At 33.7% G+C, this 67,922-nt stretch overlaps 5 protein-coding genes and 1 non-coding gene across 8 annotated transcripts; 4 read left to right on the top strand and 2 right to left on the bottom strand.

The window, feature by feature from the left end:
• Positions 1–3,610: 3,610 nt before the first annotated feature.
• Positions 3,611–5,772, bottom strand: LOC109186414. Of its 2 annotated transcripts, none has more exons than XM_019336380.1 (3): positions 5,296–5,772; positions 5,036–5,221; positions 3,611–4,269 (listed from the first exon to the last, which is right to left on the bottom strand). In XM_019336380.1, the coding sequence occupies exons 1-3, from the start codon at positions 5,767–5,769 to the stop codon at positions 3,991–3,993; spliced, it is 939 nt and encodes a 312-aa protein (XP_019191925.1). In that variant the 5' UTR covers positions 5,770–5,772; the 3' UTR covers positions 3,611–3,990. The 2 variants fall into 2 exon arrangements, with proteins under 2 accessions (XP_019191925.1, XP_019191926.1); XM_019336381.1 differs by having other exon boundaries at positions 5,308–5,772.
• A 1,522-nt stretch (positions 5,773–7,294) lies between these two features.
• LOC109186412 (probable chlorophyll(ide) b reductase NYC1, chloroplastic) lies at positions 7,295–10,819 on the bottom strand. Its single transcript, XM_019336378.1, has 11 exons — positions 10,225–10,819; positions 9,779–9,857; positions 9,538–9,673; positions 9,062–9,136; positions 8,773–8,968; positions 8,621–8,689; positions 8,382–8,521; positions 8,175–8,297; positions 7,860–8,052; positions 7,577–7,772; positions 7,295–7,546 (listed from the first exon to the last, which is right to left on the bottom strand). Exons 1-10 carry the CDS (start codon positions 10,573–10,575, stop codon positions 7,587–7,589), a joined length of 1,548 nt encoding a protein of 515 aa, XP_019191923.1. The 5' UTR covers positions 10,576–10,819; the 3' UTR covers positions 7,295–7,546; positions 7,577–7,586.
• Positions 10,820–16,094: 5,275 nt separating this feature from the next.
• Positions 16,095–19,454, top strand: LOC109186413 (protein CfxQ homolog). The gene is made up of 7 exons (XM_019336379.1): positions 16,095–16,536; positions 17,133–17,243; positions 17,363–17,461; positions 17,560–17,670; positions 17,757–18,060; positions 18,238–18,377; positions 18,465–19,454. Exons 1-7 carry the CDS (start codon positions 16,399–16,401, stop codon positions 18,999–19,001), a joined length of 1,440 nt encoding a protein of 479 aa, XP_019191924.1. The 5' UTR covers positions 16,095–16,398; the 3' UTR covers positions 19,002–19,454.
• Positions 19,455–20,919: 1,465 nt separating this feature from the next.
• TRNAS-GCU lies at positions 20,920–21,001 on the top strand. The gene has a single exon. It is a non-coding gene; the product is annotated as a tRNA-Ser (tRNA).
• Positions 21,002–22,573: 1,572 nt separating this feature from the next.
• Positions 22,574–24,935, top strand: LOC109186889 (polyol transporter 5-like). The gene is made up of 2 exons (XM_019337072.1): positions 22,574–23,138; positions 23,366–24,935. The coding sequence occupies exons 1-2, from the start codon at positions 22,964–22,966 to the stop codon at positions 24,721–24,723; spliced, it is 1,533 nt and encodes a 510-aa protein (XP_019192617.1). The 5' UTR covers positions 22,574–22,963; the 3' UTR covers positions 24,724–24,935.
• A 15,557-nt stretch (positions 24,936–40,492) lies between these two features.
• On the top strand, positions 40,493–41,665 carry LOC109186312 (transcription repressor OFP8-like). Of its 2 annotated transcripts, XM_019336243.1 has the most exons (2): positions 40,493–41,025; positions 41,077–41,665. In XM_019336243.1, exons 1-2 carry the CDS (start codon positions 40,564–40,566, stop codon positions 41,371–41,373), a joined length of 759 nt encoding a protein of 252 aa, XP_019191788.1. In that variant the 5' UTR covers positions 40,493–40,563; the 3' UTR covers positions 41,374–41,665. The 2 variants fall into 2 exon arrangements, with proteins under 2 accessions (XP_019191788.1, XP_019191787.1); XM_019336242.1 differs by having other exon boundaries at positions 40,493–41,665.
• Positions 41,666–67,922: the final 26,257 nt, after the last annotated feature.

Genomic DNA, 67,922 nt, shown 5'->3' with positions numbered 1-67,922 from the left:
ATTTAGTTTGATTTATATTGTACGTTTTGATTTGTGTTGCTAACTCCCTGCTCTAACAGTAACCCTTTAACCTTTACGATGCTCCTACTCTAACAGTAATCCTTTCTGTATATCAATGCAGGAGAATTTCGAACTAAACTAATTTATGTATCTTTTTTTATAGTAGCAACCCATGGTGGCGCGGCGGATTGGTTATTTTCATCACGTGGTCCACAGAAAAATGTCTACATCAAAGAGTATGAGAGAGAGTACAAGTTGGAAATTTAAAATGAGAGTACACCAAGTATTAAAACAAAATGAGTCGCATGAGATTATTTATATTTATTTCGACGATGGAGATCTACTTGATTGTATGACTATGATTATATCTCTAACATTTCCTTTAAATTCTATAGAATTATATGAGTTCTATAATGTTTTATAAGATTTTACAAATCTCTACACTTCTAATATATATAATTAATGAGTGACTGTCACTATATATAATTAAAGAGTGACTGTCACTCCTACTCATCAAAAATAGTCAAAAAATAGTCCAGAAGCATTCCAATAACTTAGACAATAAACCAAAGATCTAAGCCCATGAATTTGGAATCTTAATCATACACCATAACTTTTCAAATAACTTCAATGTCCATTTTAAATGAGTTGAACATAATGATATAATATTTTACTCAATTATATCAAAAGATATATTTTTATACGGCAATTGTAAAAGTATAAATAATATAAATTTATAATAAATCTTGACTATATTATCTTGCATTTGTAAACTTAGAATTACCTATTTAAATACGCAAATTCAACATTCAATTATCTATGTATGAACACTTTCAATATAGTCTTGCTTTGATATACTTTAAAGTACTTTATTAACGGAATATTCCGTTAACTATTTACTATTCTCAACTTACTTATTAATTTCTATAAGAAAGGTCTTAGCTTCGAACCTCATCATATCCTAATTAGAGTTAGCATAATTGTTAAACATATACTACGAATATGTTAAAATGTATTAAAAATATAATATAAAATTTAACATAAACTTTGGTCAAATAATTAGTCCGAATAAATACATAGCATTCAATGATTATAAATCATGAACTTGGAAAATTATTTGATTTTCTTTCATTAAAAAATAAATAAATTTAAGTTCAGTTTTTTTTTTTTTCGTTTATATTATACAAGTGTGTGACTGAGCAATTGTAAAAGTATAAATAATTAAAACAAAGTAGCAGGTTGATGAGAACAATATTAAATCAGAGTTTAAACAAGTGTGGGAAAGAGTTACTCCCGTAATCTCCAACTTAAAACAAAAGTGAATATTCACTCTCGTGATATAAACACTCAAGTGACCCAAGAATGTAAGAACAAGCATTTAAGAATAACCCTGAACTTCAATGGAGTTAACTCCTTAACAAATATGCCCTCGCGATGCTCTCAATCCGTTAAGACATAAAAATAGCTATAAAACGAGTAATTATAACCATTAATTACAAGCATCAACAAAATAGAACACAATTGCAAAACATGAATCTCAAGAATCTCTTAGATAACTTAGTCACTCAGAATAGAATTCATTGCAATAATATAAAATAGTTTACCAGCAACAAAGAAAGTAAAGAAAAGGTAAAGAAATTCTCCCAAATCTTCATAGCCTTTCTCTTTTTTTCAAGATAACTTGTAGCTCTGGGTGTGATTATCTTCTCCTCTCTTGCTCCAAAAACGCAGCTTAAGTCCTCTAGGGTTGAAGGAAGGTGAACATTTTATAGTGGGAACTCAGTAGGAATAAATTAGGAAATTTTCACACAACATTCCAAAACATGGCCCAGACTTCTCGACGCGTCGAGTTTTGACGTCGTTTTCTCGGACCACTTGCTGGAACCTCTCAACACGTCGAGAAATGTCTCAACGCGTTGAGTCCTTGGTTGTTTCTTCGGACTCGACTCTGGAATTTCTCGACGCGTCGAGTCTTCGACGACTAGGACAAATCGACTACTGGAATTTTTTGATGCGTTGAGTTTGATTCTCGACGCGTGAAATACTCCTTTTTAGCATCCTTCAGTCTATTTTGGCTCCAAACTTGTCCTATAACTTCCATTGCTTTTGTAATTCATCTACAATGGTCTCAAAACACTAACAAACACCGTAAAACATTCAGAACAAGTATAAAACCATATCTTCATGAGAAATCTAGGGAATATACACTAAGAGTAACAATTTAATGAACTTAAAGCCCATAAATAGATTCAAACTAACAAGAGAAACATGTACAATTAAGCTCACATCAAGCACCATACAGTGTTCGGAAATGCACAATTAGATGTAGGGAGGTATGATGCATTTTTTGGGTGTGTTGTGCGTTTTGTACGTGGTGTATTTGTACATTTTCCTAATTATACTATTGGTTTCTTTGTTAACATTATTGGTGCCTTTTTTAAGCGGTCGCATTTGAGCTAAACTCTATATATATTTCTGTTCAGGTGAGAACAAATCTTTAGGTGAGGACGTAAGGACAAATTATTGTTGTTGATTATGTTATGTCTAATGGTTATAATTTATTTTGATCTATTTATTATTGGTATTTTTTTTTTAAGAGTGAAAAAGTTTTGATATACCAAATCCCCCAAATTTAGAAGATTTTAGTGTTTAATCTGGGTCGTGTAAATTATTAATCTGATGGTATGGATTTGACCTCAAGCCCTCACCTAAAACCTTGTTCTCATGGGATAAAGGATATATATAGGGTGGGCTTAAGTAAGAACTCCTCCTTAGGTGAGAACCTAAGAACTAATTCAATCCATTAAATTTTCAATAATCAATGGTCAAGATAATCTATCAATTTAATGTATATCTAAATCATAATTAATTTTAAATAATAATAGTGTAACTTCGACCCTCAACCAATTAAATAGAAATATTATATTCAGTTTTTTTCCATGATTTTAGGAAGACAAGATAAGAAAGGATTCCTTTTGAGTTGTGAATCTAGAACATATAATTGGCTGAGTTGCAGGACGTGAGCTATGAAATGACTTTTTATGTGTGAACGCAAGGACAAAAAGTTACTCTTATTATGTTAGATTTAATGTTTATTATTTATTTTGATATATTTATTATTGATAGTTTTTTTTTTTTTAAGAGTGGAGTAGTTTTGATATACCAAAAATCTCCCAAATTTAGGAGATTTTAGTATTTAATCTAGGCCGTGCAAATTATTAATTTGACCTCACGTCCTCACCCAAAACATTGTTCTCATGGGATCATACACACACACGTACACACACATGCATATTAATCATAACCATTGATCTTGCTAAATCAACTATTCACAATGAACGTAAATCAGATTTGATTTTTTCCTAGCTAGACTTCCATTATGGTTAGGAGTCTGGTTAAGATTTAAGAGACTTAAAAACATACAACAACAACCATGATGGCCCGTGGTTATATAATGTCACTAGTCCACTCATTGCTCACATTACATTCCTCATACACGAGAGAGTTGAGTAGAAGTGAGAGACAAAACACTGAAATATGTAATTGTATGAGGGTGATCACAAAGAATCTCAGAGCTTATATGGGAACATTATGTACAGTCCTGTATTACTATACAATCTGTAGTAAGCTGTACTGTTGTTAATGGTTAATATTTGCAATTTGTGTAATCAATCAAAACTTATACCAATTCTAGTAATCTGGAAAGGGATGTTTTTTGCCATCTTTCTAAATAGTTTCTTGTTCAAGTATATAGGCATATATGCCTGTAGCTATATATCAAAATGAAAATGCAGTCCACTAATTGTTTGATGCTCTAAAAATCTGATCTTCTTCTGGAGACCAATATCGTAAGACATAATTTGCAAAACTACATGAGAAAAGCATTAAAGTGGTCATTATATATAACCTTCTTCAATTCCAGACTTCTGAATATCAGTTTGAAATAACTGAGGGAAGAATCTGGATTGGATTTGCAACTTTGGATGGAACTCAGTTCCATGTACAAGATTTCTTGTGTAATACCACATGTTTTGTCATACCAGATTTGATGATCAAGGAACAGGAGACATGCCTTGTGTGTTTTGTCTTCACCAAATTCCCTATCAGGTATCCATGTGATCTCATCTCAAAATCCAACTTCAATGGAACCCCTCCTTTGTTATCTAAATCCACAAAGGATGTCCCTGTCCCATAAAGCGGAACCTTATGCCCATGCAACCTCACCGTCAGCTCTTTGTGGCTCTTACTTGGTTGGTAATACTCATCCACCTGCATCCACACAAGTCTGAATCATAGCACAAAATCAAGAAACCAAGATGTCAATCGTAGCTCGAAATCAATGTACTGACTTGAGAAATTGAACGATGAACGAAATTGAACGGGTTGGTCTTATTGACATTCCTGCTGGACCATATAGCACAAAAACAAGAAACTGGTTTGAGAAATTGAACGAAATTGAATGGGTTGGTCCGATTGACATTCCTTAAAAACAAGAAACTAGGATGTCAATCGTAGCTCGAAATCTGAAATCAATGTACTGGCTTGAGAAATTCAACGGGTTGGTCTGATTGACATTCCTACTGGACCATATAGCACAAAAACAAGAAACTGGCTTGAGATGACATTCGTATTGGACCATATAGCACAAAAACAAGAAACTATGACTAGTATAGGATGTCAATCGTAGCTCGAAATCAATGTACTGGCTTGAGAAATTGAACTGGTTGGCCTATTGACATTCCTACTAAACCATATAGCACAAAAACAAGAAACTGGCTTGAGAAATTGAATGGGTTGGTCTGACTGACATTTCTATTGGACCATATAGTACAAAAACAAGAAACAGGCTTGAGAAACTGAACAAAATTGAATGGGTTGGTCTGATTGACATTCCTAGTGGCCCATATAGCACAAAAACAAGAAACTTGAATATCAATTATAGCTCGAAATTAATGTACTGGTTTGAGAAATTGAACGGATTGGTCTTATTGATATTCCTACTGGACCATGAAGTGTTTTATGGGAAGAATCTCACCTCACCAGTTGCAACTGTAAGTTGTGAGTATTTGAGATTGACGGCGGTGGAGCTGACATGAATCCCAAAGAAGGTAGCAGGGTTGTGGGTGGCCATCCTGAGTGAACAATTGACTGTAAGCAACCTGGTTGGAACACCGGTGTGGTCTGAGCCTTGTCCATAATAGAAGCTATGAACATTCAAGGCCTAACACAACAATGTTCAATTACTTACCACAAATTAAAAGAATCTGATTCAAGAAACTAAAATCTAAACTTTACCTTTAAACTGACCAAGGTTTTGTAAGGCCGGCTTGCACTCCAAACGATGAAGCAAAAACAGGCAAAAAACAACGAGAAACCTGCGAATCCGATGAGGAGTTTTTCAATGATTGAAAAACCTTTTTCAATGATTGAATAACCTCCTCCGTTTCCATAGGGGTTGTCGGGAACAAGCTCCTCGTCGATCACCTTGCATTCCCGCGACCCTTTCTCGCTATGCCTCCGGTTACCCCTCGCCCACCGCAGATTCCCGGAGACCCGGCTGGAGGCGGAGTCCGCGCCGTAGCTGGGGGAGTAGGACGGCGACTCCAGTGGGCTGTCGAACGTCGTCGGCGTCGGCGTGTTCTGCGCCGACGACGACGACTTGTCGGCGTAGTCATTGGAGTCGCCAGACGGGCTCTGCACGTAGTACGAGAGGCACTTCGGAGTGGTGGGCGTGCTTCCATGATCGGATTCATACTTTGGGTTCATCATCGTTCAAAAACCTTTCTGGGTTTTCAAAACTCCGGCCACCATGAAAACTCCGAAAATATGTTATTATGGATTGTGAAGGGCGCAGATGGGTGATGCAGCAAGGACAATCTGATCTGTTTCAGTGTAAAGTGGAAGCTTTTTTTGTCTCATGCTATTGCTTTCTAACTGAACATCGTAACATCCGCAGGTTAGATTTGACAAAGTTCACTTAGACAGCCATAGCCATGATTAGAGATGCAATGCAGCGCAAACATAGCTGGATGATCAACCCCATTCTTTATCTATATATATAATGCTCTGCCTTTCATTTGCATAATCCTATCTAGCATGGATCGGGAAAATAGAAACGTATAAATGTAAAATAAAATAAAATAAAATAAAGTTAGCTCTATTTTTTTTCTAAATTTATAATTCTCAGTTTTTTTTTTTTTTTTTGGCTATGAACTTACGCACCTAATACTATAAACTTATTAAAATCCTTACTATAAACTTACGCACCTTAAGCTGTAACCTTACGCAAATGTCACCCAGAAAAAGTTTTATACAATAAAATCAAAAAAATTAAAAACTGTTAAAGCAATTTCTCTCAGCAGAAATGAAGGCGCCATTTTTGGTGCAAGCACGGTGAGTGGTGTACATGCATTAATTGAAGTGCCTACTTTTCTTCTAAAAAAAATTGGAGTTACTGCAGAATATCCTGAATAAAGTTTGCCTTTTAAAAACCTAAAAACATTCTTGTTTATTACTAATGGGATAATCGTGATGAGTTACCAGAGAAGAGAGTTTGGTCCAAGATGGTTGAGCTCGGGACAAATGCCCTAACGCATGGAACTTGGTCAATGCATGTTGGTCTAAAGGCCTTGGCTAACCATTGTGAAATTATTGCGATTCAAAAACTCAAAATAATTAGCGAAAATAGAGTTATGCATGTTGATCCACTTGGCCATAATGTTTGTACTATTAAGTTCTGCTAGTGCACTAAAGGGAGGGATGAATAGACTTACTCAAATTTTGAAAGCTTTTACAAGTACATAAATTAAATTTGATTGTTTGAATTGATGACTACCAAAATTAATCTTATAACGATACCTAGAGACCAGAGATTATGTTGAAAAGTTAACTAAATAGTCAAGAAATTTTTTTGTCAAAGTTAATACACATCGAAAAAGAAAAGAAAGGAAAACGAGTCAAATATATAATTAAACTTTACCAAATCAATTATATTCCTAAACATTTTAAAATTGTAATTAAACTTATCATCATTATATTTTGGTGTAATGAAGTCCAAAAATCGGTTAGTGACATGTGATAGCAGGTCACTAAGTTTTGGCAACCCTCCTATGCAAAGAAAACAACCGCGACCAGTGTGTTTTGCCGGTCGCTAGTTGTTTACTTGTTGGAAGTTGCACTGGAGGGTTGCGAAACTCTAGTGACCTGTGATAGCAGGTCGCTAATCCAACAAACTCATTAATATGGATTGTACTCATTCCAAAGCAACAAAAGTTTGAGCAAGTATTTTTCTTGATTTGCATGCCAATGTCTAAAACCAAAAGAAACTAAAGAAATTCTTAGCAATTCAAATGAATAATCCAATCCTACTAGCTACATACATTTCATTTCTTTACATTTTACAGAATCCAAGTTTTGGTACATCCAATGCAGAGAATGTAGACAGGAATGAATCGGAAGGAATGATTGAGGAGGCCTCGTGGTTTCTGGGAATCAATCTAAGGGGTTCTAACGTGGGTTTAGTGTTTCTCTTTTGGCTAAAATACCAAGTAGCAGAACAGGTTTAAGATTTCTACGCGAATCCAGGTTTAGGTGCCAGGATATGTGCTACCTGTGCTCGATAGAATGATGAAAGCGCAAACCACAGAAAGCGAGAACACAGAAACCCAAGTATTTTCGGTGTACGTCTCCATGGCATCGGTGAATGACAAGCGAGTGCGGCTCTCAGCCCAGTTTCGAAGCCTATCCGCCTCTGCAGCATACACAGCTCTTCCCTGGAACAATTCGTTATTTGATTAGAAATAAATAATATAATTTGTTATTCGAGAAATGAAATGAAGGCATGGGGAGTACGAGGTTACCTGGTCATCGAACCAACGGCCTCGTCTCAGCCAAGCGCTAACCAAAGCGATTAATATCCTTGGCGGGGTCAAATAATTAATAGCCTTGCCACTTCCTTTCACAATCCGCATCCGTGGTACTAGAGTTCGAGCCACAGTCTCGGGGAGCTCGCAGATGATGTTAAACATCTGCTTATTTTGAACACTCGATCCACTGAAACAATATATTCGAGTTAGCTCTCAAATATTTCGGGACCAGTGACTACAGAGAACATATGAGTTTATAAGTCTATGGTCAGACTAGTTAATTGATTAGATTCAATATTTTGTGTGTACCTCAACAGCAAATCTGTCAAAACCATGCCTGGGGAGGCAGTGTGCACTCCAACTTTTGATCGCTTGCACTCCTTGAAAAGTGACGATTGAAGCTGCCTAAGACCGCATTTTGTTGACCCGTATCTGTGGGAGTAGAATATACCATAAATTGAGTTATAACTAGCTCCTCAATAGTGTTCAAGTGTTAATCGGGACTGTGACACTTACACAGCCGTCAGAGGAGTGCTAGACCCCCCGGATCCGGCACCATCCATGTTAAATACGTGACCCCCTTTATGTTGAGATGCCATGATCTGCATGGCTTCTCGAGTGCAAAGTATAGACCCTATGAGGTTTGTCGAAACTATCTATACAAAAAAAAAAAAAACAAATAACAAATCAGTCAAATTGAGTATTATAGAAATCCTCCAGAGTAAAGGGCCTTTGGAGTCATTGTCGGTACATACCTCTTGGATGTCATTATCGGTGAAATCCAGCAAAGGCCTGAATCCTTTGTTCGTCCCAGCATTATTTACCTGTTTAAATTGGTAATCCAGTTTTAAAACAAAAAACAGAGACAATTAAGGTTTTTTTTTTTTTTTAGAGTATAAATTTTTACCCAAATGTCGATAGAACCAAGTTCATCAGCTGCAAATTTTCCCAGTTTCCTAACATCTTCAGGTTGAGAGACATCACAAGCAATTCCCACCACTTTCGCATTTGCAAAACGTCTCTTAGATGAGCCAATTGTAGTGTTCATGATTTGGTTTAGATTCTCTTCTAGCTCTTTGATAGTTTTATCCACCGATTCCGGGCTGCCTTCAGAAAAGCCAAGTATTAGGACCCGACTCCAAAGAATCAATAGAAGAGTATGCAAATGACTTATAGATTTCATTATTTTAATGGACCTGCGAGAGGTAACAACAACACGGTCTCCAGAAAGTAAAAATTCTCGAGCCAGAGCTTTCCCCAATCCCCTTGTACTGCAATAACAGTAATCATTAGCAACACCGCCTAATCCATGTACAGAGTTAGCCGCAATATGAATTTCTCCATAACAAGTTTCCAATACTAAGTAGCATATCACTTTGGCCCTGTTTGGTAAAAAATTGGCCTATAGGCCAATTTTGGCTTATTTGACCACTATTAATTGTTTGATTTAGTTAAAATATCAATATAAGTATTTGGTTAATTAGCTTTTTGCAACTCCAAAATGCTAAAATTTAAAAAGCTACCAAACAGCTATCAGCTAACAGCTAATTTACCAAACACTTTTCTACAACAGCTAATGTTATCAACTAGTTATACCCTCTAATTAACACAATCAGCTAACAGCCATTTACCGAACAGGGCCTTTACTTATTTCGCATATATAAAACATTACCTTCCGGTTATTACAACATTCCGTGGACCGGCCCGACTGACTTCCTCCAAAACCAAATTGGACCCAATCATAGTCCCAATGATGATTCCTCCAAGCCAACTATACCATATTAGGTCATTCATCTGGCTATCCCCTCCTATAAAAGTTGCATCCAATTACAACATAAGTATTTATCATTAAACTGTGAAACATTATTAAGGAACTAGCATTTATAATGCAAAGAAGCACAAAATTAGCTAACCTGACAATTGAAATCCAATCATCAATATAGCTCCAGTGCTCATCATAGTCACAATATACCTCCCAACATATAGAGCCAACTGTCCAGTTGAGAAGAACATTTAAATACAAGTATATATGAACATAAAAATTCAAAACACAACTTCATGAAACCTTTTATCTCACAGTTACATAAACAGAATTCAGCTTACTGAAACAAGAAAAAGACAATTAAGAATTGGATTGAAATCATTGGAAGTTAGGAGCAAAGAATATCTAATTTTGTCATTTCATTACTATTTTTGTTTAGAAAACTAAGAAAAGAATGCTTGAAGAACAATAACTCCAGGATCCTGGCAAATCAAAGGAAAGCAAATACAAAACTAAGGAAATTTTAGAGGACAAAAATAGGAAGAAGATATGAATGAAGATAATATAAAATTAAAGCATGATCGACTTGTTACATACCAAGAATAAATTCTCCTCTAATTTCTCCAACCTTTCCCTAAATTTATAATCTGACCTTAAACTTGGTTTAGAGCAGCTCCAAACAGCAGACCTGAAACCCCTGACCAAATTATCAAGACCTTTTTGAGACTCCCACCAATATTTCTTGTCAAATTCCCCTTCTTCACTACCCCCCTCCCCTGATCTAAACGCCCTGCACGGTTTCAACCTAATTCTCCCACAACCCTTTACGCCAAACGGGTACAAGACACCGACACTCCGCCGGAAACAGCCTCCCAACGGCGGCGGCCGGCGGTGGTAGAACTGGTGGCACTCTAGTGATGACAAGTTTAACTTTGCCACCGTGGCCATCGTAAAGAAGATATTTTCTTCTTTTGTTTGGAACGCTACACTTTATACGGGAAAGGGTGCGATTCTATCTTGAAACAGGATCGAATTCTTGCGGTGGGTGGGTTTGTGGGAGATGAAAACGTTAAAAATATGATATTTATTTTTGGGTTTTAGGGATTGTGGGGGAATATAAACGGGGTTTTGAGGAAAAGGGAGAGAAGAGTGTAGTGAGTAGTGTGATGACCACACGTTAAAGCTACCCCAATCTTCATCTCCACGCTGCAAGGTGCTACGTGCTCAACTGGGTCTCATGTTACGTGTCCCTTTTCCGTTAAGGTTGGGACTTGGACTTGTCCATCTCCTAACTGCTATGCTTTGCTACGCTGCGCTTAACTAACAAGTTAGCTGGATAACTATGAAAGGTGCCAATTTCCAAATTTAAATTCAAAGAGGGGAAAAGAAATTATAAATAATTATAATTCAAATTTTCTGATTTCGTCGGACTATATTTTATACTTTATAAATTTCTTTATAATCTGATGAATCTCATCGGAATAAGTCAAGTACGCTTAATCACACAGTTCTTTAGCTGGTTGTTATATCCTACTTAAAATCAATTGGTGATAAGTGAGTGGATATTAACCATTTAACCACATTCTTTCATTGTAAGTTACAGAGTGCCACGTCTCGAAACGAGCATATAGACTGAATTCGACCAATTCGACCAATTCGACCGATGCCCAACATAAACTTATGAATGAGATAAATTAAATTAATATAATTTTAAGATTGAACACGAAATTATAAACTTTTACGTTTAAAGAGTTCAAATCTAAATTTTCAATATTTATAACAAGATTAAATTTTCATTCTATTATTAAAAATAAATTTTAAATAAGACTTCTTATCTACTGTAGGCTAAAAAAAAAAAGGCCCTCTGGGACATTCTACTATTGTTGAGAGTTTAGAAGATGGAAGTGCCGAGCTTATGTTGGTTGGCATTGTGTTTACGAAACAATTTTCCAGACCATGCATGGGCTGGAAGTTAGTGCATGTCATTTTCACGTGACTAATTATATTCTTAATTTTATTTTTTAAAGATTGTAATGATATTTTATATACCTAATATATATATACGTGTTATAATGCTTATTGATTAAAAAGGCATTTATCAAATTTTACGATTATATTTAAATTTTAAAAAGTATGAATATTACCATAATAAAGTATAAATATTTGAGTATTTTCACCAATAAATTAAATCCTTATTAAATTTATATGTATTTAATAATGTAGATGATACATTATTATTATCAAATATATAATACGGTGCATTGAAATTTCTAATTTTATACATACAAGCAAAGTAACCAAACCAAGATACATAAACATACAAGATTACAAAGGTTAGCGTGTTCAAATTGCCATGCTTAATCGTTCTGTCCTCTTCAATTATTTCGGCCACCAAAATTTATTTTCTTGGAAAAGACAAATTAAATTCGGTACATAGTTAATGGTATGCATGTGTAGATCTTATCTTTAAGTTATTAAGTAGTTTAATTGCAAATATTAAAAAAATAGAAAATAAAAATATTGTAAGCTTGTTTACTTCGGTTTTCTATTATCTCTTTTTGGTTTTTTAATTCTTGTTATTTATTATTTTCTGTTTAGAAAACTTGTTTTTCTAAATATTGATTTTGTTTTTAATTTGTTATTTTATACTAACGTTAATTAACACAGGGTTCAATTTCAATTCAAGTGATTTTTAAACTTTATATTTAAATATTTTTTATATGTTTTGTTTAAATTAAATAAATATAATTTTTATTTTTAAGTCTAATATATATAAGATTTTTACATTTGATCTGCAAACCAAATTTATATCCGAATATAACATAACTAAAAATATATCCAAATTAATAACCTATTAAGTTCGTCTAAAATTTAGTTTAGATAATATTAATTTTTTAGTTAATATTTAAAATATTTTTGGATATATTCATTTGAGAAAACATTTATATAATTTTAACTTTAAAATTTAATAATATATGTGAAATTTCAATATTCGCTATTCAGACCATTTAAACTTATATTAGGATATAACATAACTAAAAATATCAATACCAATAATCTATTGATGAGTTCAATCAAAATCTAAAACTTAACTTAGAGTCAAAGTTTGAATTGTGATAATGTATGAATAATAAATAACTTTAAGCCTAAACAAATAAGTTATGTTTATATAATTAAATGCAAGAATAAAATATAGAAGATGGTGATAAGTAAAAGAAGATGATAATGGATGTAATAATAATAATATAATAGATAAATATGTAGGTAGATAATGATGAGAATGTTATTGTAATGATATATAATCAAATAGATAATAGAAATTTTGTTTCACATTTAGAAAAAAAAAAAAGTTCTTTAGCTTTTTATAAAATTGAAAAATATTTTCAGTTTTCAAAATGAAAAATTGTACTAGTAAATAATTTTTTATTTTTTTCTTTAATTCTCCAATTTTCTAAAAAATTAGAGAAATTATCCGGTTAGTAAACAAATAAGTGTTTTTATTTGGGTAGCTCCTTTGAAAAATAGAATATTGAATCTCAAATACTTACCCCAAAAGGCTGAATCCCCCAACCCTAAGGGCCCCCCACACTCCGACCCGACAGAGCATGTGGGAAGATGTAAATCACGATGACTCAATGGGTTAGTAGGCAGGACCAAATGCCGATGCGCACAAGAAATCTGCACACTTTGAACATAACTCCCACAGTGCCGCCACCGAGATTGGAACCTCAAATACTATAAACTATATTGGGTGTATTATGAGGCACTCTCTCTTTTTTTTTCTTTTTTCTTTTTTTGAAAAAATGAGGCACTCTCTTAGTAGTTAATAACTTAATACTTTTATTAGTAAAGAATCTCATTAGGATTCTTAGGTTGAGTATGATATTAGTAATGGACTAATTTATTCAACTTTAGCTTTCAATCCCAAAAGAACATAAAAACGTGTAAGCTTGGGTTAACTATGTATATACGAACTTGTGGATTTGAAATCAAGTGTGAGATTACTGATTTTTTATTTAAAAATAAAAAAATAATTAAAATACATAATTTTTGAATAATAATAATAATAATAATAATAATAATAATAATAATAATAATAATAATAATAATAATAATCTATATCTATCTATCTATCTATCTATATGTATATATAATAACAAAAAAATTGTAAAAAATATAAGGTAATATTTCTTGTCGAAATGCACTTTCCAAATTTAAAAAATAAATAAATAAAAATGTACAGTTGAGATATGATAAATTGATTATTCGTAGGTATACTGAGCAAAATGAATACAAGCATACAAAATAGTTGTACGAAAGGATTTAATGCACCATTAATGTTTATTGTAGCAGGCCAAATAACATTCCCAAGCAGAAAGGGTTACCTTTTATCAAGGTGACTGACTATTAATATACGAAGATGTAACATAACTGGAAACATGTCTCAACCTATTCAAACGCGATGAGTCAATACCTTTATTGAGATTTGAACCTGTGAAATAAATACGGAGTACATATTTTAAGGGAATCCATGTGTTAACATTATCAAAACCAAGGGAGTTCATCTTACTTGAATCGGTTAATAAATCAGAACATAGTTAAAACAACTTGGATCATTATATCGGTTATGTTCGAAAAGCTAAAACGAACAATAAGTTGCATGACATCAAAGAAATGGTCAAAACGGCGAGAATAAAAGAATAAATAAAAAGTCCAGAAGGCACAAGTATTAGTGTCCGGCACAAATGGGGCCGGACTCCTAGTGTCTATACTCCCAACACGCATTTGCCTGACACAAGCGGCGTCGGGCTCCTGATTGCATGCAGTACTCATGTGAAGGAGTCTTTTCCTTCTTGGCCTCTAGATGCTCTGGGACAGGTTCAGCAGGCACCCGCTTGGTGTATGGTGCAGGGTCGGGATTGGCTACGTCGTTAGGAAGGACGCCTAAGATGGTGGCCACGTCGTCGTCATCGAGGGCCTTAAGGCCTTCTTTCACATTGTTTCACATCTTGGGCTTTCTACACAGGGATGCCCATTTCTCATATGCACTCACCAGTTCCTCCCCTGATCTACATGCTGAGGAGTGCCCTAAAAAAGGCTCGGCGATAGCCCGCTCCCCAAAGACACGTGTTGCTAGCAGGCTAGGGACCACAACAACGTCATTAAGAAAGACCAGAGAAGCATTGTAGCCGAATATGGCCGTCGTGACCTTCCCTTCAAGCTCGTCCACCTTTCTATCCAAGTCCTGAATCTTGGAGTCTTTCCGAGCAAGCACTTTCTTTACGACTTCCATGTACTTCTAATACACTTGCTCGATGCCCTTGGCCTGGCAAAAGAGGTTGGATAGGGTCCGCCTAGCTACAAACAGACGAATATTGGGGAGTTACTGAGAAATATTGAAGGAAAAAGGTCAATAAAGGGTATACATGAATGATGCCCTGAACACCTTACTCTCCAACGCGGTTCATGGACAACTCGGAGGTGTCCTCTGGAGCGGGCAAAGCGGAGCAAATCCTGTCGAGAAGGGATGCCGGCTCTATCCCTTACAAGAGAGCATCCATGATCGAAGTGTGGTCAGGTGAGCTCGACCCCTTTGACCTCTTCGATCGGTGCTCATTGTCACCCTCGACGGCTTTATCCTTGCCTCTCTTTGTGTATGCCCGGGTCATGGTCAGGTCGGGCCTTGAGCTCGGCTGCATAGTATGTGGTTGCCAGCGGCAGACCGGAAGGCACAGAAGACATGGCACCACCAACTATTACCCGATCAGATACTAAACACTGAAATTGAAATTTTCGTAATTCTATTTATGCAAATCAAATACTGAAATTTAAATTTCACTTTATTCCCACATTATTCATTTCACATGGAATTACAATTCATCACCCTAATTCTCTCATTGCAACCAAACATCCCGTGAAAATGAGACATTCTTACTTAAAAAGGATAGTTAAAATTTGAGGATCCAAGCCTTCCATCAAAAGCTTTCCGTGAATTATGCATACTGAAAGTTTACTACTTGTTGGAAAAACATTAAAGTTTTCTCCAGAAATAGTGCTGGAGAGTGGAGATAACTAATAAGGAAACAACACAAATGTTTCATGTATTATAGTGTCTATATTTTCCACTTAATTACATTTAAATGTTATCTAACTTTATTGAATAAAATTTTCTTTAGCTGTATTTTTGTAGAACAAAAAATATTCTTACATCATTATAATTTTATTACTATTTAAATAAAATCATAATTTTCATGTTTAGAAACTTATTTTTAACACGGTATCTTTAAGCTCGTATCGTATTTAGATTAATCCATATTTGCACATGCCAAAGTGATGGCAAGTTGTATGATTATATCTTTGGTACAGTGATGGACGGCTAATATGAATTTCATAGGCAATCGAACGGTAGCGATGTGGGGCCAGCGGTGGAAGTCCTTGCGCCATAGAAAAAAGATGGAAGAAAGGGAAATTCAAAACTAAGCTGGCAAGCAATTGGCAGCCAGCCAAGGCCAGGCAACCGAAGAAATTTCCCTTTTTTTTTTTCTCCTTTCTTCCATTTCTTTTATTTTCTTTTCATTTCATTTCCACACTCGCCTGACCACCCATGACTTGTTTGACGAAATTCCTCTGACAACTGACAACCCCCAATTCCACCGTCCGGCCACCCTTCCCCCAGAAACGCCGCTTAAACCTCTGTCGGCAAGGCCTCCATTCTTGCTTTTGTTGATTTTTCATTGGGGGAGAAGACGCTAATAGGAAACAAGGAAAATAATGCATAAGGTTAGGGATCAGAGGTCAAAGTCTTCCAGACCCACGACAATCCATGGGTTTGCTCAATCTGGGGATCTCAATGCCTTCCACAAGATGCTTAATGACAACCCTTCTCTCCTCAATGAACGTAACCCCGTTGTAAGATCTGTGTTTGTGTGTTTATAATCTAATTTACATGTATGGAATATGCTCATAGATACATAATGTATGCTTTGACTTTGTGATGACTTCATTTTCTTGGGAAATGTTTGATTGATTGAGAAATCTGTTGCAAAAATTCAGTTTTTTTTTTGGTTTTACATATGGTTCTTGGGTATCAATTCCGTTGAAATCTTGAATTCCATAATTGTGTGTTGTGGAGAAACATTGCTAGGGAAACGGAAAAGAGCAAAGAAATTGGATGAAAGATAGATCTCATGTGATTATGATTGGGGAAGAACTACTGAATCTTGCTAAGTGATAGCCAATAGAACATTTTTCCATTTTGTCTATTTGCTGTGCTAAATTCTGCATAAAGTAGCAACCAAATTGGAAAGAAGTTATAGGTTAATAGGCGTTTCAAAGAGGGAGCATGAGAGGTTAATGTTCCAGAAGTTATCACTCTGATAATATGTTATTTTTCGTTTGTGGAGTCCATAAAACCTCAATTGATGACATTATATACACTGTGAAGTAATCTTGAAGGTTCTTTTCAAATGCATTATTCCGTGATACATTGCTTTATTTGGATGTAGATGGCACAGACACCACTTCATGTTTCTGCTGGTTACAATAATATTGAGATTGTTAAACTATTGCTTGGTTTCCAAGGCCCAGAAAAGGTGGAGTTGGAAGCAAAGAACATGGTAAATAAGCTCTCTTTAATTTGAATACTGTTGTATTTTCTTTCCAATCAAATGAACGACTCTTGCCCATCGTATATTGCAGCCTTATTCTTTCTTGTTTCATTTGTTGCACTTTGTAGTATGGGGAGACCCCATTGCATATGGCTGCTAAGAATGGATGTAATGAAGCTGCAAAGTTACTTCTCTCTCATGGTGCTCTTGTTGAAGCCAGAGCAAATGTGTGTTTCTTTTCCCTATTGCTTTCTCAATTACTTTGACATTGTAAGTGCAGTGTCAATCAAAAAAATTTCCAATACTCTTTTTTATATGTCTGCAGAATGGGATGACTCCATTGCACCTTGCTGTTTGGCACTCAATCCGAGTTGAAGACTATTCAACAGTGAAGACATTGTTGGAGCATAATGCTGATTGTAGTGTCAAAGACAATGTATAAAATGCTGTAATTCATTCAAGTATTAATAATTTGCTGGTCCTTTTCTAATCAATATTGATTGTGAAACATATGAATTGCAGGAGGGAATGACTCCCTTAAATCATCTCTCTCAAGGCCCTGGAAATGAAAAATTGCGAGAACTTCTTCATCGACATCTTGAGGAGCAGCGAAGACGTAAAGCCCTTGAAGCATGCGGTGAGACCAAGGCGAAAATGGATGAACTTGAAAATGAACTATCAAAGATAGTGGGCTTACATGAGCTAAAAGTGCAACTCCGAAAATGGGCCAAGGGGATGCTACTGGACGAGAGGCGTCGGGCCCTGGGACTGAAAGTTGGTGTGAGAAGACCACCTCACATGGCTTTCCTTGGAAACCCTGGAACTGGTATTGATGCCATTTATATTCTAAATCATTTGTTCAACTGTGAATTCCCTAATACTTAAAGTATGCTTCTGTTTGAATGATATATTTTCCAAGTTTTATGTTTTGTATAATTTCTAAATTTTGTATGAGTTTAGAGGTTCCAATTGGATTCCTTAGTTTTCCTCAACTACTCTCCAGGAAAAACAATGATAGCTCGAGTACTTGGAAAACTACTTCATATGGTGGGCATTCTTCCGACTGACAAGGTAACTGAAGTACAGAGGACAGATCTTGTTGGGGAATTTGTTGGTCATACAGGACCAAAGACAAGGAGAAAGGTAAATTTTGTGATTCTGAAATTTTATCTGTTTAACATTACATATTCTAGAGGCTTTTTTTGACCAAGTCAATGGGTGTATCTGTAGATCCAAGAAGCTGAGGGGGGGATTCTATTTGTTGATGAGGCCTATCGACTAATACCCATGCAGAAGGCTGATGATAAGGACTATGGTTTAGAAGCATTAGAGGAGATAATGTCTGTCATGGATGGTGGGAAAATTGTAGTGATTTTTGCAGGCTATAGTGAACCTATGAAGCGAGTAATATCTTCGAATGAAGGCTTTTGTAGGAGGGTGACCAAGTACTTTCACTTTAACGACTTTAGTATCGAAGATCTTGCCAAGATTCTTCATCTTAAAATGACTTATCAAGCTGAAGGTAGTTTGCTGTTTGGATTCAAGTTGCATCCTTCGTGTAGTGTTGAAACTGTTGCAGCTCTTATAAAGAGGGAAACCACAGAAAAGCAGCGCAAGGAGATGAATGGAGGCTTACTGGATCCAATGTTAGTTAATGCAAGAGAAAATTTAGATTTCAGACTCAGCTTTGACTGTGTAGACGCCGAGGAGTTACTGACTATTACACTGGAGGATTTAGAAGCTGGCCTCCGATTGTTATCTCAATAAGCGGTTGCTAGGCTGAGCAAATATCGGAAGCAAGTAGTAGAATAAAGTTCTCTCTAATTACAAGTAATGAATAACATCTGTTGTCTGTGGTATCAATTTCTGAAGAATCATGGCTATCATGGCTTATGGCGATTTGGCAACGGATTGGCAGAATCTTGATCTTGGATCTCACTTGTGCCTTTTTTTTTTTTAAAACCTTTGTGGTCATTATGATTGTTTGTTCTTTAAATTTACTTATGCCCTTTTAGAGTCTATACATTCTTTATGTGATAGGAGAAAATTCTTTGTGAGGGATGTTTATAGATTTATAGGAGAGTAGAATGGTGGAATGTATTCTATATTCTTTAATGACAATATTCTGTCTCTATATGTAATTCATGAATTCCAACCTCTCCAGTTATTGGAAAATTCCAGTTGGTACTTGAATTGTAATCTTGTAATGGCTGAAATGCATCTTTTGTCCATTGTGCCCTCTTGGCCTCTTGTACAAGTTCTAAATACCCTTTTTTTTTTTTTTTACCTTAGGAATCCCGTGAAGAGGAAAAGCTGCATTTGATGAGACAACATGGGTATCTTAGACTTTCCCTCATCATATACACATATATAGTTGATCGGGTATTCCTCCCGCCGATAGTCAGAAAACTAATCTCCCGCCTCTACTGTCAGCACACTAAGTGATAGAGGACGGCCAAATGGTTTGAATGCATCCATACTATCAGCACACTAAGTGATAGGGGACTAGCTAGGGACGAGGTGCTGAACCACCACTCCAATCATGTTGGTTACGAGTGATATTTGTTAGTAGTGATTTTACTTTGCTTTACATTTGACATGTTTTGGAGTGTCGGAAAAGGTATAGATCCGACAAAAAAAAGGAGGTACGTACGCGATTATTAGCAGCAAACAATAATAGTAATAGTAGCCCCCATAAACATCTATCATACCAACCAGTTCTTGCCTTGCTTCCTTCCTTGTTCCACGCCAATGTCGTTTAAAGCCTTAAATCCTTAAATCCTCCCCAAAAAAAGCAGAAAAGAAAAGAGAAACAGTAATTGCAATTAGTACCTTCATTCATAGTACTATACATTACAGAGATGGAAACAGTGTAAGAATGTAAGTTGATGGAAATTGGAAAAGAATCAGCTGCAGTTAATCTGGTATGTCTTCTTCTCTCTTTTCCTTTTTCCCATATTTAATAAATAAATAAAGAGTTAATACCCAAAATGGTCCCTCGACTATGCCATAATTACCAATTTGGTCCTCAACTACCATTCTTACCCAATTAAGTCCTCAACTATGTAACTTTTACTCAATTAAGTCCTCAACTATACAATTCTTACCCAATTTAGTCCTCAACTATACAATTCTTACCCAATTTAGTCTTCTGTATTAATTTGACTGTTTGTTGACTGTCAAAAGTCGGGATAAAATTATAATTTTACAAGATTTCTCCTTCCTCTCCATTTAGCAGCGCCAAACCATGCAACAATACACTCCGATCAGATTTCGATCGTCAAAAAATCATTGGAAATCAAATTCATGGGCTATCCGATGCATAACCACTACTTCGATACTGACAGGTTTAGAACCCAACCAGAGCTTATTGTTACATGGTTTGGCGCTGCTAAATGAGGAGGAAGGAGAAAACTTGTAAAATTACAACTTTATTTCCACTTTTGACAGTCAACAAACAGTCAAATTGACAAAGGACTAAATTTGGTAAAAATTGTATAGTTGAGGACTTAATTGGGTAAGAATGATAGTCGAGGACTAAATTGGTAATTACGACATAGTCGAGGGACTATTTTGGGTATTAACTCATAAATAAATAAGCCTGCTCCTTTCTCTCCCACATTCGCACCTCCATTGCTGAGTAGCCTGAGGTTATTAATATAGATCAGAGACTTGGAGCAACAAAGTCGCTTTGGCCGAGTGGTTAAGGCGTGTGCCTGCTAAGTACATGGGGTTTCCCCGCGAGCGTTCGAATCTCTCAGGCGACGCACTTCATTTCTTTTGACTTTTTCCTCCCCCTTTATTGTTTTTATTATTATTATTCAAATTTGGTATACAGTTACAGGAGCAGAGTGCATTTACCTGAGCTTTAGCAGAATAGTGGCATTTTGCAGTTTGTTCCTGTCACCATTTATTGCGTTTCTCCTTTATATATGCTCGAGGTAATAAGAACATTGCTTATGATATTTTATCATGAATTAATTACGTAAAATTATGCCATATAATATAAAATTTTGAAATATATCACTTTTTGTTATATTAACAACTTAAACACTTAAACATTTCATTTTTGTTGTAAAAAAATATATGTAATTTTATTATAGTTCATGATAGAGACAAACCTTGAAAGATAGTACATAGTATTTGAGTATTTCTCATTATATTTTCTTCTATGTTCCTCACTATTGTTGTTTGTTACACATATGTTACATAATTATTTATTAATATTATCTTATATAGCCCAAAATGAAAATCTAACTTATTATTGTTATTATTATTTAAAGATTTTCATAATGAAAGCAACTTCGGAACTACCAATAATAATGATGATAAGACAATATAATATAATTCATATTCATACAACAATTAAAAGTTGAAGAAAACATAAAGAAGATATATTGTAACTATGTAGGGATATTACCGTGGGACCAATGGGTACTCATCAACACGTATTATTACATCCTAATAGAATGAATTTGAATTGTTGATAATTAGATTTGAGACGTTTCCGAATAATAGTGAAAATTCAATACCCAATAATATTTGTATATAGGGATGAGTTCAAATAATAATTCTAAATATATTTAGATTTAAATTAAAAAATAGTTAAACGGGAAGGTATCATACCATTGCTTTAATTTCTAGTTCTAGATGGTCATGTTCTCATGGTAACGTAATAACGCCACTGTTGACCAGATGATTATGACTTAGGAGATTTGGCAGATTTCATTAAAACCAACGGTTAAGAGTTACGTATTAAATTTATCAGGAAAAATGATCAAAATATTTATTATATGAAACTCTCGCTGCGACTTGAAATTTGAATTCTTGTACACACAGCAACACTGTTACTCATTTATGTTTGCAGAAATCAAGGAATAAACTGTTGCAGCAATTAAGATAGTTGTGTGGGGTGTGGGGGGGGGGGAGGGGATTGCAATAATTAGCATGCATCATATCAGATATCATCTGCATGCTGCTTTAGAAAAGTGATGAATCACTATGCACTACTTGAGAAAGTGATATGCACTATGCAGGAAAGTGATGGATCACTCTGCAAATCCTTATAAAGAGTTGTAGGGGATGGGTTAAATCCAAGATAATCAGTGGAGATTTGTGTGAAGAAATGAAGTTCACCTTTCATTTTCTCATTTTTTAAAGCTCAACTATAGAGACATACATGATTGTTTGATGTGTTATATGCAAATTCCTTGTGAAAGGGGTTGATGTTTAATTATGTACTAAATTAAACAACCTTAAATGGGAGTTTGGTACATCACTTGTTATGTGTGCGAGTGAAATAAGGAGGAAGTTATTAGTGTCTTTATCCTATAATACTGTTACCTTTTTTTGGTCAGATCAGATCATCGAGTGTATTCGGCATACCCTAAACACCTTTAAATCTGTACCATATACTTAGACTAATCCGGTTTACACCTGATCGGTCCAATTAAAAGATAAAGTGTTGGCCAGATTGATTTTTCTATATGAGAGAGGTTTGAATTCCCAACCTTATAAGGGACAAAAATGTATGATCACATATCCCAACAAAATTGGTTATAATGTTACCTTTTTCAGTCCTTCATATTGCAGGTCATTAGCCCATTACTGCTACTAGTCAGTACAGTACTGGTATTAGTAGGTAGTTAATCAATTAATGCATCTATACTCGTCTTTCTTATTTGCCCACAGGATTAGTTGATCCAAACCAGGATTTAGATAGCTAGAATATGGATTCTGGAATTGATTCTGCAAAGGGGAGAACAGAACCCATGGAAATCACAATGGTTGAATCTCGACCCGGCGGCGCCCACGGTTCCCCTCATCCCCCAAAGCGTCGTCTCAACAAGTTCGCTTTTCTTTGCGCCGTTTTCGCTTCCACCAATTCTATTCTTTTGGGTTATGGTAAGTTCTTTCACCTTATTTCATAATGATAAATGCCTTTCATGATCGAGGTCGACCTGTTTGACCCTCTTGATTTGAGCTGATTAGCTATGAACAACTGGTCAGATTCAATAATTTCTTTAAAAAGTGTTTGGATGTGTTCTTGGTTTGAACTAATGGGCTATGAACAATTTAGATGGTTTAATATTCATAGTTTTTTGACAAATTGTTTGGATGAGTTTTTGTAGATCTTGGGGTGATGAGTGGTGCAGTTCTGTTCATTAAAGAAACGTTCAAGATTTCATCGGTACAGCATGAATTGTTGGTGAGTTTGTTGAACGTGTCGTCGTTGTTTGGGTCACTGGCGTCCGGGAAAACTTCAGATATGATTGGCCGGCGATACACCATAGTTTTGGCGGCGGCGACTTTCATAATAGGTGCACTCCTGATGGGGCTTGCGCCAACATACGGCTATCTACTGGCCGGAAGAGTGGTCGCCGGGATCGGAGTGGGGTATTCCCTCATGATTGCTCCGGTGTACACTAGCGAGCTGTCGCCGGCGATGACCCGCGGCTTTCTGTCTTCGCTGCCGGAAGTGTTCATCAACGTCGGGATATTGATCGGTTTCGTTTCCAACATTTTGTTATCCGGGCTGCCGGCGAACATTAGTTGGCGGCTCATGCTGGGCCTCTCCGGCGTCCCGGCCATCGGCATTGCCGCCGGCGTGATCAAGATGCCGGAGTCGCCCCGCTGGCTCGTCATGAAAGGGAGGCTCAGTGAAGCCAAGATGGTTTTACGTAGGACGTCGGAAAGCGAAGAAGAAGCTGATTTACGGCTAGAAGAGATAACAAAAGCCGCCGCATTTCGAACCTCCGGCGAGTGGCGCGGACAAGGTGCATGGAGAGAGCTGCTCTGCCCGACGGCGCCGATCCGCCGCATGTTGGTTACGGCCATCGGAATAAACTTCTTCATGCAAGCCTCCGGGAACGACGCGGTGGTTTACTACACGCCGTTGGTGTTCAAATCCGCCGGAATAACTAACCGGAAAGGCCAAATCGGAGTAACAATCATCATGGGCATGGCTAAAACCACCTTTGTTTTGGTCTCAGCACTTTTCCTCGACAATTTCGGGAGACGGCCCATGTTACTATTGGGCACAGTGGGCCAGGCCCTATCCCTTGCTGGGCTCGGGCTGGGCTCAACATATCTCCTCCACGCCCATCACAAGCCCATTTGGGCCATCGCATTGTGTGTTCTCGCGGTTTGCGCCGACGTCTCGTTCTTCTCAATCGGGCTCGGGCCGGTCACATGGGTCTACTCAGCTGAGATTTTCCCACTCAGACTCAGGGCCCAAGGCTCGGCCCTAGCAGTTTCAGTGAATAGGTTGGTGAGTGGAGTTGTCTCAGCCACATTTCTTAGTATTTCCCAAAAAATAACGTTTGGAGGAATGTTTTTTGTGCTTTCTGGGGTTATGGTGGTGGCTACACTATTCTTTTACTTGCTATTGCCAGAGACCAAAGGCATGAGCCTAGAGGAAATAGGGTCACTATTTGAGGACAAACAAGATAATGGTGAAAAGGATAAAGATATTGAATTGGAGAGATAGATAGGGCATGGAGCAATTTCTTGTATGGTTTTATTAGTTATATATAGTGTGCTAATCCATAATATTTAGGAGTTTGATGTGATTATTTAGTATATTTAATTAAGAATATTTGTGTTTCATTATGTAATTGAGTGAGTTAGTGGCATAAGCCACCTGTATTGTAATGATTATTTCAAACATAATGAAAAACGTAATGATGCGTGTTAGTTGTCTCGATTTTATTTTTTTTAACCAAAAAACACACCCCTTTTATATATGCGTCCAAATCAATACATTTAACCTGGGGGTATGGTTGAGTAGGAGGAAGCCATCCATCCTTAATCAAAGGTCTGATTCGATCCTTGACTTTGAATATGAAGGGACATTAAATCTCCAGGCCAGCTATCCCATTCAAAAGGGGTGTCTACAATACAGCGATGAGATTAATCACTGTACGTGTTCAACGGTGGATACAATTTGAATCAGAATTGGGCACGACGAATTGAATTTCAACAACTAGTAACCACTCAAATGCACACTATTCAGAATGTGATACACAGACAAATAATTAAACACATAGCATTGTACAGCAACAGGACAAGGTAAAAAAAAAAAAAAGTTCAAAATTTGATTGACAATGAAAGAACGTGAAGAAAATAATGAGTTTTCTCGCAGGTTCTGACCATTGTTTCACAGTGAAAATGAAGCATGATCTCAAATGCAAAGTATATATATAGGGAGCCTGAGTCTGATCGAGCCTGTGACTTAACTTTAGAAATCAGTGTATGTAGCTTCTTTGCTCTTGTATGTAATTTATCATCAAGTCCTATCACCCTTCTGTTTCACAATTTCGTGTTATGTTATCAGTATCTTTTTTTTTTTTTTTTTTTTTAATTTGTTTTTGAATTACTAAATTAGGAAAAAATTCACAGAAAAAAGGGAGAATATTTGAAATTTTCATGAAACAAATATAGAGTTGTGAATTAGTGGCATCGTGGTCTAGACAAAGGTCTCAAAAGGTCACGGGCACAAATTTTACTGCAAATTATACCATGGACTAGTTTCTACCTTGCATTATAGATCCTAATTTAGAAATAACTTTCAGATTATGTGTTTGACATATTATGTACCTGCAATTAACATGATAATTACAGACATATAAACTGTTAACTGCAAGTACATAATATGTTAACTGCAGACACATAACATGTTAACCAACATTTTATGTGTCTATAGTTAACATATTTTGTACTTGCAATTGATAATTTGTGTATGTAATAATCATATTATGTGTCTTCAATTTGTTTACAAAAAATATATAATGCAGGTACAAAATATGTTAATTGTAGACACATAATTTTTGGATCAGGATTGACAATGCAATATGAACTCTGGTCCATGGTATAACAATTGAAATTTTACAACGAATTTTTTTTCAGCTATGGCTTATAGATGTTGTTTTTTAATAAAAACATTTTGGGTGTGTTTGATTCATGAGTTTAGCTATCAGAAATGAGAATCAAAGTCATTGTTATTGTTTGGTTGACAGATTTATAGAGCACTACTATACGATTTGATTACCCCTTTAATTAGAAAACGTATTCCCTAATAAAATAACAGGGCGTTTGGTTGGAGGGATTTTAAATTCCCTTCCCACTTAATTCCCACCTAATTCCAAAGGCCATTAAATTCCGTAGTTTGGTTGGAGGGAATTGCAATTCCATGGAATTGCAATTCCCCCATTTTCATGGAATTAAAATCCCATGTCCCCCCTAGGATTTTAATTCCTGGGACAAAAAGATAGTGATGAGTTAAAATTATCCATTCCCTTTTTAACCTAAAATTAATGTCTAACAATAATAATGGACATTTTTGACTTTATACTATTTATTCCCTTTCAATTCCCATGTATACCAAACATTGGAATTGAAATTCCCAGTAATTTTATTCCTGTCAACCAAACACTGGAATTTAAATTCCCACTTTATTCCCAATAATTCAACTCCCATGGAATTACAATTTCTTTCCCACATAATTCCCCCACTCCAACCAAACGCCCTGTAAGGGTTTCGTTACAATATTCTCCTTCCTAATTTGTAATTTGATTTTTAAATTTGGATTAATGCTTTTACATTTTTTTTTTTTGTTCATATTGGTCCTTTGAATATCTTTATATTAGAATAAATTGTCTTGATTTTTTGTTATTGTATTTTTAAAATCTTTATTCTTAATATACATAACCAAACATCAATATTGGTAATCATTCTAATTCCACTCTACTACCAAATATGCAAAACACTTTCACCAAACTCATTATCATTACCAACTATTTGATTCTCATTTTTATTCTGATTCCAATGTACAAACCAAACACACTATTTAATTGTATGAATATATGTAACAATTTAACATACTTTTCATCAGTCTTACACTCTTACACTCTCACTCCACAAATTATTACCCAATAGGTCAATACCCATCTTATAGACAATTTTTTTTATATTATTATTGTTATTATTATTATTATTATTTTTTTTTTTTGTGGGAGTACAATTTTAATACCACTATACCAGACAAACTTTTCAATGTCAATTAATAAAACAAGAGTACGTAGCTTGGTAGCTAAGTACAAAACATCAAATCAAAAGACAAATGTGTGGAGCAATAATCTTTAAACAACTACACATATTTTCGACAAAAAATAAAAATAAAAAAAAAAATCTAATATAATTTGATATGTTTTGGTTGACCGATTATTCAACGAGTTCTACTCCATGCAGGGACGGAGCCAGAAATCTTGAGTTGGGGGGGCCGATGTAGTAGAGTAAATTTACAATGTTAGTCGACATTATAATTAATTGTACCATATTATTATATATATCATACATTATTGTGTTATTATTGGTAATAATTTCTAATTATACTGTGTGTAATAAAGTATGAAATACATAATTATATGAGTACGAGTGTTGATTATTACCAATGTTGCAAAAATCGCGCCTAGGCGCTAGGTGGTCGGCCACCTAGGCGCCCTAGGCGGTCCCCAGACGCCTAGAGGGCGCATAGCGATTTTTGCAACCTTGATTATTACTTTAGAAAATTTTCACATAACACAATATAATAATAACAATAACAACAACATTTATTTAAATATAGATTGTCACTTAATATCAAATAAAAAGTTTTGTCACAAAAATTTTTCATAATTAACTGATATTCATTTTACTAACTAACTGAATATTTCAAAATTTGAGAGATAAAGACAAAAATCAAGACGAATTAAATAAATATTAATGGCCAGTTGCAAATCAAATAAGATTTTGAAATCTTAGTCTTGAAATTTTTGTTTAGAGCGTGCAGATACTTTGGTAGGATTGTTATGCCGTAGAACCATGTCCACCTTGCAAGTTGGACACGATTCTATGTCCATAATTACTGAATTCTATGTTCATAATTTTTGAACTTCATATTCACAATTATATTATTGAACTCTATATTCACAATTACAGAACTCTATGTTCATAATTATAAAACTCTATGTTCATAATTTTTAAACTTCATATTCACAATTATTGAATTCTATATTCACAATTATAGAACTCTATGTTCATAATTATAGAACTCTATATTCATAACTCTATGTTCATAATTATAGAACTCTATATTCATATTTTTTAAACTATGTATTCTTAATTATGAACATTTTTGGAACTGTGTCCACCTTACACAAGGTGGACACGGTTCCACATTATAATTTGCGACTTTGGTAAGGGGACTAAAAATATAATATACTATTAATAACCTTTTGGGGTGGGGGATGGGGCCTGAGGGGCCAAGGGCCCAAAGTCCCTAATTACCAAAGTTTCTCTAAATCTTATGCCCTATTAATATTAATAATTTTTTTTTTTGGGGGGGGCCAAGGCCCCCTGTAGTAACCATCTCCCTCCGTCACTGACTCCATGTACTCTCTAATCTTATTCTCTAAATTTTACTTCATAATGTGATGAATTCTGATAAGTTATTTTTTCATATGAGTCTCAATACAAATGATTACATCAAAATTTAGTGTGTGAGAGTACAAGTTAAGAGTACATGTAACGTTTTCATTATTCAACCCCATAGACTCTAATTTCATAATTCACTAATCAACACACTCACATAAGATTAGGAGCGCATCATGCGGTGGGCTCCTTGTGAAAAAAAAAAACTCATAATCGAGCCCTGATAGTTGGAGTGAGCAAATTTTATTGTGAATCATGGTCCACACAGCTGTGTGGACCATAGTCCAAAATGGTGTCATTTCTTTTACAGCACGTTTGGTTCACGAAATGAATTTTGAAGTAATAGGAATGCTATTCCATAAGGAATGTAATAGGCAAGGAATAGAATAGAAATTGTATTCTATTGTTTGGTTCGCGAAAGGAATAGATTTTAGGAATTATATTACAGTGTTTGGTTGATTTAAGGAATAGAAATGAAATATGTTTTAAAAGACATAAATACCCTTATAAAAATATGTGATGGTGACGATGGTGGCGATGGTGGTGGTGGTGGTGGTGGCGGCGGTGGCGGTGGTGATGGTGGTGGTGGCGGTAGTGGTGGTGGCGGTGGCAGTGGTGGGGGCGACGGTGGTGGTGGTGACGGTGACGTTTGTGGTAGTGGTAGTGGTGGGGGCGGAGACAGTTGTGGCGGTGGTGGTGGTGGCAGTGGTGCTGCTGGGTGGTGGTTCTGCTGGCGGTGGCGGCGGCGGTGATTGTGGCGGTGGCGGTGGTGGTGCTGGGGTGGTAGTGGTTGTGGCGGTGGCAGTGGTGGTGGCGGCGACGGTTGTGGCGATGGTGGTGGTGGGGGCGGCGGCGATGGTGGTGGTGGTGACGACGACAGTGGTGAAATAGGATAAATTTATATATATGATAAAAAAATTAAGTTAAAAAAGGGGTAAAAAAGGAAATAGATTCTAAAATCTATTCCTGAGCGTTCAGTAATAGGCTAATACCAGGGGGGGCCTAGTAATAGCTATTACCTTATTTGAGGTAATAGGCTATTACCAGGAATATTATTCCTGATAATAGAAATGGTTACCAAACAAAGGAATATGCTTATTACTGGAAATGCTATGTCATTCCCGACCTATTCCGTGAACCAAACGGGCCATTAATGAAAAGAAATGGCATCCGTTCCGCGTAACTAGTTCTGTTTGCATAACATATTTAGTTTTATTTTATATACATTGTAGTTTCATTTCAGCACAACAAAAGTTTCATTTTGTCTCAACTACAATTTCATTCGACATTATACATACAATAGTCTTATTACAGTGATACATGTTATTGAATTTCTTGTCTTATTACAACACGTACCTATAAATTATAATTCTAATTCAACTACGATTTCATTGGACAATATACACTCAAATATGTGAAACTGTTATTCAGTTTCATTTTTTATACATTGTAGTTTCATTACAATTTACAACATAACTAAAGTATCATTTTGATACCAGGACTATGTGGTCTAATGGTACCCGGGTTGGACTTCCATTTGGAAGATTATGAGTTCGAGCCTCAGTGGAGGCGTTATTGATTCTTTGTGTTTTAGTAGGTTGAGAAAGTATATGAACAGATACTACAATGTAATAGGACCAGCAAGTATTATTTCAATTCAACTACAGTTCTATTTGACAATATACACTCAATATGTGAGACATGTAATTTAGTTTCATTTTATACATAATGCAGTTTCATTTCAACACAACTAAAGTATCATTTCAATTCAATTACAGTTTCATTTGATAATATAAACACAATATGCGAGACAAATTATTCAGTTTCATTTTAGATACATTGGATTTAACGGCGTCGTTTTCGGACCATAGTCCACGGTATAACAGCGAGACAAATTATTCAGTTTCATTTTAGATACATTGGATTTAACGGCGTCGTTTTCGGACCATAGTCCACGGTATAACAACCGGCTAGAGAGTGTGGGAGTCCCAACAATGTGGTGGGCTCCTTGTGTGTATGAGATATTAGTCCTCCCATCTAATGGGTCTGAGTTCACATGATTTATCCCTCCACTATCATGTTGGCTCGATGTGTGAAAGCCCTCGAGACAAGCAAGTTTCACCATATGTGAGCAAGAAGCGCGTCATACATTTTCTGTAATAATTTGTCGACATAGTACTTAGAAGCATTAAGAGCATCATATTTGAACTGTAAATTGGAGCAAGCCATTAAAATAGGCGATTTGAACTTGGGAAAGTTAAACCCAGAATTTGTTTATACCAAAAAGTGTCTTTTAGCTTTTGTAGGACTAGTTTTGAGGAGGGTAAAAAACATGCAATAACTGCAGGCAGTGTTTGAAGTGTCGGTTTATATTTGGAAGCTTCTGAGAATTGATGATGCTCTTATTGCTACAGCCTTTGCAACTGGGGATGCATTTAATTATTATTGTTCTCAAGAGATTGAATTTCCAACTCTAAGGGCATTCTATACCCCAGCAGAGAGAATCATAGGGTAACTTAGCTGAACATATAGGTTAGATTTTTGTTTACTGTGCACAAAGAACTCCCTTACTTTGAGAAGTTACGTTGTTCTCACACTGTCACTGGTGAAACTCGATCTCGGATCATTGTTCCTAAATTTCACCTTAACCAATTGAGTTGTCCATGCGGATATTATTATTATTATTATTAGGGGAGAAAGAGTGTAAGTTTGTGATGATGTGTGCAAGAGCAGTTTGATTTGTTGGAGAAGCAGAGAAAATCTCAGAACTACAGACACAGTATCTTAGTCTAGTGGCAAAGATGCTCCAATCTTGAGAATTGAGATTATTATATTACATGGTACAGTTGACATTTAAATTCGAGTCAAATCAATTGGTCATTGCAATGGGGACATCAAAAAGGTGACAATTTTGCCTTTGTCCTTCATCTTCTCTCACTTTTCTATACTAGTAGTACAAAACTTTCTTAAATCTTGTGAGCAGATACATATAATCATGCATGGCTATTTTCAAATTTCTATATTTTATTATTTCTTCAAATTTTTTAGTATTTTTTTTTTCAATTCTTGAATGAATAATTCTAAAAAAAAAAAGTTTAATTAGCGTAAACATTTAATTACGACACATGATTATTTTAAACTTTTTAAAGTCAAAATATGAGAATAATTTTCCCTAATTAATTACCAAACCGTATGTTAAATTAATGAAAAATCAGGAGATGTCAAAACCCCAAATTTTTAATTGATTGGTAAAAATGAAAGCATTTGAGCAAAGAAACTACGGAGTATTATTCTATAGTTGCATATTATTCAGTTGTAACATAGTATATATTATTTGAAATAATAAAATATTGAAATGCTGAATGTGATGAGGGGATTGTTGTTTGGATAGATATTGTTGGGCATGATCATAATTTCAAGACTTTGGGAATGGAATTTCAGCACTGATCATCACGAATCTCATGATATATAGATTCAATTATTTTTGGCTTTTTACAATAATGTCGGATCCAAGTGTTCTTCTGGGATTTGCTAGCTTCTTCATCATATCATGTAATCTATGAAGCATTCAAAACCCAGCCGTTGGATCATCCTCCAAATTTCATACTCACCTTTGATTCCACTGTCTCTGCTAGCTCCCGAATCCTCATCAGATCCAACTTGTAATCCTCCAGAATAAATAATTAATGAAACAGAATCTTTTTATTTTTATTTTTATTTTGATTTCAATATAATCTAGAGGCGCAGGGTCCTGGTACGTAGATTTGTACTAGCTAGCATGGCAAGACTTCATGTATTAATTTGCAGGGCCGGGCAGAAGACTAGACTAGCAGATCAGAGGAAAACGTTTCTTAGCGTCGGTAAGGTGAAAATTATTTTATGTCACGTGCTAAGCTACAAAATGATTGGATTTGATAAAAGAGTGGAACGTAACTCTCCATTCATCACAGATTGATTGGCGGCTTAATCAAAAGACTTTGAGTTTGAGTTTTCAAAATAGCTGGCTGCACAATGCATTATGTGCCCGGACCAAAACGACGCCGTTTATAGAATACACATAAACATAAAATCTTAACATAAAAAACGATGTCGCTGGTGCACGATATAACGATTCCTTAACATCACATTTGATTTATGTACAATCCTCTGATTCTTATTCATTAAAGGGCCAATACGCTGGGCATAATCATGGAACGAAGAGATTTTCTATTTTCAGGATTCTAGTACGTAATAGCTCTCTAGGATGTTTCTAAGAGTTTTTGGCCTAGAGCTCATATTTATAGTTGTAGAATATGAAGTATGTTCAAAATCTTTGATATTATCTAATTAAGCAAATTAGATAATATCACTATTATCCAAAATGTATTCTTTTTTTTTTTTGAATGTTATTAGCTCTATTACACTGTAGTATCTGTTCATATACTTTCTCAACCTACTAAAACACAAAGAGCTAATAATGCCTCCACTGAGGCTCGAACTCACAACCTTCTAAATAGAAGTCCAACCCGGATACCATTGGACCACATAGTCCTGGTATCCAAAATGTATTCAAATATATTAATATTCAAAAAATAAATCTTAATCAAATTTTCAGTGTCTACAAATGTCCTCCGAGATTTGCTTGTACGCCACTTGAGAGCATATACCACTCGAAAGTTCAGTGTCTACAAATGTCCTCCGAGATTTGCTTGTACGCCACTTGAGAGTATATACCACTCGAAAGAATGTAGTGCAAGAAAGTCTATTTCGACTTGTGTCAAGGAGTTTGGACTTTGGAGGATATGTAAACTTATCTTGTGGCCCTAGCCGGTAAAGGACCACAAGAAGGTTAATCAACCAGCTAAAATTGTCCATAGGTAACCGGCTCAACCACTCGAAAGTATGTAGTGCAAAGAAGTCTATTTCGACTTGTGTCAAGGAGTTTGGAGGATATGTAAACTCATCTTGTGGCCCTACCCGGTAAATTAAAGGACCACAAGAAGGTAAATCAACCAGCTAAAACTGTCCATAGGTGACCGGCTCAAATCAAGAAGGCCAATAGGCAATTTTCATAGGGAGTCAAACTTGGAACTATATAGTTAATTAATTGCCGAACTAACAGTTATGATTAAACGCTTACCATTACACCAAAAGTTATAGCTCGCAACAAAGTCATAACTTTGTTTCCATATATGATTACATTTTCAAAAGGCAATGTGCTAGATTTGGCCATTCACTAGCTTCCGCCCAACACCAACTACCGCACCCTGAAGTAAAATCTTTGTTACTTAATTATTCGTTTATTCTGTTTTAAGGTACAAATCTCTTTAGTTTGAATTCAAAATGTAAGGAATATAATGGTGCTTCCACTAGTTAAGCTATCTCCGATAGATCCCTCTTAGCTTGGTCCCCCTTAATTATCTAAGCATTATTCAAATTTAGGTAAGTAATTAATAACTGCTAACCCAAATCAAGTAACTTATACACTAAACATATGTGGATATGATCTTTCATCTTCGAATTAAATTCCTTCACCAAATCCATTTAAATTTGAATTTTCTATGCTAATCATATCATAATTTCCAAATCACAAGTGGAAGAGGGCATTCATATATGTTAGTTAAAATAGCTCAAGTGTGCGCAACCTATTAAATATAGAGTAGCACTATTTTCCTCTCATGATTCTCTCTCCTAATGTTAATTTCTTGAATATAATTGACACTAATTTTTTTTTTTTTTTCATTATATTATTGAGTACCATGGATTGGGCGGCATCAAGTGAGGTTAAACAAATTTACTTTTCATGAAATGGGTGACTAAGTGAGTGAAACATGATTCTTATATTTAAAGATCATGAGTTCCAACATAGGAGTGGAGTTGATCTAGTGCATATATACTTTCGACTACATTTTTTTTTTTATTATTATTTTTTTTTTTACGTATAATCAACATGATTGGCGTGGTGGTTCAGCACCTCATCCCTTGAGTATGAGGTTGGGGGGTTCGATCCCCACCCATGCGAATAGAGCAAACAATTTGGCCAGTCCCCTACCACTTAGTGTGCTGATAGTAGGGACGGGGACGGGGAATTAGTCTTCTAGCTATCGACGGGGATGTTATCTTTGGGCAACCAAAAAAAATCTACGTATCAATTAAATATATATATAAAAAAAGTGAAAATTAGGAGATAAACCAGAAGGACAATGTAACGTTATTCTAAAATATACATATACTTTATTCTTCTTCTTGTTAAGTTGTATCTGTGAAAATATTATTCATATCAACTTTTTTTACTCCAAATCTTATATGGTCAAATGATATGATATGTACATGCACGTGATTACCATGTTATCTCTTTTTACCATTCAATCATTTGATTTATTCCACTTTGATTAATTTATTTATTCTTAGGAAAAAATAAATAAATAATCGAACTACATGGGTAGATGAACTTCTTTCCCAAGGTTTTTACAATTCTTCCCCCAAAAGATTGAATCCCCAACCCCAAGACCCCCGTACCTCATATCAACAGAGCATTTGGGAGGATGTAAATCACGATGACTCAATGACTCAGCAGACAAGGTCAAATGCCGGCTCGCACAAAGGATTTGCCATTTTGGAAATAATTCCCACACTGCCATCGCCGAGGTTCAAACTTTAGTATTTTCTCCCAAATACTATCTATTTACTGAACCATTGAATTGAACCCGTACGGACAGGTTTTTACCATTATAGTCTTAGCTCTAGAGGTATTCAAACTCAAGGTCATTTTAATATTCTTTGATGGATCTTCAAAGACTACTTAGCCCCAACTACTCATCGACTCTAGGGCGTGATATAACTCATATAAGATAAAATCACCGAACATGTTAGGATCAAACGCTTATCACTCATCCAAAAATTATAACTAGTAATGAAGACACTACCTTATTTCCTTTGTTTCATTATACTTGCGTAGCAACTAGCAGTCACCATCATGTTTCGATGATAGGATGCTGGAATCAACTCTCCGAGCCGCCGCTCAACACCACATAATTCAGAATATAAGATTTTATTTTAAAAAAAAAAGAAGAGAAGTATTTCACACAAATAGATTTACCAATTACCTATTTAACAAATAGTGATGAAAACTTTAAGTTGAAATTTTAAAGATCTATATATCATAAGCTCCTTAACTCATAAGATGTATAGTAGTTAGCCTCATCCAACCTTTTACAGAATAAAAGAGGAAGGATCTAAGAAGATTAAAGGGTAGTTTGAAAAAAGTTGAATAACATAATTGAGTTTGAATTGGTTTGGTTTAAGAATCATCTTCTGGTGGCTCAGTGGTCCTGCCTAGATTGGGAAACGAGTTCAACAAGTGATTGAAACCAGGCAAGAATTCACAAGTCATAATCATATAATTCTTATTAGGATATACTTCCAATTCCAATTTGCATTTGATATACACAAAATTGGGGAATTTTTTTTGTGTGCCCACTGGCTACACTGTAGAATTGGCTAAGAGTTGAGGTGGACTGACTAATGCCACATGCATATATATATATATATGTATGGAGATTAACTCCATCTCATCAAATTGAGACAATAAACACGACAATAAAGAAGACAAGCAACATAAAAAAAAGTTTAAATTTGCCAATGCCCATTGTCAACCCTTTTAAATCTTTACGCATAGATGGGTTGGTTTCACAATTTGTGCGGTCCATACCATTGTTCGCAAATCAATGCAATTCACTAATTTGTGTGTTGCTTTTAGTAACAACTATTTCGAATCAAGGTATGTATGCAGTATACTGCTCTGACTAGTGAAGGCACTCAGCTAAATTAATTGACGTACAATTGAAAAAGATAAATAATCTCCTTGATTACAGAAACAAATCTCTCTTATAAATTACAAATCATAAGTAATCTCTTTAATTACGATAACAAATCACCTAAATTATAACTTCCAAAAATAAGAAAAATGCGTCTCAAGATTGTGGGTTAAACCCGTCCGAGGACGACCATTGGAGTGCCACCCTCATCCCATAACCGACGACTAGCCCTATATAGAATTTTTTAAAGTATATTATTTATTCATCAATCTAATTTTTCTTTTATCACTTATTTTTCTTAACAAATTTTAATTTAATTTTTTTTTTTGGGTATTTAATAGAGGTTTTTTTTTTTTTTTTTTTTTTTTTTCCTTAGGTTTCCTCAAGGCCAGCAAATGCACTCCTTGGTGAGTTTTTAAGATAATTGTGCTATATATAAATTTCATCAATTAACAATTAACTTAATTTTTTTTTTAAGTGAATACTAAATTATTAGAGTCAAGCATACATTTTGAGATGAATGGAGGTTTTTTTTTTTTTTTTTTTTTGTTCCGTTTGATAGGCTAGTTTTTATTCAAACTATTTATAGTTTAGTTTTCAATCAATTAATTTAACATTAATTAGTAATATCTAAATCTAAAAACATAATAAGTGTGAATGAAGGTTATACATTTCATTTATGTACATTTTTTCCGTTAAGTTTTTTTGTACATTATGCTATAAAGGTTGTACTTTATAATATTTTGGACTAATATACCCCTACCGTTATAACTTCCGTTATCTTTTTCACTATTGTTACTATGCACATGCATCCACCATATATTTTCTTATATTCTTCAATATACACTAGTAACTTACCCGTGCGGTGCACGGTCATTAAATATGGCCTATTAGTAATTCATGATTATCGTCGTATAATAGTAATAAACAAAATGAAAGCAAATTATAAGTTATAAATTATTCAATAACAAATAGATAAATAAATTACAAATTGTTAAAAATTTCTTTATATAGGACATTTTTGGTCGTACAGACAAACTCTCCATTCTCCCCACAAATCAAGACTTTTAACCCCCTTGGACTACTTTCTACCCACAGATATGTTTTTTTTATTTTTTATTTTTTATTTTTTTTATAACAGATATGGGCATAACTGATAGTTTTGACTTGTACATAAATAATACATGTTTTTCATACTTGGCCTTAAATTCTGTAATTTCTAGACAAATGTGATTAAATCACGGTTTAATTGCATCGTAGGAGCTTGTAATTCTCACCTCGCCATAAATGAACATAGATTTGTATTAGAATTTAAATTAAAATAAAATAACAACAGTTTATGTGAACAAACTTAACATTGACAATTTTAGACCTACACAGTTGTATCAAGACAATTATGGGATCTTCTTGGGTTGTATTAAAATATGGGATCATTGCTTCCACATGATCGTCCAAGATTGTGCACTTTAGTTGACTGTCCCTAATAGGTCGAGATTGAACATTAATTACAAAATAATAATACTTTAATAGAGAAATTATAATTGAATTAGGAATTTGTATTAGTCAATAGCAGTGGTATGATTTTAGGTTAGTACTTACTCTGTGTCCTCTATTAAAAAATCCATAAGGCGGGATTGTTTACCGGCAATTAGCTTCTCCACCGATGAATGAATCTCAACAACACGGCCTATTATGTCTAGTTTAACATAGAAAAACATTGAATTAAAGTATGAAACCAAACATTGAATAATAAAAATTTTAAAATTAACAAAAAAAAATTGATAACACAAAAGAGGGATATACCAAATAACTCCTTGTCATTTAGATCTGTTGCATCCATCAATGACTCAAAAGACTTTAATCGAAACATGAAATAAGGAAAGTTGTTGCTTTTACATTCCTTAACTATGGTAAGAGTAATTGAACTTTATAAGGTATTTGTGGGTAGATGTTTTGTAGGTGTAGTAGTTGGTCACTACTAAAAAGTTCTTGATGGAATATACTTTTCCCTCAATGAACACAGTGCGATACTTAGCAACATCTTCTCTGGAAATAGTTTCATGGATGTAGGTCCCCTATATAACACCAATAAAAATGCAAAAATTAAAAAACAGGTTGAATATTTTAATATAAATTACCGTATTAAACTTACCTCTTGATCATGGAAGAGTAATTCCTTGCTCTTGCTGGCCGCTGCTCCCCCACGTAATTGAGGGACTTCATAGGTTCTCACCAAGCGCACCCGGATAGCTCTCCGGGTGTGCATAGGACTAACTTGAGATGCAAGAATGTGTTGAGAAGCCATTTTCGCAGTTTTTTTTTTTTTTTTTTTTTTTGCAGAGTGTTTCCTCAGAAAGTTACGTTGGTGAAGAACACTACTGGATTAGTGCATACTTATAATAATTTTTTGAGTAGCAAGTATGCCTCTCCATTAATGCAACGTTATTAATTTCATTTGAGTAATAATAAAAAAATTAGTAATATAATGGAAAGACCTAACATACTGCTAATAATAATAAAAGAAACAGTAATACACATATGGAAAGACGCAATATTAGTAATCTAATGGCTATCAAAAAAATTAGTAATACACATATGGACGCAATATTAGTATCTATTGGCTTTATAACTCAGATTCCTAAAACAGCTGAATATTTAGGTGGGAAAATGACATAGCAAAAACATTTTGCTATTATATAGAGTAAGATTATAATTTGGAGTTATTTTTATACAATATAAATATCAAATGTATAAAAATGTTTACATTATTATTATTATTATTAATTTAAATATCAAAAATCTTAATATAAAATAATACACTACTGGAAATTATAGAATTTCCGACCACTTGAAAATGATCTTAAATTAAGTTGATATCAAAAAGTCCAAAAAGTGGTCGGAAATAGCAACAAAGGTTTTTCCGGATACCAAAAGTGGTCGGAACAAGGCTTTTAACTTGATTTAAGATCATTTTCAGGTGGTCGGAAATTCCATAATTTTCAGTAATGATAATATTGGGCACCTAATTTTTGCGCATCGCGCATAAGAAAATACTAATATAATACATAAAGTTAATTTAAACAAAAAAAAAAACAATTTTTCTAAAAAAGATAAATGAATGAAGGTAATTCACTTGACTAATGATTAAGTTGAAGTAGAAAAGTTGAACATAAATATATGTTCAAAAATGATATAATATTTTTCTCTACACGTTCAAATTCTTGACGTCGCGTGAAGAAAATCCAACAATATGCTATTAACACATATTTAATATTTCATTTTAGGCACTCTACTAAAAAAAATCTATATTTCTTTTGAAAGCAAAATTGGAAGTAAATTACTGCATAAGAACTGAGACAAAGTCAGGGGAACAAAGTCCCAATACAACGTGTTAGCTTGAGAATATGCCACTGTAACTAAAGTGTGAGCTAGCACATTGGTACTTCGATCTAGGAACCAATAGCACAGTGTAAAAAAAAAAAAAAAAAAAAAAAAAAAAAGGAACGCATGATATTCCTACAATCACTAGTAGCAATGTCAAACGTATGACGGGAGCTCGGCTATAAGAACGGTTAAATTGTGATGTAAAGAAGAACAGTCGATCTGCAGTTGAATAGGAGTTATCATGTAATCCCTCGATCAGGCATGATAACGCTTCTTTGCATGCTAAGATCTCCGCCATGAGAGGACACGTATAGTAGAACTCAAATATGTAATATTAGAACCTTGTTAGCCTATCGCAGTACTATTTTGCGATTTATTTATGGTACTTTACTAGAATTTTTATTTTATTTAATTGAGAGAGCCATTTACATTATTTGTTAAATTTAGGGAGTGAATTTGATACTTTTTGTTTTGATTTATGATTGTTTAGTTATGTATTGTTGTGGGTATGATGGTCAACTCATTGGATATAAAGGTTAGGGCAGACTAACTCCCCACCCACCCGCACGTCCACCCTTTTTCTATATATATAAAGAATATACCGCCTCCCAAACGACACGTAACTATACTACGTCCAAACCACACTTTCTTCTTCTTCTTCAAAGCTCCGATCCCTCAAAATGTTGTCTTCAATGGAGAACCATATCAAACACAAGATCACTCGAATCTTTCGATCCTCCTTCGGCTCATGCAAGACCAAGAACATCACCGACGTCATTGACGACAAGCCTGTTTTTCATCCTCAGAATCCCCAGTTGTTCTCCGACCTTTTCCCTCCAAAACCTCGCCCTTTTCCTTCCATTTGCCGCCCCAAACTCCCCGCCGCCGCAGAGGTTGATCATCGCATTTTGTTCCCAAGAGCCAAAATCTCCGACCAAAGCTCCCCTCTTTTCCCGCCGGCTAGCGCTGCCTCTCCCAGTAAGCACAAAATAGCTCCCCGGAAGAAGAAGAAGAAGAAAACGACACGCGCCCACATCAGACGGTTGGACTTCGACGACTTCCACGCTTTCGGATACAAAGGTTTGTTCAGCAGCGACGAGGAAACGGAAGATGAAGACGACGAAGACGACGATAGGGCCACTCTTTTCTCGTCAGTGTCGTTCTCATTCTCGTCCGACTCTTCCGAGACGTTCCGGCGGCGGAGGGCGGAGCGGATCAGGCGGCGGCGACGGAGGGCGGCGCGGAAGAGAAGAGGCGCGGAGGAGGGGATGAAGGACAGCTTGGCGGTGGTGAAGCGGTCTCGAGACCCGTGCGCAGATTTCAGGGCATCAATGTTGGAGATGATAATGGAGAAACAGATATTCGGAGCCAAGGATTTGGAGAAGCTTTTGGACTGTTTTCTCTCTTTAAACTCACATCATCATCATGGGGTCATCATTCAGGTCTTCACTGAGATTTGTGAAGCTTTGTTCTCTAATTACTGCCCCTGAAAAAACCCAAAAAAAAAAAAAAAAAAAAAAAAAAAAAAAAAAAAAAAAAAAAAAACAAGAAAACATAGCTTGTTTTCTTGTGCTTATTAATTAATGTTGTTGTGATGCTACTAGGTATCAAGAAAAGAAAAAGGAAAAAAGAGTAGCAGTGTAGTCTTGACTTTTTTTCTTTTTCTTTTTGACCATGTATCTTCATTAATGTATTGTATCTTTATCTCTTGTCTTCAACTAGACTGTATCTAAGCAGCCAAGTATTTACTTTAATCCTAGATTGCTCATCAGTCAAATTTCTGTTCCCTTCACTTTTATTATTTATTTATTTATTTTTACCTAAATTGTGGTGTTTGCATGTTTTACCTAGTAAGGGTAATTATTGGATGGTCATCTGTATTATATTCTGTCCTTTGTAGTTAACAAAATTACTGTTCAAAATAACTGTACACTGTACACAGACACAAATCCATTATTTGCAACTTTTACTCCTGCTCTTAACATCTAACTAACAGTAAATTCACGGAAAGACTAATGGTGTAACGATTTTGATAATCAAGGGTTTAATTCATCCAAATTAAAAAACGATGACCAAATTTAAAAAATCATTATATTCAGAGAACCATTGCTGGATACATTATTATTATGAATTTGAAATTTAGCAGTTAATTTTTTTTTCCCAATGTGGCAGGGAGTTATCTGGAAATGTTCAGATAGTTGGTAGAATGAGGAGACTGAATTATCATATCATATTTAAAAAATGGGCAGATTTTTTTTTTGTAATTCTTTTGAGAGAGGGAGAGATCAGAGAGGAGCAAAAGGTGACAAAAAGGCCCATGGATGGTTCTATAAAGGTTTTTCACTTTTGTGTATGACACTACTGTTACAACTTTTTAAAATTGATATTTCAATATATATGGAGGGGTGGAGGTTGAATTTTTGCATTTTGTCTCTTTTGTTGATTTTACGTACCAACTTTTGAATTTTTTTGAAATTGATGCACTTGAAATTTCATAACAATATTCTTGTTCAAGAAACATGAAAAACCACTGAGTTGATCTGATAACCACAATGTTTTAAGTTTAACTTTCAGTAGTAGTTTAATTATCTATTGGGCTATTGATATGGACAACTTAGGCTAATTTACCTCTTTGTGACCCTTTGTCGGCTATGGTTACAATGTGTGTTTTACTCATAACGCACTTTAATTTTGAGTTCTTGTAAATCAAAGCAATCACTTCTCGGGTAATATGATCATAGTAATTTTTATTGATGTGTAAAGTTTTCACACAACGATTTTATCTCTATCCTATTCTCCTTGTTTTTGAACTAATATAAACTATTCCTATGTGCTGTTAGCACATAAAAGGACAAGCATTGCTGTATGTGTTAGGTGTATGGATTTTGTAGCATTGTGGATGCACCAAATCCAGTTTAATAGTACATTATAGACTTAGTGTTATTATAATTGTACCTGATGATGAGAATAGTGTTATTTTTTAAAAATATAATTATTATTTTCTAATAGTTCCAATTTGTGGAAATTAAAGTGCATGGAGCTTAGCTAACCCAATATGTACAAAATGTCCACCCAACACCCAAGCATGCATAGATCAGAGTATTATCTTGTAACATAGTGCAAAATTGTCAACATTTAAACATAAAATGACAACAACCATATGGTAGCTAGAGAGTATATATGTAATTAATAATTAGATTGCTAATTCCCAAAACAAGGGAATAAATTTGAACTGGGAATATTATTTAGTAGAAAAGAAGAAATGAAATGTAAAATTATTTCAAAATCTCGATTAATTTTTTTGAAGAGTAACAAATTTTTTTGATAAATCCGTTAACATAAAAATAAAAAGTGCCACTTTGACAACTCCGATGGCTAAAAGTGGTACGGTGACACTCATAATGTGTTATTATCCTATTAAATCAAGGGTTAAAAGTTAAAAAAATTTACCCTATACACAATATCACGTAGTTGCTGCAGATTTTTCTCGTTATAAAAAAAATCCAAATTTACTGAATTTTTAAAGAAATTTGAATTAAGTGGTTCTGACTTGTGAAGAGGTAGATATAATTTCCAGTTTCCACTAAGAGAGCAAGGTAGAGGATAGTATTATTGTGAAAGGGATGGCTCAAATTTGACCACTTAAACCAAGAAGATGAGATGTCCACTTCAAGGAAAGGGGTGCTGCGGTCTGGGATGGATGGGCATGTCTTTCCAGAAAATATGAAGTGAAAAAGAAGGCACAATGGAATTAGAAATGGTGGGGAAAGTGCCCAAGATTTGCAGAAGGAATGAATCATACCAAAATGATTTACTGGGGATGGGTGGAGGGGTAGGAGTAGGGGTGGGTGTTAGGTTTGGAATCTGTCTTGCCCGGCCTGGGCTTGATAGCTATGTAACAACATGTATAGATATGAGTGAGAGTAGGGCTTCTTTGGTAAACATTCCATAACATTCCTTTTGAGTTAATGAATTTAGTTAGTGTGTTTAGAGAATTTGAAAATTTGTGTGCAAAAATGGGATATGGCAATTTGAGGAATCTCTGCCAAATTGCAGTTTGATGTTTGTGTGTTTTGGTGGATTCTTTACTTTGCATTAATTGTTGCCATTCCCTCCCTGTTCATCTTGCAGATAATGCACATGGATACCCCAATTATATATATATATATATATATATATATATATATATATTATCTTCCTTAGTTGTTGTTAAACTAATAAAATTAAAACTGCTTAATAATTTGACCTGTAAGTAACCTACCTGCATGCGAAGAAATAATTGATCAGTCATATACAACATATCAGTGAAAAACTATATATTGTCATTTTCGTGAAATTTTTTGATGTTTAATTTATACGTAAAATTTTCTTTTATTAGTGTTTCCAATTCAAAATGTATATTACTTATACTTGTAATCAGATTAATTTCAAGAATGGAGTGTTTATATTGTGGAAAAAGAGACTTTAACTTATAGTTGTAATCAGATTAATTTCAAGAATGGAGTGTTTATATTGTGGAAAAAGAGACTTTATTAACCTTAATTAGTCCAGTGTGAAGTAGGTTATAGGTATTGAATTCCAACTGACAACTGTGGTTTTCCCATGGGAGAGGTACAAAATCTAAGAGGCTGAAGGAAGGAGTCAGATATTTGGCCATTATTATGAAACTCCTTTTCTTCTCGCAGTTTTTGTACTTAAAAAATAAATAAAATTAAATAGAGCTCAATCCATTGTATAAAAGCTTTACCTAGTGGGGTTTCCAAGATTTTTTTTTTTTTTTTTTTTTTTTGGCATTTACAAGTTTATTCTGCTCTTGATTCTCAATTATGACTTATTTTATTTTTAATTCTCGATTTAAAAAATATTTTGTTTTTAGCCTATAATATAAAAATGTTCTTAAATATAATAAGGCGAAAAATTATAAAGTGAGAGTATTTTTAGGTTAAAAGTATAACATTTTTTAATGTTCAAGAAATGGAGATGATCAAAATTGAAAAATATTTCAATATAATCATTAAGGAATAAAAAGAAATGAAATAAACACTCACATTTATTCAGGTTGTACTTAGTATTTGTTAATTCAACGTAGGATTTAGTACTTATTAGTATGTCTCTTTTCTACTTTGGTATATTTGTAATTGAGTTGTGTGCCATAAATAATGTGTACGTGTTTCTCCTATAATGTGGATGCTTATGATCAATTATATTGAATACTAATTTTTATAATTATGATTTTTTTTTTTTTTTTTGTATTTTCAAGATAGATTTGTTCAAAAAAAAAATTGAGAAAATTGTTTTGTATAGCAATGGTAACAAACAATTAATTTGATATTATGAGAATACTTTAATTTTCAACTTAAGAGATTCATTTGTATTGATGTTGTTAAAAGCGAGTGTGTGCGTGCGTGCGTGTGTGTGTGTGATTTTAACACTAAAATTTACACTTTTCAGAATTTTTCAGGTTTGCACATTTAGTACTAACATTTTGCACATTTAGTAATAAAAGATTGCACTTGTAAAAATACGAAAGTACATTGCACTTAGGTTTCGATTTTAGAATTTATGATTGCGTTTTTTGTTTTATTTGGTTTAGTGATTCACTTTTTACTGCTTAGCACCTAACATTTACAGTTTAGATTTAAAATTTAGTTTTTTTTATTGATTTTATAAAATTTACCATGTTTGCATATTTAGTTGTTAAAGATTGCTTATTTAAGTATTCAAAATTGTATAGTGAAGTTGATGATAATTACGAAAACATCACCGTATTTTTTAATATGATCAGAACTTTAGAATTTTTACAGATGTAAGGATGAGATTTGTTTATAATTTTTCCTGCCTATATATATATATATATATATATATATATATATATATATATATATATATATATATATATATAAAAGCTTGGGCCTTATTAGTTACTATACAAGTATATATACGACCAAGCTAGCCCATCCCATTATAGTGTCACAACCTATGAACAATGTGGGCAGCTTCTACAACAGGCTAAATCAATCCAGCCCAACCCATTTGCCACATGTAGCTGTGTATCTTGATGCCAAATTATATTGTGTGCATATTACTATATAAAAATAATATTGTAGTTGCATAAAAAAATTAGATATATAAAAATAATAATGTAAGTATATGTTTCAAAAAATAATGTAAGTATTAAAAAAGAGCACCAATATAAGGTATGAGTTAGTACTAATTTAGTCCTCTGTCGTATAAGAGACTTTTAACTTGATACAAAAAATTATAAATACGTAATTTAATAAATTTGATAAATTTCCAGTCACTTGAAAAAAAGAATTCACCTCTCTTAAGTAGAATTTACATTCATAGAATTAGATTTCATTGATCCAAATTTTCCTAAGTCAAAGATTACAACAAACCTGTTAATAATTTTTCAAATTTTAAATTCTAAGAAAGTTTAAACTTTTTGGCTTTGAAACACCTTTTTGCAGCCCTAACATGTAAACCTTCGTCGAATTTTGATCGATTAAATTTGCACAAAATCCTTTAATTGTAATCACCTATGATGTCATCCTGATTGTAATTTGGACTCTTATAATAAGTTTAGTGAGACATCTCTTACAATTTACATTTTCCACTAATCTTTATAGCAGTAGTAATAAACCGTTAAATTAACTTGAGTTTGAACATATAGGTCATGCTTGGTAAAATATTAATTAGCTTATTAATCAATAATCACTTATTTGATCACTATTAACTGTTTGACTTAATTAAAAAAATCAATATAAGTGTTTTGTTAATCAACATTTTGTAACTCTAATGTTGGTTTGTACAACCTCGATGGCTGCTCGGCAGGCCAATACTACCGAAAAGAAAGTAGAGATCTTTTATGAGATAGTGAAAATAAAGATGAATCGATGGAGAGAGAATAATGCCGTGTTATTTCTCTAGGTTTGGCCCTCAAAGTGCCGACCGAAAAGTCATTTACATGATGATCCCATGGGGATATTTATACATTGGTGCGGAGTTCGTATATGATAAGTAGGGTTGACGCAAGGCCTAACCTAGAGGGGGAATAGGGTTGACGTAAGGGCTGGCGTGCTGTCAACTTACTACCTTTTCCGTATGAACTAATTAAGGAAGTTGCCTAATGTGCAAAGATTGCTTCCGTAGAATCCGCTCAACGCATTGCCGGATGTGTGCCCGGTCAGGGATGGTCCCGACCAGGGTTGTAAAAATCGGTTTAGCCGCCCGCCTAGGCCCCGCCTAGGCGCTAGGCGCTTCTAGACCGTGGCGATTTTCCCCCTTGGCGCCCGCCTAGGTTAACGGCCGCCTAGGCGTCAGCCTAGCGCCTAACTCGGCCGATTTGGCCGCCTAGCGTCTAAGTTAGTCGAGTTAATCGTCCATTTCGGTCGAGTTAACCCGATTAGCTCGGCCTATTTTTTTTATTATATGTGTGTGTGTGTGCGTGTGCGTGTGCGCGTGCGCGCATACATATATATAATATGACATATATACACTCGTAGACTAGTTTTATACTTTGAATTTTTGGATGATTGAAGTATTTGAGTATTTATATTTGAGTATTTTTAATTTTTAATATTGTTTTAATGTTTTTTTTTAAACCATTGTTTTGATGTTATGACTTATGAATTATCATTAATTCATTTATTTGGATGTGTTATTTGATTAAATGTTGAAAACAACCTCATTAAAATTGTCAAACTGCAAGTCTACCACTGTTTTTTTAGCGCCCGCCTAGCGCCGCCCAAATTCCGCCTAGGCGCCGCCTAGACCGCCTAGGCGCTAGGCGCTGTCCGGGCGCCCGACTAGCGCCTAGCGCTTACTGCAACCATGGTCCCGACTGCGCGGGGGGCGCCTTTCTGGGTGCTTGCCTCCAGGTAATGACATCCCGTCTATAGAGCCTAGTCGCTCGACCAGGTTCCGAAAAAGTGTTCGATCAGGGACGCACCGCACGTGTGGCCTAGTCACCCGTCCAAATCCCTACGTGTTCAGCCGGGGACACGCCGACCACCGTAACTGGTCGCCTGACCGTATCTCATCTGGGAGCCTGTCCGGGGACGCGCGGGCTGGCCGCGTAGGAGCGCTCAACAGCTATCGTAAGGCGCTTCGCATCGTGGCTGAGAAGTCCGTGGCGATCTTCCTCCTGCTAAGTAGTGAGCCATCTCCCAGTCTGGCTGTCTTGTCTAATTTCTCATTCAGGCAGCAGATTTGAGGTATTTATTATCCAAAATACTAAAATTCAAAAAGTCAATTGACTTTTTGATAAATGAAATTATACCAAATAACTATCAACTAACAGCTACTTTACCAAATAATATTCTACAATCAACTAATATTATCAATTAGTCATACCCTCTAACTTAAACAGCTAACAGTTATTAAGCATAGTAACATAAAATAATCAAAGCTAGTGTGAATCATGTATCTAGTTTGTCGGAGAAACATAATAGTGCCACAATTAATAATTTTAAAATTTTTGTTTTTATTCTGATCTCCTTGTATATTTTATCTGTGAACATATGTCACATTGACTAATTTTTGTGTTGGGTATCACAGTTCCCAACAAAACCCAACCTAAATACAGCATTTGTAATCAAAACTTCCAACTTGGACCGCACTATTTCAACTACTGAACTACATCCAATTAAGTCTAGCGGTGTAGACCTGGCAATTATGGACACGACCCGTTAACACGATACGAAACTGGACATGAAAATAACGGGTTAGTGTTTAGCCTTAATGTGTCCCGGGTTGTTAATGGGTTGACCCGTTAAGAACCCGTTATGTTTCGTGTCTTAACGGGTCAACACGTTAAACCTATTAAGAACCCGTTTAACCCGTTAATATTATCATGTCAATCCGTTTACATAAACCTATTTATAACCCGCTAAGAACCATTTTCATGAATGAGATTACAAAAGATATCATGAACATGACTAATGATGAATTTACTACATTAGGCCAAGATCATATACCAATTATTGATGTTCAACAATATGAAATTTGAATTTTTATTGTGTTCAATTTTATTCTAAAAACTAGCATGGACTTCTTTAATTATTATTTTTGTATGTTATTTTATCATTTTATGAGTGTTATAAATTGAATATTTTGTTTAGTTTGTTTGATAGATTGAATTGTAGGTTTTATTTCTTTTTTATATAACTTAAATTTAAATTTTAGTTTTTAAAAAAATATATTAATAATTTTAGCGGGTTTAAACGAGTTTCGTGTCATATCGTGTCGACACGACCTGAAACCTGTTAACAAAATGTGTCTATCGTGTCAACCCGTTTAACCCGTTGACAAATCGTGTTCGTATTCGTGCTAAAAATTTGAACCCGTTAACCTTAACGTGTCGTGTCCGTGTTTAGCCTTATCGTGTTCGTGTCGTTATCATGTCGACCCGTTAACGAACCCGTATACACGAATTGCCAGGTCTATAGCGGTGTCATCCAAATTTAAATATAGTAAGATTTTGTCTATATATATTTAGAACAAATTAAAATATAAATCATATTATATATTATACACATTTCATTTTCTATTTTTCTATATGCTGATTTATTTGTAGCTTTAAAGATTGATTTATGTTTTTTTTTCATTCTTTTAATTAATTTAATAAATACACGTCGTGAAATTAAAGTATATACTCTTTAAAATATAATTGAATTTTTTTCACAAAATATTGATTTCGTGTTTCGTTTCAGGTTTGAAGTGAGACTATGAATATGCTATTACTTTATAATTTTAGGACAAAAAAATTAATTTCTTTAAATTTGATAAAATAAGGCACCCAAACAATAATTGGCCTCCCATTTGCCTTTATAAAATACCTAAAGGCATCTTTAAAAAAAAAAAAAAAAAAAAGTGGATAGGATCATGATTGGGTTTTCCACATAAATTCAACATTCAACTCCATGTCAATAAGTGTACATATATTATATTATATTATATTATATTGACAAATCATTTGTTTGACCCATACTCTAAATCCCCCGATAATCATGGCATAACCTAATGGGCATCATATTTAATAGTTGTCATCCAAAACCTATATAAATTTCACTCCCGCCAACAAAAGCTTAGGTTGAACCAACCCCATTATAAATTCACGTAGGGGTCTACCTAAATTGGTGTTAAAGTACATCACCGCTCGCCAACCTCTTTGTTTGCTTTGTTCTTAAAAATGACATAATAACTATAATACAAACAAATAATTCATACTATAATTAATTTTCACCGGCACTCTTTATTATATTATATAGAAATTGTACTTCTTTTTTTGGTCAACATTTTAGCCAATTGTTGGAGAGGCTACATAACTTCACTCACCAGAACATTTTGAATCAAATTTGGTCAATTTAAAATATTGAAAAATTAAAAATGCTGAACTCAAAGACAAAAAATGAAAATGTCATTGGTAAGATTGAAATTGATATTATTATTAGCGAAAACTTGGAAAGTTAAGTCTATCCTTCTATTTTTGAAATATGGCCCAGGTTATCATGAAAGTATTAAAAATAATAATAAAGATGTGTTTTTACTAGTCACTACTAAATTAAAACTTTTAGTATAGTGGTAAACGTTTGATTGTATGAAAGCCTTAATGACCAAGTCCAACATGTATGCACCTTACCATATATACACGATTCTGACTATTAAAAACGCTACTATCAATAACTTTAGATAGTTAAAAACGTTTGATCTTGACAATTTTCTTAATTAAATAATATAACACACAACAACCAACAATAACCTGATAATATAAGATTTGGTATCAAGTAATGGGATTATCATTTTATTTTTTTTGGTGATGAGCAAAATTGAAGCATGTGCTCCATCCCAACTAAAAGCCTAAGCTGATAGTTGGATACACATTAATAGATATATGTTCACACGCCCCCTCACGTGTACGGTGGATTCCAACCAACACGTGGACCGGTTTGAGCAAAATTGAAGCATGTGCTCCATCTCAACTAAAAGCCTAAGGTGATAGTTGGATACACATTAATAGATATATGTTCACAAGCAAAACGTGCAACTACTTTCTGAGAGTGTGTTCGGTGAAAATCTGCCTTTTTGACCTTAACCAACAAAGGACCACAACGAAGTAAACCAGCCTATATATAAGTTGTTCATACATAGTTGATCGACTCAAACCAAAAAGGCCAGGCCAATAAGCCACTCCCACTAAAAGTTAAAATTAAAATTGAACATTGTGATTACCAAACCAATCACCTGACCAATTTGGTTTGGTTGCCCGTATGATTATCATTATTATTGCCCTTTTAAGTGGGAAATTATTGTGTTGGGTGTTGTGGTATATCATGTAGTGTACTATGTATGCAGATGCAAACAAATGAAACAATCAAATAATGTGGGTCGATGTTGGCTGCTGCAAGTTGGTGATTAGTTGTGGATGGTAAAATAAGTCGTTGCGGATAGATCGATAATAATGCATGTGTGTGTGCACATATAATTAATAATATAATGAAGAATCAAAGTGGTTGAAATTAAATTGTGAAGATAGACAAGTCGACATCAAGTGAAATGGAATATATGAACTAAGTTAGGAAGAAGATTCATTTCAACAACCAAAGCTCCAATCTTTCTCCTAAAGTAGTGTTGCATACCAACTCCACCTTCTAAAGTAAAAGTCAAGAAACTATGTTCATTTAACTATTCTAATGGACCCTTTATATTTTATATAGGAAAATTCGTGTCACTTATGTTATCTGTTTCCAGTATACATGATCGTATTAGTTAGGATGAGAAATTATTACTAGTAATATCAGATACAATTATCTATATAATATACTGGTACAACTGACACTATTATTGATTGTATAATACGAAACATAAATTTTTAATTCAATTATCGATCAATGTAACTTAGACTTTTCAACACTATGATCCATATTTCTCTTTAATTACTTGAAATGAAACACATCCATCAATTCGTATTTTCTTTTTAGACATGGTGGTACTAGAGTAAAAGATACTTATATAAATTATTTGTATATATACAAACATCTTGAGGGGGAGAGTGTGAATGAAGTTAAGGAAGAGCAGAGAGGCAAACAAGGAGCGTAAGGAGACAGAAAGATTAAAGTGAATCCCCAAAAAAGGGAAAGCTTAAATCTTTTCTTTTTGGTCTTTTGATTCATCCTTTTAAACAAACTTGACTATAATACCTATCTACTCCATCCCTCCCATTTTCAATTCTCCATCCCCAAAGCTATCATCATTTCTATGAAGAAATTTTCAAAAGAGATTGGCCATAGCCCTTGTTGTAGTGGACAGAAACACACACTTCTCCATCTTCATCACCACTACTAGAACCAATTCCAATGCTTCTAAGATCCTCCATTTCCACAACCAAGAAGTTCTTCCAAAAAACCCTAGACACCTTCAAGTCCTTCCTCTCCGGCGGCTACCAAAAGCTCCCCAAAAGCCCCCCAGCTTTCCCTTGCCCTGACAATAATGCACCACACTATAAAGACCTAGAAAGGTTCTACTCCGACTTCACAGCCCAGTGGGACGACGCCGAAAAGGGAAAGTGCAGGAAGAGAACCAAGAAAAAGGACCCTCCAGGCCATGGCACAAAAGCCCATCAAACAGAAGGAGATCAGAAAGGCTCAACTCAGGTAAACCTTAATAATCCTAACCATCAAGAAGGCCACCATGGCAAGAAAGGGGATGATCAGATGGCCCAGAAGAGAAAGAAAATTGTGTACAATGGGAAGAAGTATCAAGAGTTTTCAAGGATGAATAATGGGCTGAGAGAGGAGAGGAGTTATGTGGTGGCGCAGAAGCTAAAGGAGTTGAAGATGATTGATAACAGCAATGAAGAGCACATGATGGACGTTGAAGAAATCCTTCATTATTATTCAAGACTCACTTGCCCGGCTTATCTTGACATTGTTGACAAGTTCTTCATGGAAATGTACTCTGAGCTTTTCAGCATTATCCAGTCATCCCCTCATCATCATCATCATCCATACAATTCATCAAGGTCAGATGTGAGATCATTTCATGAGTTGTATTAGCCAAAATTTTCTCAATAAATTTATTTTTTGGGTAGGTGATCGCCCAGAAATCAACAACAGAAACAGATGATATATTATGCAATAAAATTATTCCATGCTTTTAGTTTTTAGCTACCTAATTTCATTTCCATGCTTTGATTAGCTAGTTATTATCTTGAAACACACAATAAATTATGCCTGCTATCAGATCAAAATTCCCTTTCCTCTGCCCGTTCTATCATTTTCTTTCACCTTTGAGTGCCTACTTGTTGACTTCAACATTTTAGGCATTAACTGCTATACATGTATTAGGAAATTAAATATAGTTACACTTTTACTATCGGTTATAACTTTTGGGTAATATTAAGTATCTGAGTATGATATTACTTGATATTTGCATGTAAAGTTTCCTTTAATACTCCTTGTCACCTTTTGCTTTATGAGGAATTCAAAAAATAGTAGCATGATTATATTGTTTATTTTTGTTTAAAGATGAATGGGTTTAAAGAAAGATTGAAAGTGATTTTTTCAAAATTTCAAATACTTTAATATAAAAGTGGGTTCACGGTGCTTTTCCTTAACGGTAAAATTTCTAAAAAAATATTTTAGATTAATAAACAATTTATACTTTGGGACGTACTAATAATAATGATGATAATATGATCATAGAGTGGTATGACTCACCAAGAAATTATGGACAAAGAAATTTTGCCTTTACTCTAAAGTGAAGTAGCATAGAAGCATTCAATCACAAGGCAACTGTCGTTTTCCGGCAAATTAACAATCTTGTGTAGAGCATAACAAAAAATACATTTTTAATATACTAAAAGTACATTATTCATACATTAAATGTGCATTATATAAAATAATGTGATTTTAATACTCAAATAATGTATATTTCTCTAAATATAATATAAAATTTTAATATATTAAAAATGCATTATTTGTGTACTAGATGTATATTATTTGATAGTATGGTCCACACAATAATGATTGGTTTTCATCACAAATTTAAGAGACCAAATGAACGGCAAATTATGCCCTGGACCCGTGTCCACAATGCATTGTGGACACGAGTCCAAAACGACGTCATTTTTAAGAAAAACTCGTCATTCCAGTTTAAAAAAAATTTTGATTTTGTCTCGCCGTTAACGGCGTTTTTCGTTTGTGCTATTATGAATGTACAGTTATGGCATTATGAATGTACAGTTATGACATTATGAATGTAAGTTATAAAATTATAAACACAGAATTCTGACATTATTAACTTACAATTATGAACATATAGTGATAAAATTATGAACATAGAGCTCTAAATTTGTGAACATGGAGCTTCGAAAATTATGATTTTACAGTTATTGAATTATGAATGTACAGTTACGGAATTATGAATGTACAGTTATGCAATTATGAATATACAGTTATGGAATTATGAACACAGAGCTCTGACATTATGAACTTACAATATGAACATATAGTGATAAAATTATGAACATAGAGCTCTAAAATTGTGAACATAGAGCTTCAAAAATTATGAAGTTACAGTTATTGAAATATGAATGTACAGTTACGAAATTATGAATGTACAGTTATGGAAGTATGAATGTACAGTTATTGAATTATGAACATAGAGCTCTGACATTATGAACTTACAATTATGAACACATAGTAATAAAATTATGAACATATACTCCTATAACGAAACGGTCTGAAATTTTTTTTTAAAAAAAAAAAAAAAGAAGAAGATAACAGTGCCTAATGGCACTGTTACTCGTGTCCAGCATGCATGCTAGACACGGGTCCATAGCATAACGATTGCAAATGAACAGATTGGGCCATACGAAATTCCTTTTTCTTCTCTCGCAGTTTTTACTTAAAATATAGCCCAGTCCAATAAACAAAAGGTTTACTGACTTGGGCTTTCAATTCAAGCCAGGCTTGTATCAATCATTATTGTGTGGACCATGGTCTACACAAATTGTGTGGACCATATTTTGTCTACTGTAAAATAATGTACATTCAGTAGAAAAATAATGTACATTGTATTCAGGGGATGTACATTATTTTTGTTCTGAGTGTACATTATATTGTATAATGTACATTCAATACAAAAATAATGTACATTTAGTATATAAAAAATGTATTTTTTGTTATGGTCCACATAACATTGTGTGGACCATGGTCCATACAATAATTTGCCGGCTTGTATAGTAGTCAATTGTTATACATGGATCAGGATCCACCTTACATTGTGGACCCTGTTTTAAAAATTATGTGTATGCAGTTAACCTATTATGTGCATTCAGTTAATAAATTATGTGTCTATAAATAAATTGAATGCACATAATACTTTATTAACTGAAGACACATAATATATTAACTACAGACACATAATATATTAATTACTGCAGACACGTAATTTGAATGTCATTTTGGACTAAGGTCCACAATGCAAGATGGACTCTGGTCTATGGTATAATTTGCCATCTAGGTCTAAGGTTCACGTATCAAGATAAAATCCTAATAAAAAATTTATTTTTAGTATGCTACAGGTTCATTTTAATTTTGTAATACATTAAAAATGAACTTATATCAAAATATAATGAATCTGAATACACTAAAAACAAACCAATAAGATATTAAAAATGAACATGTATCAAGGTCCGACTTGCATGGTGGGTCGGGGTGCACAAAATAATTTTCCACTTTCAAGTGTATTCTACTTCTCACATTGAAAGCCATTTTCTACAAAAGTAATTTTGTTAAGCGATTAAAATCGTTTGTTCCGATCCACGCACTGAGAACAAAATGGAATTGCATATTTGTGGTCATCCATATATGATGCTAAAGGGTAATATAATGAGAATTTCAAGTGTTTTCAATTTGGAGGAATTGATTTTGATGTGTAGTGTAGAGGACATATTAGACCTTAATGTTCAATTCCGGGGGGTTTGAATAGTATGCTCAAAAAAAAAAAAAAAAAAAAAAAAAAGTGGGTTGAACGTTAATTTTTTTGTCATAGAAAATGTTAGCATATACATACACGAGTTTAGAAAATTTAGTATTGAAAATTTTCATCCACCAAGAATTTGGCTGGAAATTTCAATCAATCCACCAAGTTTGGTGGAGAAAGATAGTTTCTTTCCTTTGATATTAGGCAAATTTCCTTCCACTGAAATAGCTAGGTGGATGGATATGATACTTCTGATCCAACCACTTTTAATTGGCAAATTATTATGTGGACAGTGGTCCTCGTGTGGACCACGATTCAAAAAGACATCGGTTTGATGTTTTAAAAAAATTTCTTACTCCGCGCACTGCATGTGTTAGAATAGTTAATATTCTGGGATAAAATAATGTATTTTATGAGGTAAAATAATGTACTTTATAGGTTAGAATACTGTACTTTATGTGTTAGAATAGTGAAATTTATGAGGTAAGATAATGTAAGATTTTATGTATTTTATATGTGTTAGAATAGTGAAATTTATGAGGTAAGATAATGTAAGATTTTATGTACTTTATGTGTTAGAATAATGAAATTTTAGGGATAAGATAATGTATTTTATGAATTATAATAATATTCTTTATGTATTAGAATAATGTATTTTATGAATTAGCTAGAATAATATATTTTATGTGTTTTTGGATTATGGTCTACACAGCTTTTAATTAAAAAGTAGACAATAATATTGTTAATTGAAAATACATATTCTTTATACATAGGCCTGATCTTTATACATATTTTGTGATAGAAGGTAGACAAAGGAGGCAAATTATGCTCTGGACCCGTGTCCACAATGCATTGTGGACACGAGTCCAAAACGACGTCGTTTTGGAGAAAAATGCGTTATTTAAGTTAAATTTTTTATTATTATTATTTTTTCTCTCCGTTAACGGCGTTATTCGTTTGTGCCATTATGAATGTACAGTTATGAGATTATGAATGTACAGTTATGACATTATGAATGTACAGTTATGACATTATGAATGTAAGTTATAAAATTATAAATACAGAATTCTGACATTATTAACTTACAATTATGAACATATAGTGATAAAATTATGAACAAAGAGCTCTAAAATTATGAACATGGAGCTTCGAAAATTATGATTTTACAGTTATTGAATTATGAATGTACAGTTACGGAATTATGAATGTACAGTTATGCAATTATGAATGTACAGTTATGCAATTATGAATGTACAGTTATGGAATTATGAACACAGAGCTCTGACATTATGAACTTACAATATGAACATATAGTGATAAAATTATGAACATAGAGCTCTAAAATTGTGAACAGAGAGCTTCGAAAATTATGAAGTTACAGTTATTGAATTATGAATGTACACTTACGGAATTATGAATGTACAGTTATGGAAGTATGAATGCACAGTTATTAAATTATGAACATAGAGCTCTGACATTATGAACTTACAATTATGAACATATAGTAATAAAATTATGAACATATACTCCTATAACGAATCTGAAATTTAAAAAAAAAAAAAAAAAAAAAAAAAGAAAGAGATAACAATGTCTAACGGCACTGTTACTCGTGTCCAGCATGAGCATAACGATTGGACAAAGGACGCTTGGGCGCCTTCATCCAAAAAGGGAGCGAGTCGGAGTGAGACCTTGGTTGCCTTCACTTCTCTTCACACACGTGTTATAAAAAAAAAAAAAAAAAAAAAACAAATATTTTAAGAATAAAATTTTTATTTTGTACTTTTTGGATTTACCTTTTTAAAAATTTTTAAAAGCGAAAATAACGATTGGTAGTTTCCACATGTACTTTAAAAAAATTATGAAGAGGGAAATTAAACCCGTAGTTAACACATGAACCAGGGTTCATAGAGAGTCTTGATCCAAACATTATGTATCTACGGTTAAGACATTCTATACCTGCAGTTAACAATCTTTGTACATGTATACAAATTGAAGGCACATAACATAATAATTGCAAACACATAAACTTTTAACTATAAGTACAAAATATGTTAACTGTAGACACATAATATGTTAACTCTAACATGTTATGTGTCTGCACTTAACAATTTCTATGTGTCTGTAATTATCACATTATGTGTTTTGCTTAACGACTAAAATATCATTGTGTAATAATAATAATAATAATAATAATAATAATAATAATAATAATAAAAATAATAATAATAATAATAATAATAATAATAATCAAGACTGGGCAGCTCAATTGATCATAGAGCGAGGTGAAAGTTGTAAATAATGACCAAGGATCGAGTCTCCTTGTGCGCAGTAAGCAAAGGTCTAACCTTTGTGATTTATGTTCAGTTGAGTTGCCATGATTTACATCCTCCCAGCCAAAAGCTTTAAGGGGCCCTTAAGATTGGGGTTCAACCTTTTGGAAGGAATAATAATAATCAAGGGAAATTTAGTCTTTTTTTTTTCTTTCCCAACTGCTGTCGAATTGGATGGAATTGATCGAATTCCTTATGAATTTCAATTTCATGAAAAGAGAGAATTTCAATATCTTAAAATTGTAATTTCTTCCCTCGAAACAATGTAGTTTCATAAGACAAAGAATTGTAATTATAGTGTATCAAAGAGGCTCTTAATGATCCATGAGTGCGATTCGATCTTTAATTTCCGGATTGGTGCATGCACGTCAACATCTGAAATCTCAGTAGAAAAAAACAACTATTCCCTTTGACGTTGCAATGGTGTAAGTTTGTGTTTGTTCATCACCAATTGACCATCTTTCTTATCTTAACAACTTAAAGTCCTTAAGTTTCCTTGTCGTTTTGAAACTTTTCTTGGTTCCAAATTACTTTATTTTTTCCGATCTTTTGATGTGACTATGAAATGCTGGATATTGGAAAACGTGATCATAATTAGGTGTTTGCCGACTTTTTATTTAATGTGCTGTTTTCTTCATTGCCCAAGTGCATTGTTGCATTGTTGCATATATACTTGTAATTTTATGTCTATTTTCCTAATGTTTTGATGTTTAATTCAAGTTATATATTATGTAATATTGATAATATAAATAAATTTATAGATTTAACCTTTTTTTTTTTCCAGATATTCTCCTTTAGTGTTAGTATTATTGTAACATGACTATTTTTTTATCATATGTCAACAAAATTATTTAAATTGGGTTAAATAAAAGTGCATTTTGATTTATTCAGTTTTAAGTATTAAGTCATTTTTTCTTTTTTGGTTCTAGATTTATATGTTTTATTTCACTTTTAGAAATTGGTCATCCGTAAGACAGGTCCGATCAAGATGGTAATACTGAAAAATATAACACTAATTTAATCAGTAATAAATTGTTTCTTACTTATAATAAAAAATGTAATACTTTTAAATCAAAATGTAAAAGTATTATATTTTTCTTCAAAAGTATTACACTTTTCCTTATAAATAAAAAACACTTTCTTTCTGATTAGTATTACATTTTTCAGTATAAGTATTCTATTTTTTAGTATAAGATATTACACTTTTATCGTGACTGACCCATCTCACGGACAAGGACCCATGAGACGGTCTCACATACATTTTTGCCTTTAGTCTTAGGTTGGTTTACCTATTTTGCCAGTTGGTCACAATATAAAATTTACTCAGTGCACACTTTTGGATAATAGCAGTGCATGCATTTATCTCTCCACCAAATATATTTACCGTCTCACGGACAAGGTGCGTTTTTTTTTTCTTCTTAAGGACCTTAAGGTGCGTGAGTTGTTGAAACTTAAGGTGCACCATTTTAAAACCTTAGATGTGTGGTTTGTGTACTTAAAGTGCGTGGTTTGTGTACTACTGAAGGTGCGTCATTTTCATGCTTAAGGTTAAGTTGCTTAAGAGGCGCGTTTTTTTTTTTTTTTAATTTTCATTGATTTAAGCCGTTTATCTAGATTTGATCAACGGTCTCAGATTAAACTGCACGTCCCCAGATATATATATATATATATATATATATATATATATATAACTGCTTTCTCTATAGTTACTTTGTTGTTGTGCTAGGTAATTAGAGGATTTTGTTGGTCAACTACTATATAGTGTGATGACACCTCTGTTACCATTCTAAATGAGTGGTCACATGATCAAATTTCGGTGGTGGGGGCATTGATTTTTTGGGCTGAGAAAAGATTTAGAAAATTTAAAACAAATACTACCTTGTAAAGAATAATGAACAATCGTTATACCCTGCACCACGGCGCACATAGCACTGTGCGCCCCGTGCCTCCCAAAACCATGTTGTTTTGGGAGGCGTGGTAGGTAGTTGGCGTGATTATGTGTATTTGTTTATACAATTATGTGTATTTGTTTATACAATTATGTGTATTTTTTATACAGTTATGTGTGTTTGTTTATACAATTATGTGTATTTTTTTATACAGTTATGTGTGTTTGTTTATACAATTATGTGTATTTTTTTATATAGTTATGTGAAACGACGTCGTTTTGCATCAGGGCGCACAATGCAATACGCTCCCTGGTGCACGATATAAATTGCCAATAATGAGTGTTTAAAAAAATAATTGTTAGGGAAGCACTGAAGCAGCTTATTTGGAAAGTTATTGGCCTTGTTTGCTAAAATAGTTAGTCTATATGTCAATTTTGACTTATTTGACCATTATTAGTTGTTTGACTTGATTTAAAAATCATATAAGTGCTCGGTTAATTAGCTTTCTATACTCCAAAATGTTAAAATTCAAAAAAATTACTCAAAGCAACTTTTTTAATTAACTTTTTGCGAAAAAAAATTATACCAAACAACTATCAGCTAACAACTAATTTACTAAATACATTTCTACAATCAGATAATGTTATCAACTAGTTATACCTCTAATTAACCCAATCAACTAACAGCTAACAGCTACCAACTAACAGTCATTTACCGCCATTAACACTTATTGCTTATTATATTATTACGCTAATTACGAGAATAAGAGAATTCAATACATTTTTGGAGAGAAATTAAATTTCGTTTTTTTTTTTTAAAGGAAATTTCTTTTGAACCACATACATTTATAACAAGCCATTATAATACTAATAATGCCTCAACATATTGCAATTATTATGGTACAAAAAAAAAAAAAAAAAAACACGTGCCGCATGTCCTGCGGTGCATTGACCTATATAATGCCATTTTCATTTTAAGTTTAAAAAAAAAACAAATTAAATTAAAGGAAAATGGCGGCTGAATTGCATGGAAAAAGCATGGATGCTTTGAAAAAAATTATCGACAATTCTACAAGTGTCTCTGCGTGCGTGTTAGTGTTTGTAGGTGTTTTAGCGAACATAGTTTTTAATTAGATAAATTACCTGTGTTTGTGTTCGATAAACGTTTGTTTATTTAGGTAAATAAACGTAAATAAATAAATTTTAGAGTTGGTTTAATAAACGAACAGAGTCTGAACATTGATATACTCGTTTGCTAAGAGTTCGTGAATGCATTCGCTAGTGTTCGTTTAATCATGTTAATGAACAAGTTCATTTAATGTTTATTTAATATATAATATATTCATGAACATGCTTGTTTAGTGTTCATTTAAGACTATTCACAAACATGCTCATTTAAGTGTAATTTATTTTATTTTATGTTTCAAAATTTTAATATATATACTACTTTAGTTTTATTTATTTATTTATGTATTTATTTATTTATATTTTAAGATAGACTATTTCTTGTTCACCAATAAATTATGATCATGAACATATATATATATATATATATATATATATATATATATGTTTGTTTGTTTAGCATTTATGAACGTAATCATTAACATTAATAAAACGTAAATGCTTAAGAAACAAATATGATTTTCAAAAATCTTAAAAAACGAACACGAACATTCTAAAAATCGTAATAAAGAAACACGGACAATCGTTAAACGCCTAAGTGTTTGTTATAAACAATACCCGCGGATTCTTTATAGGCAATTAGACATGGTAAAAAACACGAAGTGAGAATATTTATACCTCGGAAACCATTCAACCTATATAATATTAACTATATATTTATATATATAGAAAATCTTAAGGTGACAACTTAATTTGTATTGAGTATAATTTTATATATTATGGGAAATATTACATTTCTTGTCATTCAATCATATCCATGGTACAGATTTAATTTTGAGTTATATGTGTGACCATCTTTTAACCCCCCAAGTTATACATAAAGTGACGATTTTAACCCTTAAAAGAAAAAAGTCAGCCACTTTATATATTGGTGGCAAAATGGCAATAGAGATATAGCCACGGATTGGTTCAAATCGAACTGCGCATAGTAGAAATCGAACTGGAAGTGTCCGGTTTGATAATCGGGAACCAATTTCGGTTCAAAACTGAAAAAAAAAAAAAAAAAAAAAAATCAGAACAATGCTACCGAAGGGGAAGCCAATGATTCTTAAAAAATACAAAAAAAAAAAATTGTAAGAAAACTACGTGAGCTTTGATTCTTATTAAAATTTTGATAAGATAAGTAAACAACTTAGTCTTGGAAAAATTAAGTGCAAATCCAAAATTACTACTTTTTTTTTTTTTTTTTGTTTAACTTGAATGTTTAAATATTTGATATAGTACCATTTAAAACAAATTTCAGAATGAAAAATTTCAAAAAAAATATTAATTGTTCAATTTGGACTATTTTAAAAATATAAAATAGAATTAAAAAAAAAAAATCAACATGCGGTTAAAATCGAAACCAAAACCTTCCTAAAAGGTTCCAGTTTTGGTTCGTCATTTTTCATAACCGAACCACAGTTATGCCTAGCTGGCAAAAATAGTTTTCGAGGAACTAAAATGTCACTTTGTGCATAACTTAAAGTTTTAAAGATGGTGACATGCACACATCTATATATACAGTAGAGACTAAGGGGTTGTTTACCAAAGTGGAGAAATGGAAAATTTTCCAAAAAAACAGAAAATTGGAGAGGTAGAAAAATGGAAAATGAAAAAGTTGTTTACTAAATTTATTCCTCCAAATCCTTATTCCATCTCCATTCTCCACTCTTATTAAGGAATTTGGAGAATTGAAAATCCAACTTCTCCAACTGGAGAAATGGAAACACACGGGTGAACAGTACAAGCCAAGTGTGGCGTCCCAGGTTCGAATCTTGTTGATCCCTTCTTCTTTCGATTTTGATTTTTGACACTGGCGCACACTTCTTCTTCCGATTTTGACACTGGCGTACAAGCAAAGTGTGACATTCAGATTTTTGACACATCTTCAGATTTATTATTATTATTATTGTTATTATTGTTATTATTAATTATTAAATTCGTATTATTATTATTATTATTAAATTATTAAATTCTTATTATTATTATATTACTACTATTGTTATTGCTGTTATTATTATTATTAAATTATAATTATAATTATTGTTATTATTATTATTAAATTCGTATTATTATTATTATTAAATTATTAAATTAATTATTATATTACTACTATTATTATTGTTGTTATTATTATTATTAAATTATAATTATTATTATTGTTATTATTATTATTAAATTCGTATTATTATTACTATTGTTATAATAATAATTATTATTAAATTATTATTATTATTGTTGTTGTTGTTGTTATTGTTATTGTTGTTATTATTATTATTTTTATTAATTATTAATATTATTATTATTGTTATATAGGTTGATAATAAAATCAGAAAATTAGAGAAATAAAACTGGAAGAATGGAGAAATGGAAAACTAGAGGAATGGAGAAGGAAAACTGAAAAAATGGAGAAATGGAAAACTGGAAATGAAAAAACAGAGAAATGAAGTAAACGACCCCTAAGTCTTTTACCATAAGTATAGTTTAAAGACAAAAAAAAATGCAATTTTCCCCATACAATTTGAGTTAATATTAAGTACGTACAAGTAACAGTTTATCTTATAATATTCGGTACAATCATCCATATAGTGAGTAGTTGTCCAAATTAAGTACAAATCAACACTATGCCAATCACTACCCTAAAAAATTCATAGATATAAGGGTGAGTTTAAATGAAAATATGATCTTCTTGTAACGGTCCATCAAGATGTTGAATAAAACCATAGGCAACTTCAACGATGACTTGATTGTTATGACCCAAACTAAAACCAAAACCTGCACCATATGCAAGTTGAATGAGTTGATTGTTAAGAACCAAATTGGAGGCGGCTTAGCCTAGGGCGGGGTGGTTAGGTGGTACGGGCAGTGTGTCAGGCAGGCTAGCTGGTTGAAGAACATGCAGAAAGGCACCCAGACCAAGGAGGTTTATATATATATATATATATATATATATATATATATATATATATATATCACCGTGTAACATATCTAAATGTATCAGCATATTATTGAATTTGTCAAAATGCCACCACAAGCATTTTTTTCCTTTTTATTAATATATGACCCCGTTAATTTGAGCTCATCAAATGATCCAGGTCTATTTGCACGGTTGTTACACCATAACCAAGGCGCGACGCGCACACACACACACACACACACACACACACACACACACACACACACACATATATATATATACACACAAAAGGGTCCAGGTGCTGGAATGGCTTTTTGTGCGGTTGACGCACCTTAAACATTAAATGGCGCACCTTAAGTAACAAACCATGCACGCACTTAAGCACACAAACAAAGCACCTTAAGAACACAAACCACGCACCTTAAGTACACAATACCACACACCTTAAGCACAGAACAAAGACCCTTAATTAAGAACACAAACCACGCACCTAAAGTTTTAAAATGGTTCACTTAAATTTCACACAACTAAAGCACCTTAAGCATACAAATCACACACCTCAACGCACCTTAAGAAGGAAAATCACGCATCTTAAGTTTCAATAACTATTCAAATTAAGCACAAAACACGCACCTTAAGCACAAAACTCACGCACCTTAAGAATGAAAACCACACACCAAGTTTCAATAACTATTTACATTAAGCACACAACCCACGCACAAGCATAAACCTTACGCACTTTAAGCACAAAAACCACGCACCTTAAATTTGACCTAGATGCAAAAATTACTAAATTATCACCGCATTTTTTTTTAAAATTTTGGTAACCCTGGACGTTGATTTAAGCATGATCAATGACTCATATTTAACCGCACATGGGCCACCAACCGCATTTGAATATAATATAATATATATATATATATATATATATATATATATATATATATATATATATATATATATATATATATATATATATATATATATAGTGAAAGGTTCCCGTGCGGTTGTGCGGATGATTAATGTGCGTGAGATTTGTACTCAATATGCATGAGTGTTGTGTCTAATGTGCCTGAGATTTGTACTTAATGTGCGTGAATGTGTAAAATGCAGCAGAAAATAGGGATGTCAGCTTCTTCCCCATCCCCAGTAGCCATGGCCCCCTCCCTAATGATGATGATGCTGAGGCGGGTTATGGTGGTTAAGAATTATGGGAATAATACAACAGAAATCCACATTTAGCTGGTGTGTAAATTTTGCTATGCGTGCGTCATCTATATAAACATTCAACTGTACTGAAGGTAGGTGATAATCCAGAATCCATGGCCAAAATGAAGGAAGAAGTAACAAGAAGTTTGGGTGTTAATGTGCGTGAGTTTTCTGTTCCACTTCTTTCTGAGCTCGTAATTCTGAACTCACACACATTAAGCACAAATCCCACGCATATTAAACACAATACTCAGGCACATTAAGAACAAAACTCACGCATATTAACATTACGCACATTAAGTACAAATCTCAGGCATATTAAGCACAACACTCACGCACATTAAGTATAAACCTCACGCACATCCGCACGGGAAGTAACAAATGCACCTTATCCCTTCCCTATATATATATATATATATATATATATATATATATATATATATATATATATATATATATATATATAGTAAGAATGGTGGTGGTGGTGTGCAGAAATAAAAGTGGTATGCATGCAGCAGCAGCATTGGAAGTGGCGGTCCCCAATAGGGGATCTCGATAGAAAACCCTGAGAAATGAAAAGTGAAGAAGGTGAAGATTTGTATGTGACAGTGTTATTACGTACTGTTGGCGCCTCATGCGTTCCGTTCCTCCCAAAAATATATATATATTCTCACCAATATAATAAATGGATGACTCACAATGCAAACAACCTAACGTATGTAGTACAGATGAGATAAACCAAGAATGTTGATTGCGCCTGCTTGAGTTGCCCCTTTCATCCACGTAATAAAGTCGCGTTTGCTCAGCTCCATCGCTACCTGCTTATAACACGCATGCACTGCACACTCATATATATCTCACCTCCCACCCCCATGCATGCTAATCATCATTCTTCATTTCCCAGCCCAACTGCTTCCTTGCATTTTGCTACCTCCCATGCATGCTTCCAATATTCCACTTCTTTTTTATTTTATATATATATATATATATATATATATATATATATATATATATATATATATATATATATATATATATTCTTGAAAATCCAACTACTTGATGAGTTCGATCTGACCCGAACAATTAACCACTAAATCTACAACTTGATATATATACTACTTACTTATTATAGATGTGACAATCACCCAAATTATCTATAAATTAGTATACATATTTCTTTGATTGGACTTTAATTTCCTCTCTTTTGACTGCAGAATATAAGGATATTGACCTTTGGTAGTATCAAATTTTGATACGAATTCTTAAACCGACTGTATTCTTATCTCCTTATCTTGCACTACTTGATTGGGTTTATTTATTTGAGTTAGTACCCAATTTGGTCCCTCGACTATTAAGATTTCACCGCTTTGGTTCTACATTAAACTTACATTTTAGGTTAACATTTGCATAATTGGGAACTAAATTGAACAACTTTGGTAGTTGATCTAAGGACCAAGATGGTTAAATCCTAATAGTCGATAGACCATTTTTTGTAAAAATTGCATAGTTAGGGACTTAATTGAGCAACTTTGGTAGTCCAGATCTAAAGTGGTGAAATCCTAATGGTCAAGGAACCATTTTAGGTATAAAAAAAAAAAAATTACATAGTTAGGGACTAAATTGAGCAACTTTGATAGTCAAGGACCAAATTGATGAAATCCTTATAGTCGATGGACCAAATTGGGTATTAATTCTATTTATTTTTTGGGTCAGACCACGATGTGTCCTAAGCAGACCCTAACTATAGGAAGCACCTTTGAACCCGTACCATACTCAGACTAATCCCTGTTCGCACCAGGCCGACCAAATTAAGGGGCAAAGTGCTCGGCAGATTGGTTTTTCCATAAGAGATGGGGTATTAACTCTATTTATTTAGTATTGTATTTACTCTTCTAATTCAAGAAGGATCCGAGTCCATTTGATTAGAAAATCAAGTCATGGGGGAAATAACAAGTATTTTTTTCTTCTTAAAGTATTTATAGAATCGGACTAGGTATACAATCTCTTGTTAAAATTTCCTCATATTATATTGTATGACTATATATCATATTAGATCGATTTTCTTTTGTGTATTTGAGATTATTATGTAGATATGTTTGATGAATCATTTTTACTACATTTATTTATACTACGTATATATGATTAGGTCATGTAGGAATTAACTAATTCACGATAAATAATGAATATACAAGAAATTTTAACCATATACATATGTGGTGTTTGGTAAATAGATGTTAGTTGATTGAGTTAGTGCGTTTGATTAGTTGATAACATTAGCTAATTGTAGAAAAGTGTTTGGTAAATTAGATGATTGCTGGTTACATGCAAAATAACTTTCTCAAAAAGCTTATCAAAAAAAGTTGTTTTGAGCAGCTTTTTGAATTTTAACATTTTAGAGTAATAAGTTGTTACAAAAAGCTAATTAATCAAACACCCATATTGATTGTGGGTAGTTTTTAAAAACTTATAATAAAATGTGGATAAGGCCAATGTTGATCTTGGGCAAGTAAAAGTCAAGAAGATGGTTGAATAGACTTTAAG

This window comes from Ipomoea nil, unplaced genomic scaffold (genome assembly GCF_001879475.1).
Source record: "Ipomoea nil cultivar Tokyo-kokei standard unplaced genomic scaffold, Asagao_1.1 scaffold1407, whole genome shotgun sequence".
Lineage (NCBI taxonomy): Eukaryota > Viridiplantae > Streptophyta > Magnoliopsida > Solanales > Convolvulaceae > Ipomoea > Ipomoea nil.
Note: the sequence above shows the minus strand (reverse complement) of the source record. Positions and strands in the feature narration are given on the sequence as shown.

What these genes read in the sequence shown, in the direction of transcription:
- LOC109186414 (XM_019336380.1), bottom strand. Translation starts at nt 5,769, where the DNA reads ATGATGAACCCAAAGTATGAATCCGATCATGGAAGCACGCCCACCACT. An exon ending in AAACCTTGGTCAGTTTAAAG is followed by an intron (nt 5,222 to 5,295) that starts GTAAAGTTTAGA and finishes TTGTTGTGTTAG; the next exon opens with GCCTTGAATGTTCATAGCTT. An exon ending in TTACAGTTGCAACTGGTGAG is followed by an intron (nt 4,270 to 5,035) that starts GTGAGATTCTTC and finishes GTGTGGATGCAG; the next exon opens with GTGGATGAGTATTACCAACC.
- LOC109186412 (XM_019336378.1), bottom strand. Translation starts at nt 10,575, where the DNA reads ATGGCCACGGTGGCAAAGTTAAACTTGTCATCACTAGAGTGCCACCAG. An exon ending in AGCACTCCTCTGACGGCTGT is followed by an intron (nt 8,298 to 8,381) that starts GTAAGTGTCACA and finishes CTACTCCCACAG; the next exon opens with ATACGGGTCAACAAAATGCG. An exon ending in TTGACAGATTTGCTGTTGAG is followed by an intron (nt 8,053 to 8,174) that starts GTACACACAAAA and finishes ATATTGTTTCAG; the next exon opens with TGGATCGAGTGTTCAAAATA.
- LOC109186413 (XM_019336379.1), top strand. Translation starts at nt 16,399, where the DNA reads ATGCATAAGGTTAGGGATCAGAGGTCAAAGTCTTCCAGACCCACGACA. An exon ending in TCAATGAACGTAACCCCGTT is followed by an intron (nt 16,537 to 17,132) that starts GTAAGATCTGTG and finishes ATTTGGATGTAG; the next exon opens with ATGGCACAGACACCACTTCA. An exon ending in AGTTGGAAGCAAAGAACATG is followed by an intron (nt 17,244 to 17,362) that starts GTAAATAAGCTC and finishes TGCACTTTGTAG; the next exon opens with TATGGGGAGACCCCATTGCA.
- LOC109186889 (XM_019337072.1), top strand. Translation starts at nt 22,964, where the DNA reads ATGGATTCTGGAATTGATTCTGCAAAGGGGAGAACAGAACCCATGGAA. An exon ending in TTCTATTCTTTTGGGTTATG is followed by an intron (nt 23,139 to 23,365) that starts GTAAGTTCTTTC and finishes GAGTTTTTGTAG; the next exon opens with ATCTTGGGGTGATGAGTGGT.
- LOC109186312 (XM_019336242.1), top strand. Translation starts at nt 40,564, where the DNA reads ATGTTGTCTTCAATGGAGAACCATATCAAACACAAGATCACTCGAATC.